At 32.8% G+C, this 55,096-nt stretch overlaps 4 protein-coding genes across 32 annotated transcripts; 2 read left to right on the top strand and 2 right to left on the bottom strand.

Annotated features, from left to right (window-relative positions):
• Nucleotides 1-23,938: 23,938 nt before the first annotated feature.
• LOC107920900 (exopolygalacturonase) lies at nucleotides 23,939-30,823 on the top strand. The gene is made up of 7 exons (XM_041107870.1): nucleotides 23,939-24,136; nucleotides 24,258-24,398; nucleotides 24,470-24,646; nucleotides 24,769-24,838; nucleotides 29,900-30,119; nucleotides 30,191-30,419; nucleotides 30,516-30,823. The coding sequence occupies exons 1-7, from the start codon at nucleotides 23,939-23,941 to the stop codon at nucleotides 30,741-30,743; spliced, it is 1,263 nt and encodes a 420-aa protein (XP_040963804.1). The 3' UTR covers nucleotides 30,744-30,823.
• A 147-nt stretch (nucleotides 30,824-30,970) lies between these two features.
• Nucleotides 30,971-32,572, bottom strand: LOC107929366 (cysteine protease XCP1). Its single transcript, XM_016860768.2, has 3 exons — nucleotides 31,670-32,572; nucleotides 31,418-31,558; nucleotides 30,971-31,337 (listed from the first exon to the last, which is right to left on the bottom strand). The coding sequence occupies exons 1-3, from the start codon at nucleotides 32,549-32,551 to the stop codon at nucleotides 31,122-31,124; spliced, it is 1,239 nt and encodes a 412-aa protein (XP_016716257.2). The 5' UTR covers nucleotides 32,552-32,572; the 3' UTR covers nucleotides 30,971-31,121.
• A 10,464-nt stretch (nucleotides 32,573-43,036) lies between these two features.
• LOC107904926 (DEAD-box ATP-dependent RNA helicase 32) lies at nucleotides 43,037-46,719 on the bottom strand. Of its 29 annotated transcripts, none has more exons than XM_041108157.1 (6): nucleotides 46,512-46,695; nucleotides 45,748-45,802; nucleotides 45,607-45,640; nucleotides 45,382-45,465; nucleotides 43,794-43,945; nucleotides 43,037-43,253 (listed from the first exon to the last, which is right to left on the bottom strand). In XM_041108157.1, the coding sequence occupies exons 4-6, from the start codon at nucleotides 45,402-45,404 to the stop codon at nucleotides 43,126-43,128; spliced, it is 303 nt and encodes a 100-aa protein (XP_040964091.1). In that variant the 5' UTR covers nucleotides 45,405-45,465; nucleotides 45,607-45,640; nucleotides 45,748-45,802; nucleotides 46,512-46,695; the 3' UTR covers nucleotides 43,037-43,125. The 29 variants fall into 29 exon arrangements, with proteins under 29 accessions (XP_040964091.1, XP_016686951.2, XP_040964090.1 ...); XM_016831462.2 differs by having other exon boundaries at nucleotides 45,347-45,465; XM_041108156.1 differs by having other exon boundaries at nucleotides 45,607-45,648.
• Nucleotides 46,720-51,229: 4,510 nt separating this feature from the next.
• On the top strand, nucleotides 51,230-53,063 carry LOC107929349 (uncharacterized). Its single transcript, XM_016860749.2, has 2 exons — nucleotides 51,230-51,843; nucleotides 52,825-53,063. The coding sequence occupies exons 1-2, from the start codon at nucleotides 51,428-51,430 to the stop codon at nucleotides 52,859-52,861; spliced, it is 453 nt and encodes a 150-aa protein (XP_016716238.2). The 5' UTR covers nucleotides 51,230-51,427; the 3' UTR covers nucleotides 52,862-53,063.
• The last annotated feature ends 2,033 nt before the right edge of the window (nucleotides 53,064-55,096 follow it).

The raw sequence follows: 55,096 nt of genomic DNA on the forward strand, positions 1-55,096 counted from the left end.
CCCTTTTCAATGTCCTAATCCTCGATTCAAGATTAGGTTTAGCCTTCAACATGGCATTGGGTAAAACTTTTTCTAATATTTTTTCCAACTCATTTAAATAACCAGCTTTGAATCCCGTATTAGCATTAAAGGTTCCAACATTGTGCAAGTCAACCATACAGGCAACCAACGCAACATTTTCTTCTGGAACCCATTTCCTTTTGGTTCCTCAAGAATTTTGGGAAGAAACACTTGATTGTGAAAAACCTGACATAAATATCTTAAGAAAAAAACAAATTAAAATTAAGTTCAATATTATGAATCAAAAGATCAACACTTTATAAAATTATAACACATGATGAATCAAAAGAAAATAAATTATAATTCCACAAGTCTAGTACAATACAAAAAACAATTCAAACACCACCAAAGTTTCATAAACTAGATACATGAAATAACATAAACTTAAATATTAGCGTTGACTATTTTTACGCTAAACCTAACTAATTTTTAGATACTTGCCATTCATCGAACATTTGGTTGTCTAGTTCCATCCTCCAAGTCGCCCATACATCCGATGGATGAATATTTACGATATTCGGTTCATCGTCATCTATCACATTACTTGGTAATTCTTCTCCCAACTCCACTTCAATAGGATCAAGACTCATATAGGTTCGAATAAAATTGTGGAGCAAACAACATGCAATAATGATTCTATTGTGCACCCTCACAGGATAAAATGATGGACTCCTAAGTATTCTCTATCTAAGTTTTAATAACCCAAAGCATCTTTCAATAACATTATGTGCTGAAGCATATTTCATATTGAAAAATTCTTCCAGAGTACTTGGCTGGTAACCCTGACACCACTCATTCAAATGATATCTTTGTCCTCTAAAAGGTGCAAGAAATCCCTCACAATTTGTGTATCCAGCATCAACTAGATAATAACAACCTATAAAAAAATTATTTGTCATGGTTAATTTCCCCAAAAAGTATGATCTTAAAGATTAATTCAAAGTCCTCTAATTTTGCACTTTACCATGATGAACTTTTAGTCCATGTCTCCTACTAATGGCATCTTGAAGAACTCGTTCTTCAGCAACAGAACCTTCCCAACCAGGAAGAACATAAACAAAATGCATATCAGGTGTACAAACACCTAACATATTTGTTGCTATATCACCTTTTCATTTTCGATATCTGGGTTTATCAACTGTTGGAACCCTAATCTTGATGTAGGTTCTATCTAAAGCACCTAAGCAATTCTACATCACATGTATAAAACCTTCAGTTAGGATACTATATTTAAATCTAAATCAACTATATGTACAAGCTATATATAGAACTCACTCCAATACCTTAAACCATTTCCACCTTGGGTCAGTAGAATTAGCTATAATTGGCTTTGCTTTTTTAAAAAACACATCTTGTAAACGTATGACACCATTTAAAACATTGTGAAATGATCTACTAACGGTTTCCCTGGACCTATTAAAGTGATACTTGATAACTCGATTTTTAAGTTGATGAGAAATGATATGTAAAAACATTGCCACTTGCTCATCAACAAGCATGTTCTTTGACGACTTCAATCCCCCTAAAGTTTGCAACATCTCACATAGTTTAAAAAATGTAATTCTATTCATCCTAACTTGTTCAATATAGGTCTATTCACTAGCATATACAAGTCTTTTCACATAATCTCGTTTTGCATAAAAATCTAAAATATAGGATCGAATCCTTGGTCTATAAGTATGTAGGCTATGGATGACACCCAATGTAAGTAAGAACCAACTTGCAGTTGTACACATTTGCAACCATATTGTCAATGCAAGACCAATTCTCTTACGCCTCACACTTTGTACTATTAAAGGCAGACGAGCCATTACTGCAAGATATTAAAGTGTTACATATCTTCAAATTATAGTAAAATGGTCACATTTCTCCAATACTAATTTCAATAACAGTAAGATAAAATCAAAGAATTTAATTACCAAAGAACTTACAGTGATTCAGTGAATACAAGTCGCTCAACTGTGGGTGGAGGAAGCAATCAAACAAGCCAAAGAAGAAGAGGAAGCAATAACACACTATCAAAGAAAAATGAACAATATATATTAAGAATCTTTACAAAGCACAAAATAGAAATTACAACTATCTTTGCAAGTAAAAAACTAGAAATTCATTTCTTTATCAACCATTAGTAAAAGAAAAAAAAAGAAAGAAAAGAAAAGAATGTGTTTTTGTGGGTTTGATTAATTGATGATTGACGTTTAATATGATTTTTTTGTAGCATGATTTGTTTGTAGCATTTTACTTTCTTTTTTTTTCTGTTTCGTTTGTTGAGATGATTTTTGTAGTGCTAATTATAATTTTTAATCGAACAATATAAGTAATATAAAAAATTGTTTGAAGACCAAAATTAAATATAACATAAATTAAAGATATCAAAAATAAAAATAGTTTTAAAATATATTAAAAGATTAAAATAGTTTTAAATGAAACATATCAAAAATAAAAAAAATATCGAAAATTAAATATAACCAAAATGTTCTTGTTTAAAGTGAAAAGATCAAATCCGAATTGTAAGTGTAGTTTAACATGTATATATTGTCTTGTGGCTACCTTAGCACACCCTTAAGTGATATTTTTCCCCTTCTTGTTGCTACCTTCAACCACTTCTTTAGCTAAAACACAAATCATTCCATTATTTCAAAAGGATACACATTTAACACATAATGGTTCCAACTAAAAAATCTAAATAAAAATAAAATTAATAAAAAACCAAAGGCCAAATGAATAGAAAACATGAAAATATCCTTAGCAACCATGTAAATGCCAAATAAACACTACACAAGAACAGGTTTTTAGTGACATTTTTTAGCACCACTAAAGGTGTTTGCGGCGCTTGTAGAAGCACCGCTAACAAGAACGTTGCTAACGTTTGCAACGTTTACAGAAAAAAACGCCGCTAAAGATCATGTTCTTTAGCTGCGCTTTAAAAAAAATGTCGCTAAAGGTCATGTTCTTTAGCGGCGCTTAAAAAAAGACACCGCTAAAGGTCATGTTCTTTCGCAGCGCTTAAAGAAAAAGGCCGCTAAAGATCATGTTCTTTAGAGGCTCTTAACGAAAAATGCCGCTAAAGATCATGCTCTTTAGCGGCGCTTTGCATAAAACGCCGCGAAAGATCATGTTTTTTAGCGGCGCTTTTATCACAAACGCCACAAAAAAGTAAAGTTCTTTAGCGGCGCTTTCTTCACAAACGCCGCTAGAGAGCATGACTTTTATCGGCGCTTTTATGAAAAACGCCACTAATTTTGGGATTTTTGTAAAATAAAATTTTTCATTTTTCCAGCCCTCTTGCAACAAAAAATCAAAAGCAATTAGATCTAAACCAGCCAAAAACAATAAATTTATATAATATTTCAAATTAAACGAATAAAATAATATTAATATTAATAAATAAAGGTGAATTCATACTTTTCTTTACAAAAATGTTAAAAGTTAAAATGATAAAAATATTTATTCAATACACTATGATGGCGGAAGTTGCGACTGCTGAAACATCTTCATCATAATCTGAAGCTGCTGTTGAAGTTCGTCGTACTTTTTGCTCTGCTTTACTTCTCTCGATGCCACATCTGCTTTAAGTTTTAGCTGGAGTTCTTCATATTTCTTTTGAACCTCTGCTTCTCTCGCTGCAGCCTCTGCTTCCCTTGCTGCCGCCTCTGCTTTAATTTGTAGCTGGAGTTCTTTATATTTCCTTTGAACCTCAAATGTGGTTGCTTGCATCTGAGCCATCTGGTCTTTTAACCTCTGAACTTCAGCTTGAGCCTGACTCCCCGAAGCCATGTATTGCTGCGAGCTGGATCCAAAATATTGGGTTGGGCTAACAAAAGATCCTTGAAATCGAACCCGACCATACCTTTCAGGACCCAAAACTTCAGTAATAATTCGGTTATTAATGTCTTCAGGATGAACAAAACTATCACTAGAAGCAATCGCTTCGTACTCCGCCTTTTTATCCTTTAGTTTTTCCTAATAAATAAATCACATAGTTAGAAACACAATATATATTTAAAAAACAAATGCAACATAACAATAGCCGCATTACAAGTAATGAATTAAACCATTAGAAAATAAACACTATAAATAACTAAAACAAGTCAAATCATATTAAGTAAACGTACCATAATTTCACCAGCTTCAGGAGTCATAGCAGATCCATCTTTCTTCCTATGTATAATTTCAAAAAGTTGAAGGCGTCCAACTTTTTGACCGGATGACCGTTCCTACAATATAGTAGTACAAATATTATTTAATGAAAAGTTATACATATTTGAGAATATTGAAAAATTAAAAATACCTCCGCCTCAGCTACATATGCAAAACTTCTTGACCCGGCTGTGTGAGTGAATTTTTGTTTCTGCCTGCTGCTTTTTCTAACTCGTTCACGATCCTACGTTATAAAATTTTTAGTATGTAAATAGTTAATACTATAAACCAATATAATTACAATAGTTTGGAAGTACGTCATACCTCACCTTTCTTCAAATGCCAAAATCTAACCGCATCTTCCCATTGGTACCTCAGCATACCCAGCGGGACATTTTGCAATTTCTCATCGAGGGTTGTTTTTGTCTTATAATAATATTTCTTCAAAGTAATTTTATTGTCTCTCCATCTTTTTCCCAATGCCTTCTTTACATAAGCATCCGAGACCTCTAAAGCAAACCTCGCCTACAAAAAACACAAGTTAATAAAGTAAATATAAATGAAACTATTTCCCAAGCATTACAGATGAAATTAACATTTTGTTACCTTAATATTATTGAGGGCTTGGTTTTTGTTGTTATCGGGCATTTGATGCCATGACTCGTAGTTGATAGGCAACATATTCGCATTTCGTGCTAAAATGCCCATATATCCTGCTAAAAGTCGAGCTTCTAATCCAATAGGCTAACCAAAACTGTTTCATCCAACTTTGACACGCTCGACTGGATCTAACTCGTATAACTCTCTAAGTAGCGTATGTCCTTGACCTCTGCTCGTCCCACCATTTTCAGCTACAAATGGTATATTATAATATAAGAATTTGAAAAATAAATCAATTATAAGTCAACACGCATGTAAATTAAATGTAAAATTACTTTGAACTTCTATAGGATCTTCAGGTGTAATCGGAACATTCGAAGATCCAATTGCTGTCTGTTGTTCAGTACTATTTGTTTCTGTCAAGTTTGGATCATTTTGAACAATGTTTCCCCTTAGAATTTTTCTTCTAGGCATTTTATCTGCAATACACATAAAGTAGTTGAAAACTTAATAACTAATTACAACAATAACAACACATATAAAATAGTTGAAATATATAATAAGGCCAAGATTTAAATTATGATATTACATATAATTAAACAATCGTAAAATCCTACTACGTCATTATTCGTAAAAATCTTCATCCGTATTCTGACGAACCCATTGAAATTGTGCACTAGTACTAAGGATATTATCGTTTAAGTTTTGTTCTGGAAAGGGCAAAGTTTCTGATCTGTCGTCGATGTTATCTCTACTTCCACTGCCCATGTCAAACAAGTCTCTAGGGATGTTACGGAGTACAACGTACCAACCCTCATCAGTTGGATCTTTGAGTAAAAAACTTGTTTGACTTGAGATGAGAATACATACGGCTCATCTATCAGTTGCTGTCCTGTGTGAATCAATCGGGCAAAGTTCACCATTGTAAAACCAAATTGATCTTGCTTAATTCCACGAGCAGTATTAACATCGGCCCAATCACCTCGGAATAAGACAACTTTCCATTTGCCATAGTAATCCAACTCAATTATGTTAGTAAGAAGTCCGAAATATTCCACATTTCCCTCGACAGGATTATTGTCCCTAGCACTATCATAGCTTGTAATTGAGGAATTAACAACTATTCCACAATTTTGCGTTCTCCTCAACCTCTCGCAATATTTTGTGTGAAATCTGAATCCATTGATAAGGAACGCACTATATCTTTTAACCACTCGATCTGGACCTTGGGAGAGCCATTTAACTTCGTCGTTTACGTTCTTCCCACTCCGAACCTATTGAATGGAAAGTAACCCGAGTAATTAAAAATGTTATGAGAAAACATTATTATTTGTAAGCGGAAGCTCCAACTGCATACCGTTTTGCTTAACCATTCATAAAAAGATTCTGTAAACAATTTATTGATATCTCGATGTTGTGTTCTTCGGGAGCGCGAACGAGATCTCAATATTTGTTTGTACTCACTATGTTAAAAAAAATGTTCACTTTGTTAGAAGATAAACAAATTTTAATTTGATAAATATTTATCAAATTTGTAGAACTTACTTCCGTAAAGGTTCAATTGATTCGTGGTGAAACAGAACATATCGATGTGCTTGTACCCACGATAAATAATCTAATTCTGCAATTTCAACTTTACCGATTGGTTCTCCAAAACTTTGGAACAAATAAGTATCGGCGAAGTTATGGTCCGTGAGTCCAGCATTCCTATTTGGTCTGTTAAACCTTGTTTCAACATCTTTTAAATGTCTTGAGCAGAAGGTCATACATTCCTCTGCCAAGTACCCTTCAGCAATCGATCCTTCTGGATATCGCTTGTTGCGATAGTAAGACTTTAATTTGGATAGGAACCTAAACACGATATACAACACTATCAAAAGTTGTAACTAAAGGCATGGAGGTGAATGAAGGAAAATTTTAAAAATTTTATTTAACACCTTTCTATGGGATACATCCATCGATAGAAAATAGGTCCGCCAATAATTGCTTCATGCAGGAGATGGATTATCAAGTGAACCATAATAGTAAAGAAAGAAGGTAGGAAGATTTTCTCCATGTTGTATAAAGTCAAAATGGCTCGATCCTGTACCTTCTGAAGTTCTTGAACATCCAAAATTTTGCCACAAATGGCTTTCATTATATTGGATAGTTCAATTATACAAGACGTCGCCTTCTTGGACATACAACATCGTAGAGCAACTGGCAGTAAATCTTGCATCAAGATGTGATAGTCATGTGATTTTAGCGAATATAATCTTCGATCTTTAACATTAACACATCGAGATATATTTGATGCATACGCATCTGGAACCCTTATATCCTTCAGCACCCTACAAAACAGTTCTTTCTCCGTCTTGGACATTGAGAAAATAGAAGGCGGCAACCGATATTTCCCCTTCGAAAGTGGATTCAGATGAAGATCAGGTCGAATTCCCATCTGAACTAAATCAAGTCGACTCTGAAGATTGTCTTTTGATTTTCTGTCTACATTCAAAATTGTACCGACAATGTTCTCGCAGACATTTTTCTCAATATGCATAACATCAAGATTGTGTCGTAATAGGTGGTGCTCCCAATAAGGCAACTCAAAAAAATACTTCTTTTTTTCCACAAGTCCGCCTCATTAGGATCATCATCTTTATCGGAGTTCATCAGCTTCATCATTTGATCTTTTATTTCTTTGCGTGTTTGTCGGTTGGCTCATCTTCCCATAACTGAAATTCATATCTTTCAACATGAACAAGATTTCAGAGCCACTAGTCTGCGAAGGAGCTTCTCTGAACTCTTCAGTACTGTCAAATATAGAACTCTGAAATCTAAATCTATGATTTTTCGGTAACCACCGACGATGCCCCATGTAAGAGAACTTCTTCCCATTGTACAACCATTGCGAACATGTTTGTGCAGCACAATAAGGACACGCATAACGACCCTTGGTACTCCAACCGGATAAATTGGCAAAAGCGGGAAAGTCATTAATGGTCCACACTAAGGCTGCACGTAAATTAAAGTTCTTCTTTCTCAGCACATCGTATGTCTCGACACCAGCCCATAATTATTTTAACTCTTCAATAAGTGGCTGTAAATAAATGTCGATATCATTCCCGAGCCCTTTCTCTCCAGGGATAATCATAGATAAGATAAGGGAAGATTGCTTCATGCAAATCCACGGAGGTAGATTGTAAGGAACAAGCACTACTGGCCAAGTACTGTACGCAGTGCTCATGATCTTGAAAGGATTAAATCCATCAGATGCTAGCCTAAGCCTCACACTCTTAGGATCGCTTGCAAAGCTTGAAAATTTATTGTCAAATGATTTCCAAGCTAAAGAATCTACCGGATGCCTTAATAATCCATCATCGGTTTGTCCATCATGGTGCCACGTCATAGAGTCCGCTGTCTTCGAATAATGAAAAGCCTTTGAAGCATTGGTATAAGTGGAAAATACCGCAAAATCTTGACTGGCTTCTTCCTCAACTGTGCATCATTTTCATTGTCGTTCCCATCTTCTGTGTTTCTATTTATCCAACAGGATTGGCTGCATACATGACAGCACTGTTGGTTTTTCCGATCGCCCCAATACAACATGCAGTCATTTGGGCAACTATGGATTTTGTTGTACCCAAGGCCTAAATCTTTTATCATTTTCTTCATATATTTGCATGACTGAGGGATTTTTGCAAACGGAAACATTTCTCTCAAAAAATCTAACAGCATTGTCAACGAGTTTCTGGTCCACCCTCCCAAACATTTTAACTGAAAAAGACGAACACAGAAGGACATTTTTAACATTTTTGATCCCTCATACAGTTCTTCATTCATGTCATTAAGTAGAGCGTAGAACTTCGCCGCTTCTCCATCGGCTCTTCATGAGGTACACTACTTCCCGGTTCGGTAAAAGCAGTTCCACCAATATTACAATCATCAGATGCCACAAAATCCGCTGGGAACGACTGCACACCATGATTGTGCATATTAAATGCATCCCGCAACATACCTTTCATCCCCTCTATCAGACTGATGGTAAGCAGTACCAGGATAAGATACATCCATCATTGAAGAGAAAGTACTAGGCGGGCATTCTCCATGAAATAACCATTGTTTATAACCCCGAACAAACCCATCAACAATTAAATGCTCGTATACAACCTCACGATAATGCCAGTTTATGTTGACACACTTCTTACACGGGCAAAGAATCATGTTCTCTTGGCTTGCATATTGAAATGCAAAATTTAGAAAATATTGTACTCCATTTCGATAACCGTTGCTAACCCTTGACAAGTTCATCCAATATCGATCCATTTCTTAATTCTTGAAGTCTGACGTTGACAATAATTTGCACGGGTAAGTTAAAACGCCAGTTATAACCATAAATGAATTACAAAAATTTTTGATATGATATATTTTTATGTATTATGTAAGTTATGTAAGTTATGTATTATGTATTATGTAAGTACTGTAAGTAATGTAAGTTATGTAAGTAATGTATTATGTAAGTTGTGTATAATATTAATTATGTGAGTTGTGTATAATGTAAGTTAAGAAGGTTATGTATAATATAAGTTATTTAAGTTATGTAAGTTATGTAAGTTGTGTATAATGTAAGTTATGTAAGTTATTTAATTTATGTAAGTTATGTAAGTTATTTAATTTATGTAAGTTATTTAATTTATGTAAGTTATGTAAGTTATGTAAGTTATTTAATTTATGTAAGTTATGTAAGTTATGTATGTTATGTATTATGTTAGTTATTATGTTATTATATAAGTTATGCAAGTTTCTATATATGTTTATATATTGTATGTTAGTTATTATGTTATTATATAAGTTATGCAAGATATATAAGTTATTTAAGTTATTATGTTATTATATAAAGTATTATGTAATTTATTATGTTATTATATGTAAGTTATGTAAGTTATGCAAGCTTATATTTAAGTTATGTATTATAACATAAAGTACTATGTAATTTATTATGTTATTATATATAAGTTATGTAAGTTATTATGTAAGTTATGCAAGCTTAAATATAAGTTATGTATTATATAAGTTTTGTAAGTTATGTACGTGGTGTATTATGTAACTTATGTAGAAAACTTATAAAATTAATACTAATAAATTTTATTACTAACAAATTTAGAACACTTATTTAGAAAACGAAGTAAATTTAATACTAATAAATTTTAATACAAATAAATTTAGAAAACTTATTTAGAAAACTTATAAAATTAATACTAATAAATTTTGTTACTAACAAATTTAGAACACTTATTTAGAAAACGAAGTAAATTTAATACTAATAAATTTTAATGCAAATAAATTTAGAAAACTTATTTAGAAAACTTATAAATTTAGAAAACTTATATAGATATTAAAACAGTATTTACAATTATTTAGAAAACTTACAAATTTTATAGTAATAAGTTTTAAATATAGGTTATATACCCATACCATATATGGGGTGATATATTAAAAATATTGGTTTTAATAGATGTTAAATTATCATTTACAAATCTTTTTTAAATTTAAAATGTTATTATTACAAAAATTGAAATATAGGTTATATATCCATATTAATATATGTAATATATAAAAAGAATATAAATTTAAATATTTACGATATAATATTTCTATCCAATATTTTAATATTTATGATATAGTATTGCAAACTGAAATATATTGCGTTTTTGGCACGAATGATTGCTAGGAAACCATCTTTTGTGTTCATTTTCTAAGCATTGCAAACTATTACCAATTAAGTAAAATATTTCATTTCAAATAAATAAAACCTAACACATGAGGTAGATCTTGTGATTTAAGCAAACTGTAAACGGACTGATTATGAATCAGATTACAAACCATAAATCGAAAGTTTAGAAACCGAATTCATAGTTTACAAACCACAAAATGAAAGTGGAACCCAACATTATATTTCAACAGACAGTATTAAATTAAGAAATAGTGATAACTTGTAACTGTGAAAAACATATGAAAATAGACAAACTCCAGTTAAGTAGTAAAATCATACAAAAAATCAAAGACAATAAGAAACAAACAAAGAGTATATATATCGAACTTAAAAATCATACTAAAAAACAACATGGCTTAGTAAAATTCAACTTAAACATCCAATTCATTGCCTGGAAATGTAATCGGCTGCACCACATTTAACAGAACAGTTTTATAAATTAATAAATTAAACCCTAACCTAGACATCAAAATTCCATACTTTAAAAACAGTACCAAATTATTTCAACAAATAAACAGTAACAAAGCATGTGTTCTGTACCTTCAGAATGATGAAGAAAACTGAAATGAAAGCAATGAAATGGATTGAAATGACTGGAGAAAAAAAATAAACAACTTAAATTCAGTTCCTAACAAATTAAATCATTCACAAAAACAGTAATGAACAATAGAAGCAGTAATGTACCTTCACGAGGATGAACAAATCAGTCGAACACCGAAAACCCTAAACACAGAGAATAATTTTTTTTAATTCCAGTATCACTAGCCAATAAGAAAGCAAAATCAAAATTAAAAATACGACAAAACCCAATGTATAAATACGAAGAATCGGACATTCGAACCAAACTTAAAAATCATACTAAAAAACATGGCTTAATAAAATTCAACTTAAAAATCCATTTCATTACCTGGAAATGTAATCGGCTGCACCACATTTAACAGAACAGTTTTATAAATTAATAAATTAAACCCTAAACTAGACATCAAAATTCCATACTTTAAAAACAGTACCAAATGATTTCAACAAATAAACAGTAACAAAGCATGTGTTCTGTACCTTTAGAACGATGAAGAAAACTGAAATGAAAGCAATGAAATGGATTGAAATGACTGGAGAAAAAAAAAACAAACAACTTAAAATCAGTTCCTAACAAATTAAACCATTTACAAAAACAGTAATGAACAATAGAAGCAGTAATTTACCTTCACGAGGATGAACAAAATAGTCGAACACCGAAAACCCTAAACACAGAGAATACATTTTTTTAAATTCCAGTATCACCAACCAATAAGAAAGCAAAATCAAAATTAAAAATACGACAAAACCCAATGTATAAATACGAAGAATCAGACATTCAAACCTTAAGACGTTCCTCGACGTTCTCCCTCTTCTTTGTCGCAAATAATGTTAAATGTTTTCAACAAATAGAATGTATGAAGCCTTTTTAATGGTTTTTTTTTTGCAAGAAAGCGAAACACCCAAACAGAAATACGAAAGAGATGAAGAAAACGGAAGAGGGGAAATCGGAGATGCTGCGCTGAAAGGGTTAGGGATTTGACTGAAAAATGGGATTTGGGGCTGGGTGAGGGGATATACCCCAAAATCGATATCCCATCAAAACGACGCCGTTTAATTTTAATATATTTGTGGCGTTTAAACGAAAACGCCACTAATCTTACAGCTTTTTGCGGTGCTTTGAGAAAAAACGCCACCGAACCTTAAGCTCGTCAATGAAACGGCGCCGTTTTTTTCAATTTTTAAATTACAATTTCCAGCGTTTTGGTTCCAAACGCTACTAAATATTCACCTTATTTATAAGTATTTTGATTTTTAATAGATTTTTAAATTGGATAAATGTTATGGCATTCTTTTAAATTTAATATATTATTTTGAATTATACATATTTAATAAATTTATAAATATTCAGTTTTTATAATATTTAATATGTCTTTATTTATAAGTATTTTTATTTTTAATAGATTTTTAAATTGTATAAATGTTATGACATTATTTTAAATTGATGCATTATTATGAAATTATTAATTTTATTTCAATTAAAATAGTTTTAAAATATGACACAGATTTAACATATTATTTTTTATTGTACAAATCTTAATAAACTTAATAACTAATTTTATGTAAGTATGTATTATTTAAATACTATCAACATTCAAATTTATTAATTATTGACACTATCAACATTGTGTAACGAACCCTAAAACCCCAAACCGTATACGATTATTCATAAATATTAATCCCTAAACCCTAATATATTATTTCTTTTTTGCGGCGTTTTTGCTGAAAACGCCGCTACTACCACTAGAAACAATCAAAAGCGGCGTCGTGTTATCGAACTTTCCACCAAATAAGAACCGCAGACGATGTCGTATTGTAGAAATCTTTGCGGCGTTTTATCAGAAAACGCCACTAAAGAAATATACTGAAAGGAAAACGAAGTCGTTTTGATATATTCTTTGCGGCGTTTTATGTCTAAGCGCCGCTAATTATTCAGTTTTTATAATATTTTATATGTATTTATTTATAAGTATTTTTATTTTTAATAGATTTTTAAATACTATCAACATTCAAATTTATTAATTATTCACACTATTCAAATAATGTCTTACAATTTCAAATTTATGCTCTCTTTTTAGCAAATATGGATAACGCTCGTATAAAATATTAAAGTGTTTCAACATATATAACGACATATATATATATGTGATATCGTGCCATGCATATATATATGTTTTTGTACCCCTGTCAGTTCTAAACCTAATAATGACATAATAAGAAGTAAAAAACATAAGTATTTGAAATTTTTTTTGACTTTTGTATCAAAATAGTAATTAAACACTGAAACCCTAAACCCTAAACCCTAAACCCTAAACATTATAAACCCTAAATCTAAAACACAAAAAAACCATACATTGTAACCCTTAAATCATTAACGCAAACCGTAAACCATAAACATCAAGCCCTAAAAGAGTAAATTTCATTATCTCATAAGCCATAAACCCTAACCTGATATTAACACTACAATGTAAACTATAAACCTTAAACCCCAATCCCCGAGCCCTAAACCTAAACTCTAAACCCATGTCGTCAAAATTGTAATCCTAAAATAATAAACATTGTGTAACGAACCCTAAAACCCCAAACCGTATACGATTATTTATAAATATTAATCCCTAAACCCTAATATATTATTTCTTTTTTGCAGCGTTTTTGCTGAAAACGCCGCTACTACCACTAGAAACAAAAGTGGCGTCGTTTTATCGAACTTTCCACCAAAGAAGAATAGTAGACGATGTCGTATTGTAGAAATCTTTGCGGCGTTTTATCAGAAAACGCCACTAAAGAAATATACTGAAAGGAAAACGAAGTCGTTTTGATATATTCTTTACGGTATTTTACGTCTAAGCGCCGCTAAAGCCTATCTATTGCGGCGTTTTAGTTTAAAGCGCCACTAATTATTCAGTTTTTATAATATTTTATATGTATTTATTTATAAGTATTTTTATTTTTAATAGATTTTTAAATACTATCAACATTCAAATTTATAAATTATTGACACTATTCCAATAATGTCTTACAATTATAAATTTATGCTCTATTTTTAGCAAATAAATGAATGCTCGTATACAATATTAAACTGTTTCATCATATATAACATATATATATTAAACTCGTATAAACCATAAATCTGAAACGCTAAAACCTTGCATCATAACCCTTAAATCATTAACGCTAAATCGTAAAACATAAACATCAATCCTTAACACAGTAAATTTCATTATCTTATAAGTCGTAAACTCTAACCTAATAATAACGCTGAAATGTAAACTCTAAACCTTAAAACTCAATCTCCAAGCCCTAAACCTAAACTCTAAGCCCAGAACACAAAACTGTAATCCTAAAATAATAAATATTGTGCAACAAACCCTAAAACCCCTAACAGTATACGATAAAACTTAAATATTAATCCCTAAAACCTAAAATTTTATTTCCTTTTTTGCGGCGTTTTGACTAAAAACGCCGCTACTACCAAGAGAGACAATAAAAAACGGTGTCGTTTTAACGAACATTCCACCAAAGAAGAAAAGCAGATGATGTCGTATTGTCGAAATATTTACAGAGTTTACTTAAAAGCGCCACTAAATCAATATACTGAAATAAAACGAAGCCGTTTTACTTAGTCTAGTTCCGGCGTTTCTTAATATGCGCCGCTAAATCCGAACCGTTTCTGGCATTTTTTAACATTGCGCCACTAAAACATAAAAAGGAAACAACAAAACGGTACCGTTTTGCTCAAAATTTTTCCTCAAATTAGATATCTTTACCGTCGTTTCTCCAATAACGCCACTATATCCCAATATTTGCGGCGTTTTTTACAATGCGCCACTAAAGAAATAAAATGAAGCAATAAAACAGTAGCGTTTTGTCCAAATTTTTTCCTTAAATTAGATATCTTTACCGCCCAATTCAATCTTTTGCGGCGTTTTTTACAATGCGCCACTAAAGCAATAAAATGAAACAATAAAACGATACTGTTTTGCTCACATTCTTTCCTCAAATTTGTTATCTTTACCGGCGTTTCTCACAAAACGCCGCTAGATTCTAATTTTTTGCGGCGTTTTTAAGTAAGTGCCACTAAAGTCATAAAGTAACCAAAAAATGGAGTCGTTTTGCAAACAAGTTTTGTGGCGTTGAGGTAAAAACGCCGCTAATGCAGGTCAATTGCGGCGTTTCTATTTCTTGAGCCACTAATAGCCATTTATTGCGGCGTTTGTCTCTAGACGCCGCTAAAACTCTATCTTTTGCGGCGTTTTCTGTTTAAACACCGCTAGAACCACCGCTAAAAACCTATTTTGGTGTAGTGAAAACAGATTATGAACTACTGTTTTCATTACAACATATAAGTTTACATGGACAACTATGCTTAAATAAGCTGAAAATGATAATAAATAATTACAACTTGGTAAATCTTGGAACTTGTATAGTACAACTTACCTCTCTATTGGTTGAATTTAGTCTAATTAGAAACCAAAACATCTCATAAAAATTATCATCGTTTCAGTGCAAGTTGACAACTTGCAGAGAAAGGCCTCGCATGTATAAGCTTGCTTAACAAAGTTAGCACATTTGGTGACTTCGCATTTTTAGTGAGCTCGCACATTTGATAAGCTCGCAGTTTTAGATGAGCTTGCAAGTGTCCGATCTGTGTTCGCCATTGCATGGATTGCCACTTTGCAACACTCCTCATTGGCCTCCATGCTGTGAACCTCAGTATCATATCGTAGCTTTTCGAACTTCATCTTCCCAAGAGGTTTTGTTAGAATGTCCACTAACTGATCTTGCGAACTGCAATGAAACAACGTTTCTTCTTTAGCTTGTTCCACATCTCTCACAAAATGATACTTGATTTTGAAGTGGTTTATTCTTCCATGGAACACTAGATTTGCAATTGTAATAGCAAATTGATTATCGCACTTTATCTTTATTGCTTCCCATTGGTTTAAATTCAAACCATTTAGTAGCTTCCTTAACCAAATGGCTTAGTTTACAGCGACTGCAATATATTTTGCTTCAGTAGTTGATTGTGGTACTGTTTCCTACTTCTTTGAGCTCTAATAAAAAAACTAGATCCTAGAATGAAGAAATAACCTGAAATGCTCTTCATATCTTCAATAAACCCAACCCAATCACTGTCAAAGTACCCAAGTAACTTGATCTTTTCAGTCTTTTCAAACTTCACTCCATGGCTTAGAGTTCCTCTTACATATCACAAAAATCTTTTGATTGATCTGTAGTGGTTCAAATCGCAGCAATGCATGTACCTTGACAACAAACTTACATCGAACATTATGTCAGGTCTGGATGCAGTCAAATAAAGCAAACATCCAACCAAGCTTCTATAGTTTGTTTCATCAACTCATTCAACATCTTTATTGCAGGCGAACTTCTCAACTTGTACGATAAGAGTGTTTGTTGGCTTACAATTCTCCATACAGTATCTTCGCAAAATCTTCATCGCAAACCCCTTTTGGTTTATAAAAATTGTATCGCAAGCTTGAATTACTTCTAGATAAAAAAAAGTACGTTATTTATCCCAAATCTGACATTTAAAACTTCACTTGCATCTGCTCTTTGAAATCTACCACTAGTTCACTGTTGCTGCTAATCACAAGTAAATCATCAACATAAAATGATATAATGTGACGAGTTTCATTACCAGCTTTCTTCACATATAGTTTGGGTGACATTGCTTTCAAATCCCAAGTCTGTTAGATGATTGTCAACCCTTTCATACCACGCCCTTGGTGCTTGCTTTAGGCCATACATAGCTTTCTTCAGCTTGTATACCTTTGCTTCACATCCAGGCATTACGAACCCTTGACGTTGATCGACATAAATTTCTTCCTCTAGGAAACCATTTAGAAAGGTTGACTTCAAATCCATTTGATATATTCTCTAACCCTTTTGAGTTGTAAGAGTTAGTAATAGCCTTATGGTATCTAACCTCGCAACAGGTGCGAAGGTTTCAGTGAAATCCACTCTATATTGCTGGCCAAACCCTTTCGCAACTAATATGGCTTTCTATCTATTGACTAAATCATCAGGATTCATCTTAGTCCTGAACACCCGTTTAACTCCAATTACTTTCTTATGAATGGGCCTATTTATCAGCTCCCATGTTTTATTTTTGTTGATCATGTTAATTTCATCTTTCATGGCACCTCGCCATTCAATTTCTTAGGTTGCTTCTTCGAATGTGACTAGTTCCAGCTTCGCTAAATTACACCTTTGATAGACTTCAGTGATCAACCTGGTCCCACGCACAGGATGGCCATCAACTGTTTCATTTTCAGTTTGATCTCCAGTGGGTTGTAGATCGAGTTTCAGTCCCCATTGTTTGCGCATATCCTCCTCTATAGCATTCCATTTCCAAATTTTCCCTTCATTGAACTTCACATTTCTGCTTACAATCATCTTCTTAGAGCAAGGATTATAAATTCTATAACATTTCTTAACACTGGAATATCTAACAAAATTCCTTGCTTGTGATCTACTGTCCAACTTGTTTCTTTTCTCTCCTGGAACACGAACAAAACATGTGCAACCAAACACTTTTAACTGAGAAACAGAAGGTTTAAGACCATACCAGACCTTGAATGGTGTCTTCTCTTCAGCAGCTTTAGTTGGCAGTCTATTTAACAAGAAAACAATAGTGTTTACTATTCTGCCTAAAAATCATTTGGCAGTTTGCTCTCAAACAACAAGCAGCGAGCCATATTCATTATTGTTATATATTTTTTTCTTTCACTTACTCCATTTTGTTGTGGAGTATACACATTGCTCAACTGATGATGGACACTAACCTCTTCGCAAATTTTTTTGAAACTTTTCTGAAGTGTACTTTGCCCCATTATCTGACCTTATCATCTTAAGTTTACAATCAATTTGATTTTCCACCATATTTTTAAACTTGAAGAAGATTTCAGCCATTTTAGACTTTTTCTTCATATAGTACACCCAATAGAACCTTGTACATGTTGGAAAATCGGGTTTGAAAAACGCAGCAAAAAATAAATTTAGGGAAAAACTAAAGTTTTAAAAACAAATTTCTAGAATAAGAACTTGGTTGTGATATCTAAAGTAATAAACACTTAATCAAAATTGTAACTTTTCGATTCATCTAGGATGAACATTTCGACCGAGTAGTCTTCTCTACTACCCTTAAGCTCACATTTGTCGATTGTGGGCTCACTTTGAATCATAAAATTTTTCACAAAAATTACCAGTGGGGTAATTTTATAATTTCTCTAAAATTTTGGGCCAAGTTGTAAATAAGAAAAATATCTCTAGAAATTTTTTGAAATATTTTTTTCAGAGAATTTTCCCTCTACAATTTTCTCTTGAATTTAAGTGTGTGAAATAATGACTCTTTATATAGGGAGAGTTTAGAGAATTCAATTATGATTAAACTTAATCACTTTAATATTAAATTAATATAATACTTATCAAGATAAATATTATATTAAATTTAATATTAAATTAATCACTTTAATATTAAATTAATAAAATACTATTTAGATAAGTATTAAATTAAATTTAATATTAAATCTATTAAAATAATATTATTTTTAGAATAGTTAATCTGAAATCAAATTATCCAGTAGAGTCCTAGCTAGAGGTGTTCATGGGCCAGGCGGCCCGGCCCGGCCCGACGGCCCTCCCAAAATATGGGAGGGTTTGGGTAAAAATATAGGCTTGAAATATGGGCTTGGGCAAAAAAATAAGGCTCGTTTAGAAAACGGGCCGGGCCTCGGGCACCACTTTTTTGGCCCGAGCCCAGCTCAGCCCGAATATAATAAATATATATTTTTTATTTTTAAAATATTTTAAAATACTTTTTTTATTTTTTAAATATTTTTAAAATACTTTTTTAATTTTCTAAATTTTTTTGGTGTTTATTTAAAAAATGGGCCGGGCCGGGCCGGGCCTGGGCTTAGGAATTTCCCTCGGGCCGGGCCTGGACAAAATTCCAGGCCCATATTTTGGGCCGAGCCGAGCCTGGGCCTAGGACTCGGGCCGAAATTTTTTTATGGGCCCGGCCCGACCCATGAACACCTCTAGTCCTAGTAGGACTGTGATTCCTCCACTACTCAACCGTCGAAGACCCACCGTCGTCGACCATTTTCTAGCCACCGGAATGCTGCCGTCGTAGTCACTAGCACCTCAAGCTGGTTCAGTTTCTACCGATTCGGTCTGGGCCAGTGACGGCTCGATTGATCTAGTCCAGCCACCGGTTGGACTGTTGACTCGATTTCACATACCAAGCCTGATTCGACCAGTTTTTGGGTCTTGATCTTAGTTTTGGGCTCCCGAGTCCAATTTACGATTTCAAGTCCAATTTTTAAATTCAATTACCCATTGGGCCAATTGTTTGACTTGAAAATTAATTTCCAAAAATATCATATTAGTTTTAATTAATTTGATTAATTTAATTTTAGTTTATCAAAATTAATTTTCCCAAAAATCACTTATATTTTTCAAATTAATTTTTCAAGAAAATTTTTTAACCAAATTATCTAATTGAACAATTCTTACAACCGCTCAATTTAATTCCACATTGAATAAATCAACTCAGTTAAATTATTTCCAAATTTGTAGAATTTTCTTTTGATTCAAATACAATTCGATCGAGTTTTTGTTGAGCTAGTGAAGGGACCAATCAGACATATACAAAGGCTCTATAAATTGCAATTATGTCTAGAAGTATTTTTCGATAATTTGCAATTACTTAATCATGAAGTCAATTCACAAAAAGTACCATGATTGAAAACTCTTTATCGTATACTCTTTATGAAAGCAATTTATCCAACTGTTTTTTCAAATGACCTCGTCATGCGTGTGTTACCCTCATATGATATCATTGATCCTTTGAGTTAAATCTATTCACTCAATACAATTATATTTTATCTCATTGTCACCATTGTGACTTTTTAATGATTAATATGATTAATGTCAACAAATGATTGTGATAAATTGCTCATTCAAAAACTAGCAACCCGTGGCAACGTTCCATATTTATAATCAATTCACTCAATGCCAATGAGAGGATATTTTTAACTCTTTAATTGAGCTATAAATTTCACTATTGCTAGTAAAGCCATGTCATACACAAGTCATATACCCAACATACCAGTTATCGACTAAATCATCTTTAGAGCATAAGCCTCCACTTATATCAAGGCACATGAGTTATATACGCATGGTCAATGACTAACTCAGGATTTAGGTAAATCATACCATGATCGTCACAAGTGAATTAATTCACAAATAAATTTAGAATTAATTCATCTTGGGTTCAGTTAAATGTATCATTCTGCCAATGAATACATCTTTGTCTCTCCCCATGGAGTCAACTGCTCTGATAGCCAAAACTAGCCATCTCCTCAATTGGAATTGTAGACGGTATAATAATCCTTCTCAATATTTGAATCAAATGCTTACTTTGATTCTTTTACAGGATTACAAACTCGTTTTGATTACCTACTAAAGTAAGTTGTCTTTCTCGCAATGTAAATGTTCTTACAATGCCATTTATCATCGTTTTGAACTTAGACAATCAATGAGTTAATATTTGCTTGTCACAATTTCACTATGCATGCAAAATATGAAAAACAGAAATACAAAAGACATAATAGTGAAATATGAAATTAACTTTATTTATTTATTTATTCATCGTTCAAATAAACAGAAAATAGTTACATGTTTATTACAATATGGACACATTTCCGAATAGTACAGTCATCAATAAAAACCACAAAGTACCTACTTCCATTTGACGACTTGTTTTAATGGGTCCGCAAATGTCAATATGTACTAAGTGTATCTTGTCACTAGCTCGCCAGGCTCTGTTTGCTCGAAATGGAAGCCTCGCATGTTTCACAAACTGGCACACTTTGCATACATCTTCATGATCAGCAATGCTTGATAAGTTTTCAACCAAATTATTTTTGGACATTTGAATCAAAGATCTTAGTCAATGTGTCCCATTCTCCTGTGCCATAACTTGGTTTCATCTAGCGAACTGGTATAAGTAACAGAAGTTGCCAAGTTCCAATTAACAGTAAAACTTTTATCAACCATCGTTGTTTATATGAGCTCACATCCACTAAGATCAATGAATAAACCTTTATTGTCCTTGAATACCACAGAATATCTCTTCTCGAGTAGCTAACCTACACTTAGTAGATTTTGATCTATGTCAAGAACTAAAAGAACGTCAGTTACAAGTTTAGTACCTGATGGTGTTTTAATCAAAACATCTCCCTTTCCTACTGCTTTGATGTACTGGTCATTTTCAACTTTCACCTTGGAGTAGAAACTTGTGTCAATGCTTCTGAAGATGGTTGCATTTGCTGTCATGTGACTTGCACAACCATTTTTAACAAGCCAGTTATTTCTTTCATTGTTGGAGGGTTCTCATGGTACAGTGAACTGGACTTTGTAAGAGGCAACAAACATCAATTCTTCTTGATTGGCTTATGCTGTTTGTGCCTAAACATTTTGTTGTTGTATGTGCCCCTTATTCTTGCACACCCTTTTTTCATGGCCAAACTGCTTGCAATTTCTACATTGAGCATTAAGCCTGAACCAACAGATTCTCTCAGGGTGACCCAACTTCTTGCAATGCAAGCACGATGGATATTTTTTCTTTTAACTATTTTTTTTTACTTTTCTTTCTTATCTGACCAACTCTTCTTTCCTTTCTGATTTGAGGAGCTCGGGCCTTCTCTTTTTCTAGCTTGAAAGGCTACCTCAATTTGCCCATCTTCTTTGCTTGCCCTTCTTTGTTCTTGAGCATATAGAGCATTGATTAGTTCAGAGAGTGAGATGGTTGAAAGATCCCTCGAAGCTTTTAGTGAGGATATATTTGATTCATATCTCTTAAGAAGTGTGATAATCACCTTCTCAACTACTCGGCTGTCCGTGAACTGGTCCCTTAACAATTTTACTTGGTTCACCACTGCCATGATTCTGTCTAAATATTGCTTTACAGTCTTAGCATCCTTCATCTTGAGGTTTTCAAAATCTTATCTGAGATTAATCAACTATTGCTGCCTTGTCTTTTGCAAACCTTGTAACTCATCCTTAAGCTTATCCAAGCTTGCTTAGGAGTTTCATAAGCCATAATTCTTGTAAAAATTACAGTTGAAACACCGTTTTGTAGGTAAGACATTGCCTTATATTTTTTTTCACATTCCTCATTGTGTTGTCTCATTTGAGCAAGTGTTGGATTTGCTCTCAAGGCTTGTAGTTCTATTTTAGCATTTACGACCTCCCAAAGATCAAAGGCTTGAAGATAAGTTTTTATTTTTACTACCCAAATATAGTAGTTTTCTCCTATAAAAACAAGGTGGAGGTGGTGAAAAGCTTGCTGAAGACATTTTTATAAAAACAAAGGTTAAGGCCCTCAAAGATGGTTATTTGATGAAAGAATGTATTGAAATAGAAGGGAATAAAATAGAACAAAGAAGTAAAACAGATTATGAACTACTATTTTTCATTACAACATATAAGTTTACATGAACAACTATGCTTAAATAAGCTAAAAATAATAATAATTAATTATAACTTGGAAAATCTTGGAACTTGTATAGTACAACTTGCCTCTCTATTGGCTGATTTTAGTCTAATCAGCAACCCAAACATCTCATAAAAAATAACCATTGTTTTAGTGCAAGTTGACAACTTGTAGAGAAAGGGCTCACATGTAGAAGCTCACCTAACAGGGCTCGCACCTTTGGTGACTTCGTAGTTTTAGTGAGCTTACACATTTGATGAGCTCGCAGATGTGTGATCTGTGTTCGCCATTGCATGGATAGCCACTTCGCAACAATTTAGTCCCTTAAGGTTCTCATTTGTTCTTGCAGCTTCAGAAATTGTTGGGAGAAAAAGTTAAGGTTCGAGTTAAGAATCTAGGCAATTTGTTCATTAGATGTTGATATTGGGTGTATGTTTGAGGGGGGATGTAGTGTTTTACATTAAGTTGTTGACAATAACAGTTCTCATTAATGTCACTATAGGGTTTATAAGGACGTGTTGGGTTGGGAATACAAGTCTGGCTGACATACCAAGTGGTAGGGTTTATAAGGAAACGTGGGCTACAGTTATCTTCTCACAATTAGCTACTTAAGGAGCATATTAACCTTCTAAATGGGTGGAAATAGGATTGACATAGACTAGATGAGGTTCGTGTGCTCCATTCAAAAACTGATTAAACATTTGTCCTTGACGAGGTAAATTTGAGGTATTCAACATTTTCATATGCATGTCTATAAGGTCCATAGTTAATGAAGTATTGCATTCGGGCGAGGTTGTAGCCAACAAAATTGCAAATAGGTGAAGAAGGGTGGCAAACCTATTCTAACGAGATACTGATAACAATTATACTAGAGGTTAAGTTTCATTATATTCCAGATCTAACATCAAATTATAAATGTCTCCAAGTGAAACGAGGGCACCGATTAGTTATGAATTTACACCCTAAGCAAAATATTGGCAAATTTTGTCTGAAAAATCTACATGATTACTTCAATTAACTCTATGATATGTTGTTAAAAAAACTCATGCGAGCAAGACAGATATTGTCCACTTGAAGTGGCGGAGGAATTTAAGTCCTAGAATGAATTTAAACTAGGAGTTAACGGAGCAAATTCTAGGGTTGGATATTGATCAAAAAGGTTAAGGGTAATAAGTTGAGAAGTAGTGGTAGGGAGTTAACGGCAGTTATGGTGACTTCAAACCAACCTAGTTGCCTCTTTACTCAACTGCAGTGTTCAACAGCAAGGACATAACACATTCTGCATTAACATGAGCCTTGAAATCCCCTTCAAATTACTCTTGCTCTTTTCTTCCTTTAGCTTCGCTGGTGTTCCTGCAGGAGCAGCAACAACAGGTTTAGGATCTCAATATGCCCAACTGCTACCATATAACAACCAAAGGACCTCTCATTTCTTTAATGTCAAGACATTTGGTGCTCAAGCCGATGGACTCACTGATGATACCAAAGTTTTGTTTCCTTCTCTTTCTTTCTCTATTCAAACACCTGCATATCATCTTCAATACTTGGTATGTTATTTTATTTTTCCCATTTATAATTTTGTTTAACTTGTTACATTCAAGTTTCCAGGCCTTCCTATCAGCATGGAACAAAGCATGTCAGGCTACTGGTGAGGTAGACATTATGATTCCTAAAGGCACATATTTGGTTGGTCCACTTAAATTTGCAGGCCCCTGCGAAAATGTATCTAAAATAATAGTCCATATGAAGGTATTCTTCTACCCTTTTCTGCATTTTCCACTCTTATTTTTTTTTACCATGAATGAGAAAGAAGCTTCCAGGGTTATCTCAAGGCAACAACAAACTTGTTTAAATACGGAGATGGTGCTGGTTGGGTTGAATTTCGATGGATAGAAGGGCTAACCTTGACTGGAGGAGGGACCTTTGATGGTCAGGGTGCCAAAGCTTGGCCTTACAATAGCTGCTCCACAGACTTCAATTGCAAACTTCTTCCAACTGTATGTTTCTTTCATTTAGCTCATCAACTATGTTTGCAATTGTCCACGTTATCAACAATCTTTTTCCCCAAAGCTTCGAATTAGCCTACAAAACCGATGAAGAAAAAGTTCTTTTTCAACAGAATGTGAAGTTTTTGGCGATGAATCGGACGATTGTAAGAGGCATAACATCAGTAAACAGCAAGTTCTTCCATATGGTGTTGGAACAATGGCAGCAGCAAAAATCAAAACAAAGTTGCAACTTAGTGTTTGCAAGACTGAAGCAAGAAGAATCGAGGCAAAGCAAAGCAAAAATTTGGTCAAAAATCAAAATACTCAGCAATGTTGTGACTGAACATACATCATTTTTCATTCAACTTGAAATATATAAAAGAGTTACATTGTACATTGACAGTTACCTAATGTATTTAACTGCCCCAACTAATACAAACCTAATCACTAGCCAAAAATAATCAAACATAGCTGACCAATCAGCCATTACATCAAAAGATCTTGTCACTAACTTAAGTTTAACTAGCATTACAAACAAACTAAAGTTGAACTGAACCAAATTACATCAAAACAAAGCAGCAAAGTTGGTTGCTTCATTCGGTTCAAAAACCATTCGTGCGCACCAAGCAAAATGAGCTGAGCTCAATAGCTGCTGGTCTCGACAGTAGCAAGCTTTTGGCTCCATGTTGCATTGCAGTCCAGCTTTCAACACTCCTCCTTGGACTGTATGCAACACATTCCAATTGCACTTCTCAAAGATTCAAATCGAGCAGCCCCTAAGGGCTTGGTCATTATGTCAGCCAATTGTGCTCCTGAGCTGCAATGCACAAGGCTGACTTCCTTTGCTTGTTCAGCCTCTCTAACAAAATGCAATTTGATCTTAAAATGCTTAGTCTTGCCATGGAACACAGGGTTCTTGGCTATTGCAACTGCAGATTGATTGTCCACCCAGATTTCAGTTGCTTCATCTTGAGTTTCATTAAGGTCATAAAGCAGCTTTCTTAGCCAAATGGCCTGATTAACTGCTCCTGCTGCAGCAATGTACTCTGCTTCAGCTGTGGACTGAGCAACAGTTTGTTGCTTCTTAGAACTCCAGCAAAACATGCCCGATCCAAGTGTGAAGAAGTATCCAGAGGTACTCTTCATGTCATCGAGAGATCCTGCCCAGTCGCTGTCAGAGTAGCCTTCTAGTTTCAGTTGGTTCTGACTTTCAAACATTACACCAAAACTAGCAGTGCCCTTGATGTATCTAAGGATCCTCTTTGCTGCTTTCAAATGTGCCTCATTGCAACAATGCATAAATCTCGATAACAGGCTGACACCAAACATGATATCTGGCCTGGTTGCTGTTAAATACAACAGACAACCAACTAGGCTTCGATAGTGCCTCTCATCAACCCTCTGCTGATCACCACTGCTAGTCAGCTTTTCTCCTTGAGCCACAGGTGTGCTGACTGCTTTACAGTTATGCATGCAAAATTTGTCTAGGATCTTCAAAGAAAATGAGTGTTGGCTGATGAAGATACCTCGATCAGATTGGTGCACTTCCATGCCAAGGAAGTAAGTCATGATCCCCAAATCTGTCATCTCAAACACTTGCTGCATTTGGACCTTGAACTGATCACTGAGCTCGATTTTGCTCCCTGTCACAAGCAAATCATCCACATACAAGGAGACTATCAGCAAGGTTTCATGTTCTGACCTTTTAACATATAGAGTAGGCTCACTAAGGCTCTTTACAAATCCAAGTTTGGTCAGGTAGGCATCAACTCTATCATACCAGGCCCTTGGTGCCTGTTTCAGGCCATAGAGGGCCTTTCTCAACTTATACACTTTGTCTTCATGTCCAACAACTTCAAAACCTTCAGGTTGCTCGATGAAGATCTCCTCCTTGAGAAAACCATTCAGGAATGCTGATTTGACATCCAATTGGTGAACTCTCCACTGCTTCTGAGCTGCTAAAGCAAACAGCAGTTTAATTGTATCCAGTCTTGCCACTGGAGCAAAAGTTTCTAGGTAGTCAACACCATACTGCTGACTATAGCCCTTCACCACAAGCCTGGCCTTGTGCTTGTTCAGTGAGCCATCAGCATTGTACTTGGCCCGATACACCCATTTAACTCCTATGACCCTCTTGTGTTCTGGTCTGCTCACCAACTCCCAAGTCTGATTTTTGTTGATCATTTCCAACTCAGCTTCCATAGCTTTCATCCAGCTTCTATTTTTAGCAGCCTCTTCAAAATCTGAGGGCTCAATCACAGCAACATTGCACCTCTGATAAACATCAACCAAAGTTCTGGTGCCCCTCACTGGTATATCATCGACAGCATCATTACTTGGTCCTTCTTCTGCAGGTTCAGCAACCAAGTCTAACTGGTCCAATTCAGACAAGTCAGCCACAACACCATTCCAATTCCACACCTTTTCCTCATCAAACTTAACATCCCTGCTGACTAAAACCTTCTTTGCTGTAGGATCATACACCCTATAGCCCTTCTTGTTGCTGCTGTAGCCAACAAAGATTCCTGGAGTTGCTCTGCTCTCAAGCTTGGTCCTTTTCTCTACTGGAATAAGTGCATAACATACACAGCCAAACACTTTTAAGTGTGTTACCACAGGTTTGACTCCATGCCAAGCCTCAAAAGGAGTCTTATCCTTGACTGCTCTAGTTGGCAGTCTGTTGAGCAGATACACTGAGGTGTTGACTGTCTCAGCCCAAAACTGACTTGGAAGCTTGCCTTGAAACAAGAGGCACCTGGCCATGTTCAGTACAGTCCTATTCTTTCTCTCACAGACTCCATTCTGTTGAGGAGTATAGACTGTTGTGAGCTGATGGTGAATCCCAGCACTGTCACAAAGCTTCTGAAATCTCTCAGACACATATTCAGATCCATTGTCAGTCCTCAAGGCTCTAATTTTGCAGCCTGACTGATTTTCAGCATAAGCCTTGAATTTGCAGAAGGCTTCAAACACTTCTGACTTTTGCTTCAAGAAGTAGACCCAGCACAACCTTGTTAAATCATCTATAAACAAGGCAAAGTACCTGTTCTCACTGATTGAAGGTGTTCTCATAGGGCCACAAACATCAGAGTGCACCAATTCGAGCTTGTCTTGAGCTCTCCAAGCACTGTCAGCAGGAAAAGGCAGTCTAGCCTGCTTACCAAGCTGACAAACCTCACAAACATTCCCACTAGCTTCAATTTTTGAAATGTCATCAACCAGATTCAGCCTATGTAACAGATCGATGGATCTAAAATTTGCATGGCCTAGTCTCCTATGCCACAAGTCAGTGCTTTCAACAAGGCTGGTGTATGCCTTTCTTTCTATTTGGCTAACATCCAGCATGAAGCACCTATCAGTCATAGAGACTGTGACTAACTCCAGACCATTCATGTCTTGAACAATACAGCAACCATCCTTAAAAACCAATGTATAGCCCTTTTCAACTATTTGGCCTACACTAAGCAAATTCTGGTCTAAGTCAGGTACAAAAAACACATCTGAGATCAGCTTGTTACCTGAACCAGTGCTAATCAACACACTGCCCTTGCCTTTAGCCTCAATCAGCCTACCATCTCCAATTCTAATCCTCGAGTGGAAGCTTCTGTCTAGGCTTTTGAACAGCTTCTCATCTGCTGCCATATGGTGTGAGCAGCCACTGTCTAGTAGCCAATCATTGTTGGCCTTGGTTGTGCCAACAAAACAAGTTGCTGTGAACACTTGCTCCTCCTGAGCTTGAATGTCCTCAGCAGGTCTAGCTTGTTGCAGAGTAGCCTCCCTTGGTTTGCCCTTGCACACCTTCTCCACATGGCCAAACTGTTTGCATTTTCTACACTGAATATCTGGCCTAAACCAGCAATACTTTTCTGAATGTGTTGTCTTCTTGCAATGAACACATGGTGGGAACACCCTTTTTGCTTCATCTCTTCCTGACTTAACCCTTCTATTGTGCCAAGGCTTCTTGCCTTTTACACTCACACTCGAGCCTTCACTGGCTTTAGCCTGGAAAGCAGCTTCAGGATTCTCCTCCTACCTATTTGCCCTCCTTTGCTCAAGTGCATATAGGGAATTTATCAGCTCAGACAATGAAATGGCTGATAAGTCCCTCGAGTCCTCAAGTGAAGAGATTTTAGACTCAAATTTCTCAGGGAGAGTTGTAATAACCTTTTCAACAACTCTGCTCTCTGTGAAGTCCACTCCCAGAAGCCTAATGCTGTTGACAATGGCCATTATCCTGTCTGAGTACTGCTTGATGGTCTCAGACTCCTTCATCCTCAAATTTTCAAAGTCTCTCCTGAGGTTGATTACTTGCTGTTGCCTTGTCTTATCAGTCCCCATGAACTCCTCCTTCAGCTTCTCCCAAGCCTGCTTAGGTGAGTCACAGGCCATGATGCGAGTAAATATCACATCAGAGACTCCATTTTGCAAGCAGGCCATAGCCTTATGCTTCTTGGCTCGCTCCTCAGTATGTTGCCTCATCTGTGCAATGGTGGGATTGGCTCTCAATGGAGGTGGTTCAGCATCATTCTCGATCACACTCCAAAGATCATGTGCCTGGAGATAAGTCTTCATTTTAACTATCCAAATGTGATAGTTTTCTCCAGTGAACACTGGTGGAGGTGGTGGAGTGAAACTCATTCTGCTAAACTGATTTTAAATGCTTCAATCTTACCAAATTTTGAACTTGCTGTTGGTTTTGATTCGAACACAACAGATTGCATACAAAGGCCCCTCAAAGACTCGGGCTCATGATACCATTTGTTGGAACAATGGCAGCAGCAAAAATCAAAACAAAGTTGCAACTTAGTGTTTGTAAGACTGAAGCAAGAAGAATCGAGGCAAAGCAAAGCAAAAATTTGGTCAAAAATCAAAATACTCAGCAATGTTGTGACTGAACATACATCATTTTTCATTCAACTTGAAATATATAAAAGAGTTACATTGTACATTGACAGTTACCTAATGTATTTAACTGCCCCAACTAATACAAACCTAATCACTAGCCAAAAATAATCAAACATAGCTGACCAATCAGCCATTACATCAAAAGATCTTGTCACTAACTTAAGTTTAACTAGCATTACAAACAAACTAAAGTTGAACTGAACCAAATTACATCAAAACAAAGCAGCAAAGTTGGTTGCTTCATTCGGTTCAAAAACCATTCGTGCGCACCAAGCAAAATGAGCTGAGCTCGATAGCTGCTGGTCTCGACAGTAGCAAGCTTTTGGCTCCATGTTGCATTGCAGTCCAGCTTTCAACATATGGCCCTTGTCGAATGCAAGAACTTCAAGGGCAGCAAAATCAAGATTTCAGCACCAGCAGATAGCCCTAACACTGATGGTATCCACATTCAGCGGAGCTCCAGTGTCTACTTTTCGCGATCACTTATAGGTACAGGTGATGATTGCATCTCAATAGGTCAAGGGAATTCTCAAGTCACCATAACAAGCATCAGCTGCGGACCGGGTCATGGCATCAGGTACTCCATTAGTTTCTGCTTCAATATACAAAACTAAAGAAATGTTAATTTTGTTGAGTGCTTGTTAACAGCGTCGGAAGTCTCGGAAGATACAAGGATGAAGGTGATGTAAGTGGTTTGGTGGTTAGAGATTGCACCATGATAGGGACCTCAAATGGCATTAGGATCAAAACATGGGCCAACTCGCCTGGCAGAAGCGCAGCAACCAACATGACATTCGAAAACATTAACATGGAAAACGTGACCAATCCAATTATTATCGATCAAGCATATTGTCCATTTGCATCTTGCACACCAATGGTAAACTCTCCAGATTATGAAACTACCTACACTTTCTAAAATATCTGCAAAGAAACTGACCTAAAAAAGAAATGGTACCTAATGAGTTGAGTGCAGGGACCATCTCAAGTGAAACTGAGTGACATTTATTTCAAGAAAATAAAGGGCATGTCGTTATCTGCAGTGGCAGTAGCACTAGAATGTAGCAAAGGGATTCCTTGCCAGGATATTTACCTTGAAGATGTTCACTTGGAGCTGGCAACTGGGGAGAAACAAGTCACTTCCACTTGTAAAAATGTTAGGGCTAAATACATTGGCTCCCAAATCCCACCACCATGTGCTTAGCTTTCATGTTAAGGCAATTTTGATATATATTTTGAAGTAACCCTGCAGTAAATTAGCAAATATATGTAGCGCGTATATATATGCAGTTTGTGAAGTTGATTAATGCTAGCTATCCCTGCCTGGATAGTTTGATACAAGTGAACTTGGATGCTGAATCTTGGTTACTGTTAATTATTGGAGAAAAATTATAATCCAGAGGCATTTTGCTTCAATTTGTTGAAGCGAAATTGAAAGAGTGAGCCATTTTTATAATTTTATTAACCAAGGAACATGGCCGAAGAAGGGCCAACAAATTTTATCAATACAAGCAAGTCTGGAAAAAAGATAAAATGAAAAAAACACATTTTGGTTGAACCCATATGTTGAGGTTAGAGCTCTTCACTTGTTTTTCATAGGGTAAGAAGCCATTTTATTGATACCACAGAGACCCTCGGGTTTTCCAGTGTTCCTCTTCATCCTTATGTACCCTTTTTCTCCCCATTTTGGTCCCCACGAATTCTTTACAATGATGTAATCTGAACCTTTCCATGTTCCATACCCAACTGCTGCTACTCCATGGTCTAGATCAGTTCCACATGGCCCGTTGAATACTCCCTGTAAACTCAGATTTAAATTACGAGCTACCAATGTGTTAACAAATTCTATGATAATAAATTATGGGAAAACAAGCTTACCCCACTATAGAATTGGAAATCTCTGCCAGAAGCCTCAATGGCTACACTTAGGGGTTGATGAGCCAATGCTTTCAATAGACTTTTCTCATCATTTTCTGGCACGTCTTTGTAACCACTAATCGTCACCACATCCATTTCCTCCTGAAGAGAAACCATAGAATGATTAATCAAATAAGCCTTTTTCTTACAAAATAATTCAGGGTGTAGCTTTCATGAAAATGATATATGATTATGCATGTATCTATTCTATACCTTCTTTTCTTCACAGGTACCTTGCTCCATAAGGTACGGGTAGTCTTCCTCTTTGTGAAGTCCACCATTGGCGACAATGAACTCGAATGCATAATCCATCAGACCTCCATTGCAACCATTGTTGAAACTTGTATCGCAATCAATCAGCTCTTGTTCGGACAAGGAAGTTAAGTTCCCCGTTACAATCTTGTTTATGCCCTCCACAGCCGCCACTGCTGAGAAAGCCCAACAGCTACCGCAAGAACGCTGATTCTTGACTGGCGTAACAGCTCCTTTCTGTCTCCAATCGACGGACTTGGGCAAATCAACGTCGTTTCTGAAAGTGAACTCTTCTGGTGGTGATCGGTTCTTTTTGAAAACCTCTGGTTTGAGTCCTAAATACTTGTTCTTGAACTCTTCGTGGGTCAAATCAGCAAACTCGTTCAACCCAAGCCAGTAACTGCTGATTTCCTTGTTCCTCTTGTCGATATGCTTCAAGTTATCCTTGAAAACCTCGAACCTCAGCAGCTTCTCTTCAAAGGATTCATAGAATTTGGCATGCTTGGATACCCATGATTCAAAGAGCTCAATAAGTTTATCCCTGGAACTCAAATCCTCAGGCGAATAACCCACAATGGAGAAATCATGAGCCAGAGCTGAAACTACTAAAACTGAAGCAGTAAATGTTAGAATGGAGAGTTTGGAAAGAAAGGATACAACCATTTCTTCTTTTTGTTGTATGGCGTAGTATGTAACAGTGAGTGAATGTGAGGGTGGGATTGTTGTGTGGAGATTTATAGTAGCAGATGGTATGTTGCTTTGAAGTGAAGAAAAAATGGGAGTGGAAAATTGAGGCTTTACGATTGAGTCATTTGACAGGCTTTCGATTGAAGCATAGCTCATCAAGTTTTATAAGTTTCGTCCAAGGGATTGGACGTTATAATGTTTTCATTAAATTAAATGTTGTCAACAAGCAGTATTGATTTGCGTGCACACTCTAACCATCACAAATTCAATACCTCACGACAGCGCCTTCATTATTTGTTTGTTTAAAACATGCCTCCCAACTGTTCATAGTTTTTGCACATTTTCGAAATAAATGTCCAAATCCATTCAGCAACCCCATCTTCCTTTGAAATTGAATTTTCTTTATAAATTATTTTACCCAATTTATATTTCTATTATAATATCTATAATCTTCAATATACATGAAAGCTCGAGTTTGGAAACAATTTATACTTACGTATCATATTACTAAATTCAAATTTAAAAATAATTATAATATTTAATCTAAAATTGTTAACAAAAAAACTATAAAATAGAATTTACATTTATTAAGAATTATAATTTAATAGAAATTGTGATAATTACACACTTAAAAATAATTATATTTTGTTTATATTTGTTACTTAAAAAAGTTTAGTTAAAATAATTGTAATTGAAGTAAAAATTACTTAATATATATTATTAATTTTTACTTGATATTATTTTTCCCACATATTAATTATATATTATTTACAAATTATTATAGTCAATTCATTCACTATTAAAAAATAAAATTTGGATACTCCCTGTAAACTCATTGGTTTTAATAGGTTTTTAGGGAGTTGTTCAGTGTTTGAAGTTGAATTGTAAGACATATTATTGATTGAAGTTTTGATAATGTGTCGGTCCAATTCAACTCTGATTAGAAGGATTCTTCAATTATTATCTCAGACTCACCATTGGAATATTTGTTACATGCCTAAAGAAGAGAATCAGTAAGCTGATAGTCTAGCTAAATTGGCTCATTTGGAAAGTCAAGGATTGCAAGTTTTTTAAATGTCACCGTTTGAGAATTTAGGTTTTTCGATGAAATTTATTTTCTTGTAATTTCTTCTTTATCACTATTATTTTTTGAATAATAAAGAGTTTATTTTACAATATATATTAAAATTTTTTATTATTTATACAAATCGAAATTTGATTTTTTTAGTCACGTTACATACTACTAAGGGAAACCTAGAGTGGATTTTTGGATTTTCCCCATAACGTTTAGAATTCCAAGTCAATATGTAAAATTGCTTCACAAGTCCTCGTAGCATTTTCGTTTCACAATCCCACTAGTCACTTACATAGTCCCTCATAATTAGAGGTGCTCATGGGCCGGGCCGGGTCGGGCCCATAAAAAATTTCGGCCTGGCCCGAAATATGGGCCTGAAATTTTGTCCAGGCTCGGCCCGAGAAAAAAATCATAAGCTCGGGCCCGGCCCAGCCCGCCCATTTTTTAATAAATACAAAAAATTTATTTTAAAAATTTTAAAAAATGTATTTTAAAATATTTTAAAATTAAAAAATAATAAAAAAGTATTTTAAAAATATTTTAAATTTAAAAAAAATTTAAAAATAAATATATTTATTATATCGGGCCGGGGCCAGCCCGGGTCAAAAAAGTGGTGCTCGAGGCCCGGCCCGTTTTCTAAACGGGCCTCATTTTTTGCCTAAGCCCATATTTCGGGCCTATATTTTTACCCAAACCCTCCCATATTTCGGGCGGGCCGTCGGGCCGCCCGGCCCATGAGCACCTCTACTCATAATACAAAAATCTGATGCACCTTGTAAATATCAATCTTTAATATGGTATTTGAAAATTTCTTTTTATTATATTTGAATTATTAAATAAGTTAATATATTTTAATTATTTTTAATAATTTAAACAAAAAATTAAAAAAATAATTATAATAATAAAATACATTATTTAAAATTAATTGACAATTAAATACATAAAATTAAATGCAACGTATATGTAACCCAGTTAAATAAACCAATATTTGTCCATGTCTCACCCAATATTCTTATCCTTGTCTTAAAACACCATAACAGAGTAATGATTTATTTGACCTCTAATTTTATAGAAAAAAATCATTTTAGTCCTCTATTTAAGTTTTTGCATTTTTAACTCTTAAATTTGTATTGTTTGTCAAATCACTTTAAAATGATTGAAAAAGTTAACATTTGTTAATTTTGCTAACATGGCGTCCATATGACAAATCACGCATATGCCACATCAACAATGAATTATTTTTTAAAAAATTCAACATATTTTTATAATTTTAATAATTTTTAATTTTTAAAATTTTAATAACTTAATTGTTTATTGACATGGTATCCACATGGCAATGCCACGTTGACAAAGTTAACAAAAGTTAAAATTTTCATCCATTTTTGAGTGATTTCACAAATAACGCAAGTTTAAAGGCTAAAAAGTACGAAAAATTACGAGCTAAAATGACCTTTATATATATATATATAGAGAGAGAGAGAGAGAGAAAGTTGAAGGGCCAAATTATGCCAAATTAAAATACCACTACTAACTGGGTAGTATGAGTTGCTTCCTCTTGTATTAACATCTGTTTGTTTTAGGAAAAATATTTTTAAAAATTTGAGAATATTTAAAAAGAAATACTTTAATTAATAAGAACCATGAACTATAAGAATATAAAGATATGACATATAATACAAATGATAAATAAGACACTACAAACTAATGCCATAATACTATGTCTACAAAATAATCCTCAAAAAGGAGAAATTGCATCCTTGACCAAATCGTAGATGCATTACCTTGATCAAACCATTGAAAATTGCATCCTAGCTTCGCCATCATCCCTACCAGACAATAAACTACAATCAACCAAAAAACCATTACTAAGAGCCCCAAGAGATCCTCCACATTAGTGATGCATAAAAAATCAAGTCTCAGATGACTTATTTTCCACCTTATCTCATATTTCAATTTTCCAAGCACCATCATTGTGCTCTATCATAATAAGGCTCTCCGAGAATAGTTCCTAATATATTTGGCAACACCATTTTATTGGCAAATCTCATACATACGCTAGAAATATGACTAAGAACTAAAAACTAAAATCACTACTACTTTCAGAGAAAGTAAAAAGGACAAAACAAAAATTACGAAAGTGTGGACAAAATAAAACTTTGAAAACATAGACAAAAACCACGATATTGTGAACTAAAATAAAAAACAAGAAAATAATCAAAAAATATTATTGAAGAAGTTGTAGCCAGCAACCAACTTGAAAGTTAGCAAGGTCACCAATAAAGCAAAGATTTGAATTTTTTAAAAAATGAGTTACTAAAGTATTTTAAAGAGAAGAAAAGTGATGACTTCTTAAAGGTAAAAGTATTACAAAATTCTTTTGTATTATACTCTGAAATTGCATTTTAGCCCCTCTACTAAAAAATGGATAAATTAGTCTTTTTAAGTTAGATGAGTGAGCAAAACAGCCCCTCGTTAAAATTGAATCATTAAATGTTTGTTTTGGTGTCTATATATAAGGTATAATAATAAATTTAGCCCGCAACCTTTACACATTTATTCAATTTGATCCCTACTCATTTATTAAAAGTAAACTAGAGGATTTTGAAACAAATAACTCTAAATGGTCAAAAAAAACTTAGTAACAAATTAAAAAAAAACCAATTAAACTGTTCTAAATTTTAAAAATTATTAAAAAATAATAAAATTTATAAACAAAATTTATAAAAAAAAAAAGTTATAAAAAGTTTACAATTATAAAATTTTTATTAAAAATAACAATACCAACCTGTTAAAATTGATTTTTTAAAGAATAAATTGAGATTAAATTTCTAAAAGTACCATAGATTTTTTTGGTCTAATGGTTATATGATTTTTGAAAAGCATGGTGATCTTCAATCTCCAACATATAATTAGGATTGACCTGTGTCATCTATTCTTGGTGGCATTGGCACTAGAGTTTTTCATGGGCCGGGTTGGGTCCTAATAAAATTTTAGACCTAATTGCTAGGTCCTAGCTTGACCCAACTCGAAAAATGGGCCTAAATTTTTGCCCAAGCCTGGCTCAGATAAAAATGCAACAACCTGGGTTTGGCCAGTATTAAATTTTTTAATTTTATTTTTATATAAAAAATTAAAAATATAATACACCAAATACACTAAAAATATTAAAATAAATGTTTCCCAATAAATTTTATAACTTTTTTTACCAATTTTTAATAAAAATCATTTTAATAAAAAATTATAATTTTAAAATTTCTATAAAATTTTTAATCAATTTTGTTTATAATTTTTATAATTTTAAAAAAATAATTTTAAAATTTTAAAAAGGATTAATTATTTTTTTAATTTGTTTCTAAGGCATTTTTTACCCTTTAGCTTTATTAGTTTAAAAAATTTATAATTCACTTCCAATAATATAGTCGGGAAAAATTGAATAAATATGATCGAGGGCTAAATTTGTTATTATACATTAAATATAAACACTAAAACGAACATTTAATGGTACAATTTTAATGTAGAAATTGTTTTACTCACTCATCTAGGGTATAGAGATTAATCTACTCGTTTTTTAAAAATACATTTAATTGTTTATGAAAACTCTAGTATTGACTTTAAAATACATTGATTCTTAAACTTAAAAGTGATCTTTTTTAAAGATCTTTATTTTCTCTCATGTTTATTGTTCTCAATATTTAAATATTGATTTTTTTAAAAATGGTTTTCCAAAAAAGAAGAAAAAAAGGATTTGAGTGTAATTATTTGTAATTACATAAGTGTGATATATTTGGGTAATCATTTAATTTGTGAGCCCTGTTGAATTAGACGTAATTTCAGCAACCCAATTACACTTTTCAATTCTTAAGAGAAGGTGAGAATTGGGATGGTTAAGGCAAAAAAATATTTATATTATAAATCCTAAAAAAATATATTATAAAAATAATTTGTATGTTTATAAAGTTATAAAAAAATTATGTTATTTAAATACCAAAAAACTATAAAATTATGATCAAAAAATTTATTATAAAAAATAATTTACATGTTATAAGAGTGTCATAATTTATAAAAAAGGGTTATGCCCAAGAAATATGGACATATAATATTATTTCTGTGTTCATGCTATATATTATAAAAATAATATATTTATTACAATTTTTATTATAACTTATTTATAAAAAAATGACTTATTATATTATTTATAAAAAGTGTTATGAAAGTTTTGGATAATTTGTAATTTTTTTTATAAATGTTATATATTATAATTTTTTATATATTTTTACTTAGTTGACATATTACAAAAGGGAATATAACCTAGTAAAAGTCTTTCCAAATTAAGTTTATATAAGTTTTATAATTAAAAATACAAACTATTTGAATTATGAATCCAAATATTATAAGGTAGATGTTAATTATGCAAATAGAAAAGATTTTCTTGTACCATATCGTTAAATATGATACCATTTCAAAAATTGGTGTCAGACACAAGCACAGTAGACAGCTTAATTTGAGATATTTGAGGTTTCGAAATATAGTTGAGAAGACATTTATTGTTCTAAAAAATACTTTCACCTCCATACTTCAAAGAGTAGATGAAAGGAGATATTGGTAATTTTAATGATGCATATTCAAATTCAGATAATGAACTCAGTCAATGACTAATAATGATGATAAGGAGCATATATTAAATATTAAAGAGGAAATAAGCCAACAAATATTATTTATTTTTATTTTTATTTTTATTAGTAGTTGTATTATCAACTACTTTTTAGATTAACATAATACATATGATGATCTGATTTTAGTTTTTATTTTTGTTACTTGTTTAGAAATTAATTTTATCATACGAATATGGCATAAGAAATTATGATGTAATTATGTTACGATTTTGTACTACCAAACATGTTGCGATTCTAAATTTTTAATATATTTGATATATGGTATATAATATATATGCTATCTTGATTTTATATTATTTAAAATAAAAATTAAATATATTTAATTTTAAAATATTTTATGATATTATTTCTTAATTCACTTGCAATGTCTTTAAATATAATTAATAGTTACATGTAGTAAATTATTATTGTGACAGTTGGAATTTATAAACTATGCCACGTAGATTTTTTTTTTAAACTTATAGTGCGTGTATATATATATATATATGATTAGGTGCATGTGAGGTTAATCGTCATCTATTGGATTGCCACTAAATTTGCAAGAATCAATATTGACCATTGGATTATGCAAGTGGAGCATTATGGAGCAAAATGAGAACCAGCGAAGAACATTGTCATTGTTCTTCCTTTTTTTTTTCAACCATCGGCTAAGAGAAAGAAATTAGAGAAGCTTGTCGTTCTCTTTCTTCCTTGCACCATTCTCTTAAGTTGTCATGAAGCCTTAGTAAACCTCACCATTTAGAGTATTAAGTGAGCATAACCCATTAGAGAAACAATGAATTGAAGAATATAGTTGATGCGAGGGTAACGTCTATACAGATCTTAAAAGTTTCAAAATGATTCAAAGTTATTTCAAAGGAGAAAGCTCGATTTGGCTCAATGATTCTAAACCAAATCCTAATGTTTTGGGCAACAAGCAAAAAGCCTAAAACGAATAATAAAAGAGAATAGAAGAAGAATAACAATGTTTTTGAAGAAAATAAGAAAGTATAAATAAAAAAATCAAAATAAGGTATGATATGGAATAAATAAACTAATGGAGATGGATAGATGGATAATCTTCCAATCGAACCTTCCAAGAAAGATTTTCCGACAAAATCAATGACTCTAATTGACCTTCCAAGAAGGAAACTTTGACAACTTGTAGTGAGAATAAATTCCCCTAAAATCTTGAACGAAATTAAGTAAAAAGAATCTTTTGAATAAAAATAGGAATTGAACCTTGTAAAATAAAATACTCCGAAGAGTGTTAGCAGTCGGGGTCTTCGTGGACTTGTTGCTTTCTTTCAAGACTTTGTTGATCTATTAAGAGGAGCCCAATTAACCATTCCACCTAATGAACTTGAACTTGTCTTAACCCAAGTCCTTTATTGGTTTAATTGGGGTCTTCATTGTTTCTAATCATAATAAGCATTCGAATCCTATTTACTCTAAAAAGTAGGGATAAAAAACTTCGGTTTTACCAAAGAAGTCTATATAATATGATTATTAGTAGTCGTATCATCAAAAATATTAATACAAGTATTGCAACAACTATGAGGAGAAAATTCAATAGTTCATCCAATTTTATTTGAATGAGATGAATTACACAATTGATTAGATAGAACACTAAATGGATCCTTCATAGTGCGCTGCATAGTACGGATCTCAAGTGTAAGATTGCCAAGCCAAGAATCAACATTATGAAACTTCTTTTCAAGCTCATCTCTTAGCTCATTTAGATCACGAGTATTTTTATTGCACTGACCCAAAACATTTTCCAAAGTGATTATGGGTTGATTCGCCTCATTCTCATTGTCAGCTCAATTTGATATGTTCGAAACCTATATGAATCATCCTGAAAACTAAAATACTCAAACAAAGTGAACCTCGTCATTAACTCCAAAAAGGGGTTAGCACTAATAATAATAATCCAAAACTTGTTAATCCTCGAAGTTCCAAATATTTCTAAAATTAAGGGAGGTCGTTTGCTAGCAACAATTAAGCCACACCAATTGAATTAAGTCGCACGGAGGTAGGAAAAGTACAACTTCTTCATTCTACTAACACATGGAAAATAGGATGCATTAGTTAGCATCAAAGAATTAATAAAAACAAAAGAAAAGAAATTCTAAGACTACGAATCAAAGAAAAATTCAGATTTGCCTAAACCTCGAAAAACTGTGAAACAACTCCAATTTTCAATTCTTGATGTTCCTGGCATGCTAAAATCACGAATCTTGTGGGATGCCTCCACAATTAATGAATTTAAGATCTCAAAACTTTGGGCACTAAATTCCAATGACAGAAATTTTCTTTTTTGATTTTTTTTTTTAAATTAATGACTTTTTTACTTTTTTTTGCTGGAAATTTCTTTTCATTGTAATCTAGTGTAAAAAGTATAGGATTAAAATTTAAGGTCAAAATAAGATCATTCACCCCTCTGTCTAATTAACCAATGTAAATTTTCTAGGAAAAAAATAGTTTTGAGACACTTGAAATATTTTTCAGTAAGAAAACTAATGAAGCATGAGTTTAGGGATACTGAGAGGTTACAAGGGCAGTAGGGGCACATCAAATAGGATCAACTTTATGTTGTTCAAGGCAAGGGAAAACCAAATCGAATAGAAAACCCTATCTCAACGACTAAGCAACTTGAATGGAAAAATTAGGATATTGAAACTTGAAATCGAACAAGAAGATAAAGCATTAGGGAAAAAAAGTTCTAATAAACATAGTCAAGATTAATAAAGATATGGAGAAGATGGAAAAGGACTGGTGATGAAAAGGCGATGCCCTATGAAACCCTTTGAAAAAGAATCTTCAAGAAGCATCACAAATGGTTTTAACCAACCCCTAAGGCTGAACCCTAGTAAATTGGAGGGTGAAGAGCTTCCCACATCTTCAAGAAGAACACCAAGAAGAAAACAACTTCTAAAACAAACAAGAGAGACATCCTGCAAAGAAAGAAACTGAAAGAGTTGTATTGAATCAAATAATGAAACTCCTAAGTATAATGAAACTCTAATTAATCTAAGCAAGAAATAGTTCTGGTTGAACTAACCTTTCTTGGTCCCTATATTTTTATAATGTTAATTAGTCCAACTAGTTAATATCCTTAACTTTTCAATTAAAACGTTACGTTGTTATATATAATTTGAATACCCTAAGAGTCTTAAAGACCGACATGAGGTTTCCTTTTTCTTTTAGGTTTGTGTCGATCATACCCTCTCTTTTTTTTTGTACTTTTAGAAAAAATGATTAAATTTCAATTTAGATTCTTCTATTATGCCTAAATTTAGATTTTAACTGCTACACTTTAATTTCTAATGTAATTTGATCCCTATACTTTTATAATGTTATTAATTAGTCAAAATAGTTAATACATTAATTTTTTTATTAAAATATTACTTGATTATATATAATATAAATGCTCTAAAGGTCTTAGAGATGAATACATAGCTTTCTATTTCTTTTAGATTTACCTTACTTTTTTTTTATATATATTATAAGACAATAATCAAACTTCAGTTTTAGCCTTATACTCTGCTAAAACTTGGGATACAATCTATATACTCTATTTTTTTTTGTACATAATTTAATTTTTCTACTTTTATAATGTCATTAGTTAATCTAAATATTTAATATTGTTAACTATTTTAAACAAAATACTCACATCAATTTTTCTTAGGAACAATATTCCAACAAAAAACATTATTTTATCATGACGAGTTAGACTGAATGTTTTTAAGAAAAAGGTCCATATAACATTTCAATGTTATTCTTATTGTTACATGATTACCAAGTGATTTTTTTTTAAATTTCAAAATATCACATTAATGAATTTAATAGAAGAATTTTAACCATGGTAGTAATTGGACCTAAATTTTTAAATCCAAAAAGTAGAGGGTCTAAATTTATAAAACTAAGAGTAGGATCAAAGTATATTTTAACCTTTCAATTTGTACTCTATAATTTGACACACACAAGTAATCAACCCAATGCGAAGTAAAGGAATCGTACTAGTAGTGTTAAAAAGATAATCAACCCAATGAAATGGTAAATACATTAGTGAAGTGGATAGCATATTGTAAATAGCACTTGTTATGTATAGTGATAAATGTGTTATAAGGGAATTGTTGGTAAGTATGGAATTGGTATAAACATGAGTAAAAGGTGTTATTGCCTATGATTTAGACTGAATCAATAAATTGTTAATGTGCATATATTGGCTTGGTTGTTTTGAAAAGGTACGTATTATATAATTTTTGGTTCAACCTCCTCTAAAGCATGTGAGGATTTTGTTAACCTCGTGAAAATTGAATTTGCACTACACCAAAACAAGTTTTTAGCGGCGCTTTTTTAGGCCTTTAGCGGCGCTTTCAAAAGCGCTGCAAAAAATGCCGCTAATGAAAGCGTCACTAACTTTAGCAGCGTTTTCAGAAATAAACGCCGCTAAAGATCATGGCCTTTAGCGGCGTTTGTGGGAAAAGCGCCGCTAAAGACCATGATCTTTAGCGGCGCATTCCTACAAACGCCGCTAAAGACCATGACCTTTAGCGGCGCTGTTACCACAAACGCCATTATAGGTCATAACTTTTTTAGTGGCGCTTATATTACAAACACCGCTATAAAAACGACTTTTAGCGACGCTTTTTCACAAACGCCACTAAAAACATAACTTCTAAAACAAATTTAATTAAATAATATTTATTTCTTTGATAAATATTATATATTGTTTTATTTTTATATTTAAACTTTAAACTATATACTTTTAAGGATAAAAAAATTAATTAAATTAAATTTTCTATTAAAATTTTAACTTTAAAGGTAAATATAAAAATTAATGAATTTAAATTTAGAATTAAAATATTATGTTCAAACTCATATAATCTATATTAACTCAGCCAAATATAAAAGAAGTTCAAAACAAGTAATAATTAACAATCATGGTTAAAGAAGCTAGTATACAAGGTAGCTACAAAACCCTATTTCAATAATACCTAATTCAAGTTCCGACTAAGATAAACGACCATGGAATGCAACATTAAATAACACTCTACTTGAAGAAGCGCTAAGCCTTGGCTTTTCCAGCTTGAAGAGATTGAATCCTCCACTACACCTTCAATATCTAAAGGATGCAAAACCAAATGATCAGATAAACCAACAAACTTGGCAAACAACAGAGATGTTAAAAATAAAAAATATATATAGCCATTAAGGCTCAAAAAATAAATATAACAAACAATTATGTGCAGCTTTAGTAGCAGGTTGAACCATACTAACAAACAATCTCAATCATAGCTCTTCCATGTGTCACAAATAGGCATTCTTTCTAATGATTGTCTAAACTATTCAATTTTTTAACAAGGAACAATAGTATTAATTTGCAAAAAACAGAACAGAAACATGCAGCACTACTGTTGTTTAACGCTATATAGAAATGTCTTATATAGCATAAAAGAGAACTAAGGCACAGAAAAAAGAACACCATAATAATTAAATTGATCATTGATATATTCAATTTTTCCAAGTTTTTCCATGAATCTGAAGGGTCATAACTCTATACCCATCATGTCCAAACATGATTCCAACATTGGTGCCAGACTCAGGTATTTCAAGAAACATAAAAAATCGTAGCAACATTGGCCAACAGAAGGAATAATTATACCTTGGTCAAGCAGTATATCGCCGCTCGTCTTGCCAGCCAACATAGCAAGTGGAGCCTGTGTGTTGCCTTCCTCATCAAAGACAACCCTTGTCCCCACAGGCCTATGAACATTGATCTTCAGCTTTTTTTTCTTCAAGATCCGTGTTGCTGACCTGAAAATAAGAAAACCAGCTCAAAAACTGATTTCAAGTAATGGAGTACAAATAAAACAAATCATTAAGGTAAAACTACCCAAGGGCATACATAATTGACTAATGTAAAACGATCTACCTATTCTCAGAAAAAGAAAAACTAGAATCTGTGCAAGTTACCACATAACCAGGTAAGCTTACGAGCCAAAGCAACTATATAAAAGAATTTACCATTTAACCTACTAGTACATAAATGAAATTATTTTTTCATTATTGCAACTAATATAATCATAAATAATTTAAGAAAACAATTAAAAAACAACTCTTATCTACCTAAAGCATAAGAATTCAAAATCTTTTAGATTATTTGATAAATAAAATATTTTATCTTTCTTGCCAATAAAATAAATTAAATTAAAAAACAAGAATCAAATTAGTTCAACCCCATGTCTTTAGTCAAATTTAATTAAACCTCAAGTTCTTTGTCAAAAGAAAAGAATATATATAAAAAACCAAGAAAACAGATACCTAGTTTGATTGGCAAAACTTCGTTTTCTTTGGTAGGCGGCCATTGGGAAGATTAACAATTAATTAAGAAGATGAAAAGAGATAAACCTTGAAGAGTTTTTGCAAGCAAATTGATTAAACTTCTTCTATGTTCGAATTTTTTGATATTCGATTCTTGTTTTTATTTTATTTTATTTTATTTTATTGGTAAAATATTTTATTTTCATATGGCATATTATTATTTGAAGTACAAAATGTTTTCAGGCAGTACAGAGAAACCCTTATCTACCTAAAGCATAAGAATTCAAACAAAGGAACTGAGCTTCACTGATTATGTATAATTAACATATAAAATAGTACAAATTAAAACTAAAAAAAATATTAACATATAAAATAAAAAAAGTTTTTTTAAATAAAAAAGTTTTTCTTTAATCATGTGAGCCAGTCACCCAATAAAACACAATTTACTTTTTCATACCTACTTACTGCTTACAGCTACTACTTTCTTTCTTTTTTTCCTTTCAAATCTTACAGACAGCTACTAATTGAAGGTTGAATAATGCAACTAACAAACATAAATAATAATTAAATCGATTAACCAATTCCATGCTGTGGTGCAAGTCCAGTGGCCACATACTTGCATGAATTGTTTACATTTTTCATTAAGTACTTAATTTCTAGATATTTTTCACTTGGATGAAAATTTCACTTCAATTTTTGTAAGAATCATTTACCAAGTTCACACATATATTGCTTGAATGAACCAATAATGCAAGACACACAGTTAACAAAGTTCACGATTACCATTAAGCATTAAATTACATGTAATTTATAATAAAATGTTAGAATTTGAGAGTATATCATGTTGGTTTTCTCTATTTTTGCTTCTCCCAAAGAGCAGAGATCAAATATTACCTTATTTCATTATGATAGTTCTGCTTCATACTCACCTTTCTAAAAGGAGCTGATGCATTTATGGAAGGACTTGGAAGTCTTTGTGTCTTGTTGTATAATTCGACCATGTGACATTTCACCTGAGTAAGATAAAATAAAGGAATTGTCTCATCTATAAATCAAACTTGAAATGATATTCACATTTGTCAGTAGATAACATAATTTCTTTCCCCTTCTTCAGACCACATGCCATAAGTCAGAAACATAACCATCGTAGTTACCTTTGGTAACAGGTTCCTCTGTCAATCCAGTAGACTGCATTTCTAATATACAGACTTCAGGCTCCGTTTATCAATAAGTTGGAAGGATTATCAAAGAAAGGCTAAAAGACAAATAAGACATGCAAAGATTTAATCACTTACAGCAAACTGGTTAGTTAAATCCTGATGCTGAAGAAGCTCACACTAAACTCCGATACTGCAAAAGGATAAACACTCATCATTTTAGAAGATGAGTAGTGAATAAAATGTTTGAGACTATTTTGCATAAAGCGCTCCATTTCCATGAAATAAAATAAGGAACTAGAATACAACACTAACCATGGTAAAAAATCAGAACAAGGCAGGCATATAGCTACAGAGTAGCCATCACACATGGCAGATATGCTTCAAGGAGCAAGCTTTAAATCAAACATATTAATTATAAACACTAAAAGATGTAATTTTTTTCTTTTCCTTGGAACCAAAAACAAAAATCAAACATCATTTTTACTTACAAGAAGCAAACTGTAAAAATCCAAAATTCAAATTTATGAACTGCAAAGTTGCCCTAGAGAGTAACAACATACATAGAGGAACTTCTTAAGATCTCTTCCTGAAGCAATATCCCGCAAGACGGTAAAATCCAGGTTAGTCTCAAACCTAAGTGCTTCGGCAAACTCTATAATTGGATCCTTAGGTATATGAAACTTTTAATAAATTGACAATCCCAAAATTTATTCGCTTTAATAAAGCAAAAAAGAAAGAAAGTAATATTTACTAGAGATAATCGCATCCATTTAGTCAAAGATTCAGAGCTAAAAGTGTCAAGAAAAAAAACAGATTATGCACTAAACAAGGAATATTTCAGAGTTGAATAAGAGTGGGAAAAATAATGCAAGTTTCAAGACGAAGAACAAAGAACAAACAGAGATAATCGTTTCCTTGATTTCCTGGTTCTGGGTTCTTTGATTTTGGACCTCTTTTATCCATTTGAGAGTTTTAAGACGAAGAACAAACAAGTTGGAATGAAACACAGAGTTGAATAAGCTTTTGGATTTTTTCTTGGAGGTGGGAAATTAGGGATTTTAGGGGGGAAGGTTGAGGATTTCGGTGGGAAGGAAATTTTATAAAATGGTGCTAATTTTTTAAAGGAAAATATTTTTTTATTTTTTTTCGGCGTTTTTTAAAAAAATACTGTTATTGCTTACTTTTAGCTGCGTTTTTCATAAAAAGGCCGTAAAAAATTTTTTATTTTGAACAAAATGACCCCATTTTGCTATTCTAAAAAAATTTTATTTTGTTTTTTATAAATTGATTTAAATTTTGCGGCGTTTTTAAAAAACGCCGCTATTTCATCTTGAACAAAATGACGTCGTTTTGCTATGCTAAAAATTTTTTATTTTATTTTTTATATATTGATTTGTTTTTTGTGGCGTTTTTATAAAAAAACGCCGCTATTTCATTTTCAGCAAAATGACACCGTTTTGCTATGCTAAAAAATTTTTATTTTATTTTTTATAAATTGATTTATTTTTTGCGGCATTTTTTTTTAAAAACGCCGCTATTGCTTACCTTTAGCGGCATTTTTATGAGAAATGCCGCAAAAAATTTTTCATTTTGAACAAAATGACGCCGTTTTGCTATGCTAAAAATTTTTTATTTTATTTTTTATATATATTGATTTGTTTTTTGCGGCGTTTTTTATAAAAACGCCGCAATTTCATTTTCAGCAAAATGACGCCGTTTTGCTATACTAAAAAATTTTTATTTTATTTTTTTATAAATTGATTTATTTTTTGCGGGCTATTGCTTACCTTTAGCGGCGTTTTTATGAGAAACGCCGCAAAAATTTTTCATTTTGAACAAAATGACGCCGTTTTGCTATGCTAAAAATTTTTTATTTTTATTTTTATAAATTGATTTCTTATAAAATAAAAAAAACAAGTACTCTCAAAATAAATATTATATATTTTAATAAGAAAACAAATGATAAAATGGTTGTAATTAATTATTAAGTTAGAATTATCTAAATTAAATAATTACCTATATATCCGTTTCATTTTTATTTTTGTATTTTTTTCTTATAATTTGGTCCTCTCTAAAATAAATAATTATACATAAATATCCATATCAATCTATTACTTTTTTTAACTTATTTATTAATTCTATTTAAACTAATATTTAAATATATCAAATGGTTTAGATTAAATTTTTTTTAAATATAAAAACATTAATTAATTGTATAAAATTTTATCATTTAACAAATCTCAAGTAAACCTTAACCTTAAACCCTCTAAATTAACCATTCAACACATATAAAGTCTATCTATTATATATCTCTTAAATAATTTAAACCATACTCATAATTTCAATATATTTGATTTATTATTATCTATTTTACAATTATATGAGAACATATTTAAAATATAAATTAAAAAATAATTAATCTAAATTCAAAACCTTAACTCGATCCCTGAATCCCTAAACTTTAAATCCCTAACTCTTAACCCCTAACATCTAACCCCTAAACTCCTAACCCTTAAACCTTAAATCTCAACCCTTAAACCATAATCCCTAATTCATAATCCCTAAATCCATACTCCCTAAACCTTAAAATATGAACTCCTAAACCGACTTTAAATCTTAAATTAATCATATACCCTAAACTAAAAACCCTAAACAAATTTATTATTATCTCTTTTACAATTATATAAGAACATATTTAAAATATAAATTAAAAAATAATTAATCTAAACCCAAAACCCTAACTCGGCCCCTGAATCCCTAGCATGTCTAACCCTTAAATCCCTAACCCTCTAACCCCTAAACCTTAAATCCCAACCCCTAATCCATAATCCCTAAACCCATACTTCCCTAAACCTTAAAATATGAACTCCTAAACCGGCCTTAAATCTTAAATAAATCATATACCCTAAACCAAAAACCCTAAACAAATTTATTTTATCTCTTTTACAATTATTTTAAATAATAGTATTTTAATTTTTCCATGTGTTTATTTCAAATTATTTCTACGTGTCATTATTTTTTTCTGAAGATTTTAAATATTCAATTAGAAATAAATTGAATTTTATTTAATATGAATAAACCAATTAAGATAAAATATTTTTAGCTGCGCTTTTCCAAAAATGCCGCCAAAGCCCCCAGCATTTTTGGCCGCTAAATCCCTAAAAGCTCAAAAAACGGCGTCGTTGGGCTTAGAATTTTTTGCGGCGCTTTCTCAAAAACGCCGCTAAAGCCCTGAGCATTAGCGGCGCTTTCTTAAAAATGCCGCTAAATCCCCAAAAGCTCAAAAAACAGCGTCGTTGGGCTCAGGTTTTTTGCGGCGCTTTCTTAAAAACGCCGCAAAAGCCCTGAGCATTAGCGGCGCTTTCTTAAAAAACGCCACTAAATCCCCGAAAGCTAACAAAACGGTGTCGTTGGGTTTAGGATTTCTTGCGGCGTTTTTGAGGAAGCGCCGCTAAATCCTTGAGCATTAGCGGCGCTTTACTAAAAACGCCGCTAAATCCCCGAAAGCTCACAAAACGGCGTCGTTGGGCTTAAGTTTTTTTGCGGCACTTTTATCAAAAACACCGCTAAAGCCCTGAGCATTAGTGGCGCTTTCTTAAAAACGCCACTAAACCCCCGAAAGCTTGGGAAACGGTGTCGTTGGGCTTAGGTTTTTTGCGGCGCTTTCTCAAAAACGCCGCTAATGCTTATTTTCAGTGGCGTTTTCCTTAAAGCGCTACTAATGATCGATCGTTAGCGGCGTTTTTTATCCAAACGCCACTAAAAACGCCGCTAAAAGCCTGTTTTGGTGTAGTGTTGGGATGAGCATATAGTAGGTGAGTTAACTTTTTAAACAACTTAATGAATACACTTTCATTTGTTAAGAAAAATATGCTTGTGGATGGTTAAAAAAGTTTGGGTTAAAAACTAGAAAATCTCTTAGAACACCAATTGGGTTAAATGACAAAATCACCAAGGATGAATATGGTGTGCCAACAAATTTGGCCATGTAAGTGTAATTACTATATCTTACAACCAACAAACCTGATCTTTGTCATAATGTTATAATATATGCAAGATATCAAGCTTTACCAAAGGAGTCTCATTAGAAAGCAGTTAAGAGACTTATAAGATATGTCATTAGTACATTAATTTTAGGCATTTGATTCACTAAAAGCACTAATCACAATCTTGTAGGGTACTTTGGTGCTAACTAGGAAGGGAATTTGGATGATCCAAGAAGCATTTGAGGAGCATATGTATCTAGTCTCGTGGAATAACAAAAAAGCATAATTTTATCTCTTAGCCCGCTGCAAAAGTTGAGTACATTACGATTGGAGGACGTTGTACTCAAGATTTATATTGAGTTGGTTGAAGGTATTCTTTATGCATATTATCTTACTAGTTTCATGGGAGGATTGATTGTTATTGATGTAATATGTTAGCAAGTCCCGATTTCTTATATATAGAGACTTGTATTTGTAAAGACGATGTGCTGAACTGAGAAACATTTATTCTTGTTCATTGAGAAACGTTTTAGTTGAGTGCATTTTGTGAAAAATCAAGTTTGCCAGAGGAGAGTTGTCTAGATCTTAAGTACAAAAGTGAAGAGTCTAATCTAATGAGTGTTAGAGGTTGTAATCACTTATTGTATGAGTTGCTAAAATAGTGGGTTATCTCTCTAGACAAAAGCCCCATAAATGTAGGGAAACTAAACTACGTAAACATATTGGGCGTTCATTGTTTTTCTACCTTGTTCATTCTTCAACATTGTTTCTAGCACTGCTCCTGTTCTGCTTGCAAATAACAATTTTGAAATTCCAGAATCAAAATCAAATGTCTAATAAGTATAATTGTACAAAATCAAACTTCAAGTATCAAATTACATATTAGATGAAAGTTCATGTATAATTTTGATATTTATCTCTTTATATAATTTAACTTATTTTTCTTAAAGGAAATATAAATAAGATATATAATATTTTTTTTTCAATATTAAAAATATATTTTATAATATTTTTATATATTATTATAATTAAATTTAAATACTATTAGTAAACATATAAGCAAACTGAGTTAGCTCTGGCTTCCAAATTGCTTGAAAAGAAGACCTTCCAACCCACGTCCCAGCCATGGTTTCAACTTCCAACTCACTACAAACATTTGGAAACTTTTTTTAAATAATCTATTTTATCACATTTTTTTAATTAGTCAAGCCTTCTTTTATTGACCAAAAGAGAAAAAAAGCTCAAGTTTTTAGCCTACTCAGAACCATTATTATTGCAAGGGTTGGCATTCTCCTCACTTTCTACATTATTAATCACGAGGTTAAGAGCAATCATCACACTACACTTTATAATTATTTGAAAACCAATTTAGAATGTTTAAAAAAAATTAAGACTACACGAGAAATTATAATCATGAATAATTATTATATCTACATATCATTAGATAACGATATGAATTATACAATTGAATTTTAATTTAGTTGAAAAATTATTAAATAATTAATTGAAAAAATAAAATTGAAAAAGTTATATTAAATGAATAGGACAGTGGATCTACCATGATTAATGATTAAACAACATCTAAATTTTGAGAGCTTAAGTCATCCCCCCATTAAACACAAAAAAGAATAAAGAGTAATTTCTCAAATTGAATATCATCATCATCATCCATTTTTAAAAAGAAAAAACAGAGAGAATAAATCGGCAAGTGACAGGTTGTGAACACTACATTTCAACTCTCTCTTGAATCACCCTCTTTTCTTCTTCTTTTCTTCTCATTTCACCTCAATCCCGTCGGGTGCTTTCTTGTTGTTGTTAGAGAGTCACCAATGAGCTCCATTATGCAGAGCTTTCAAAAGAGCCGATCACTCCCCCTCTCTCAAACTCAATCCAAAGAGCAAGCGGCATTGCCAGCCCTACGAAGAAGGCTTTCCTCTTTGTCTCTTAAATTACATCCTTCCATCTCTTCGCCATCAGCGCCGTCATGGGCCTTCCCCAGATCCAAGTCTTTGTCTTCCATGGGAGACTATGCTGGTAGCTCCATCAGGAAATGGTGGGACTGGGGATGGTCTTGGGTTCTTTCCAGAAAACCCATGTTTGCTCAAGACCTTGAAATGAATGAAGAAGAAACGAGGGTTCTAGGTTGCCACAACAAAGGCAGCTGGAGGCATGTTTTCTACAAGCTAAGATCCGAGATCAAGAAACGCATGGGATCTGACAAAGTTGGCCTCCCACAAACTTGCAGGTACGATTCTTTATCCTACTCCAAGAATTTTGGGGTTGGAAACAAAATCTACGGTTGATGGTTTGGATTTTTGGAATGCTTCAATGGAGGTGTTCGAAGAAAGTCCTAAACGGGAAATTAAATAAGCAATGCAGTGCTTCAAGGTTCAGATCATCACATCATCAGAGTCTAGATTTATATATTCTTCCCGCCCCCGCCCCCTTCTGCCTCTTGTTTTCTTCTTTCTTGAGTTGTCAGCTTTTCCTTTTTCTTATCATAATCCAAGTGATTGGTGAAAAAGATAAACAATAGCATGTAGTTAACTTGTTTTGTAATATAATATGGTTTTGCTTGGAAGAGCAGAGTTAAAAACTCCTCCTTGTTGGTTTACTCCAATAATTACAATCTATATGGCTATGGAGTGTACCTTCGAAGTTCAAAGAGGAAAGTTACAGAAACAGGGTGAATTCACTGTGTCACTCAGCATCTCTTGGCTACAACCCAAGACGTCATTAGAGTGTAATTTTTGTTTTTGTTTTTTATTTTCATTTTTTTTTCAGCTTCAATTGCGTAATCATTACAAGTATTGTGTTTCTTTTATTTATTTATGTATGTATCTAATGCAATATATATATGTATATATGGCAATTAAAAAGAATGAAATACCTTCCATATCACATAGATTTCGTGGTTCGTATAAGGATTTCCATTTTCTATAAATATTAAAAATTTTGGTGAGCAAAATTGAAATTCTTTAAATAATTTAAGTGATTAGATAGTTTATTTTAATGTTTTTATATCAATTTTATTAAAAATTTATCAATTTAATTACTATTTTAAATATTTAAAAAATTATGATCATACAATAGTAAAAAACTATAAAATCACGACATTAAAACAATTTAGCCTTTTTTATTAAATAAAATAAATTATAAAAACTATAAAATATAAACATAAAACTAAAAAAATATTTATCAATTTAATTACTATTTTTTTTGCCAGCACCGTTTGTAGAGACACAGGTGTAGCAGTCATGTAAAATCTAGGTGGGTGGCACTGCAGAGACAAAAGTAGAATTCCAATTATTTGGCAGCACCGCTTGACATGCCAATCAACCATGTGTCCTTTCATTATATCCACTGCTGTCATGAATGTAATGGACAATATTTCTCATGTAAATTTGCTTCTTCATTTCCTTGCAAGAAGAGGTCTTTATTTGTTAATGCTGATCTTACCTGTTCCTATGATTTGCCACTTATTGTTATTAATAATCTAAGAGAATAGAAGGAGTTTCGGTATTTTATAAAAATAAATAAAATAAAATAAACTAAGGGCTGAGTTATGCAAAAAAAAAAAAGGGTGTCGGTGGTTAAATGTGGTGTTTTCCTTATAATATACAAATATAAAGTCACATCACCGACCAATTTCCATAATAAGAGTAGCATTATTTTATTCAACGTTAACAAATTTTTATATTATTTTCATCAATATATTTTCAAATTATTCACGGAATTAAATAACTAATTTATTTTATACAAATGAGAATCAAATTACCTTAACCGCGTTTAATGATTGCATAAAATAATAATTTTACTTGTAAAAAAAAAAATTGTGTATTGCCTGTAAATAATTTGGGGGCGATGAAGATGGGCATGTGCTACACATGTGTATTCTAGTTTGATGTTAATTCATGCCAACTAACAACAAGCCTTTTAGTTGGATCCAGACCATGGGGAAACAAAATAATAATAATAATTAAAAAAATAAAACGGTCCGATAATATGCGATTTATTTATGTAATTAATTTTTTTACTCTACTCTACAATACACTTGTCAAACCCTTAATTCGTCTGTAAAATTTTAAAAATTTGATGTATTTAATTAAGAAATATATAAATTTATGATTGCGTAATTGTAATTAATTCTTTCTATTAAAAATATTGAACGCAAGCACTTAAATCATCTGTCTTCATCATTCTATCAATCTTCACAACAATATATGCGACAAAAGGAAATGATAGAAAAGAGAAATGTTAGATGAAAAAACAAATTATAGCTTCATATGTTCATAGGATAGCATTTTCATGCAGGAAAGAAAAAACCTAAAGCAAAAGTATTATTATTTTAAAAGAATTTCGAAACAAGTGTCTTCAAAATTTACTCAATAGGTTGAATTCATGGCATAATTCAATTAATTATATATTCAAGTCTGTTATTGTGGTTGTATTCCAGTGGTGATAATAGGTATGGACCAAGAATTAGTGGGGTTGAACATTGAGGAAGGGAGAGGAGGAAGCTTGACAGGTCATTTTGGGGGAAAATGATTCGAAGCCAACTTTTGAGTTTTGTTTGGTAGAAGCTTTTTAACCACTACTATTATTCATTTTCAATTGTTGTACAATATATTAGTTAATATTTATCATCCCATTGGAGTTGTGGCTATCATTGATATAAGGGAGAAAAGGTTTTTATTTTGGTTATATTATGAAGTGGGAGTTTGATAGGGTGGTGGGCTGGAGTTCCTTTTAACTTTTAATAATTATCTTCTTGTGTTCTACAAGTTGGTTAAAGGGAACAATCCATTACAGATCTTATGTTTTTTTTCTTGAGTTTTGGGTCCAAACACATGACTTCCACAAGATCTTATGTTTGAATCCATGGTGAAATAATTCGGGAATTTCATTGGTTCTTACGTTGATTATGATGTGAAAGCTATAAGTCGAGGGATTAAAAGTTATATAGGCGAGTGAGAATCAGGTTGGATGTTTGACAAACTTTGAAATGTAAGAAAAATTTGTGTTGCCCAATAATCGCCAAGCTTATGACATTTCCAATATGAAAGACTTTTTTTTTTGTTTTTGTTTTCTCTGTGGGCAGCTAAGCCATAGTGAGAGTTATTGTTGGATAAGAATTGTGCATGAAAAGAAAAAAATTAGCTATGGATTGGGATCTCTTGATTAAGGCAGGTCTACAATGCTATCATGACATCCCGCTTGGTGGATTGGACGAGGCCAAAGCCTTGGGACGATAGTTCCCCGATGGTGGACCCTGAGAGGCAAGCGTCTTGCGAGAAGCTGTTGAAAGCTGGACTGCAATGCAACATGGAGCCAAAAGCTTGCTACTGTCGAGACCAGCAACTATCGAGCTTAGCTCATTTTGCTTGGTGCGCACGAATGGTTTTTGAACCGAATGAAGCAACCAACTTTGCTGCTTTGTTTTGATGTAATTTGGTTCAGTTCAACTTTAGTTTGTTTGTAATGCTAGTTAAACTTAA

The sequence above is a fragment of the Gossypium hirsutum genome, chromosome D12 (genome assembly GCF_007990345.1).
Source record: "Gossypium hirsutum isolate 1008001.06 chromosome D12, Gossypium_hirsutum_v2.1, whole genome shotgun sequence".
NCBI lineage: Eukaryota > Viridiplantae > Streptophyta > Magnoliopsida > Malvales > Malvaceae > Gossypium > Gossypium hirsutum.

Excerpts from the sequence above, each read along its gene's own strand:
- LOC107920900 (XM_041107870.1), top strand. The coding sequence starts at position 23,939 with ATGAGCCTTGAAATCCCCTTCAAATTACTCTTGCTCTTTTCTTCCTTT. Across the intron at positions 24,137-24,257 it reads GACTCACTGATGATACCAAA|GCCTTCCTATCAGCATGGAA; the intron begins GTTTTGTTTCCT and ends TCAAGTTTCCAG. Across the intron at positions 24,647-24,768 it reads ATTGCAAACTTCTTCCAACT|AATGTGAAGTTTTTGGCGAT; the intron begins GTATGTTTCTTT and ends CTTTTTCAACAG.
- LOC107929366 (XM_016860768.2), bottom strand. The coding sequence starts at position 32,551 with ATGAGCTATGCTTCAATCGAAAGCCTGTCAAATGACTCAATCGTAAAG. Across the intron at positions 31,559-31,669 it reads GTACCTGTGAAGAAAAGAAG|GAGGAAATGGATGTGGTGAC; the intron begins GTATAGAATAGA and ends GTTTCTCTTCAG. Across the intron at positions 31,338-31,417 it reads ATTTCCAATTCTATAGTGGG|GGAGTATTCAACGGGCCATG; the intron begins GTAAGCTTGTTT and ends CTGAGTTTACAG.
- LOC107904926 (XM_016831457.2), bottom strand. The coding sequence starts at position 45,453 with ATGGTCGAATTATACAACAAGACACAAAGACTTCCAAGTCCTTCCATA. Across the intron at positions 43,946-45,346 it reads AACTATCATAATGAAATAAG|GTCAGCAACACGGATCTTGA; the intron begins GTAATATTTGAT and ends TCTTATTTTCAG. Across the intron at positions 43,254-43,793 it reads CGATATACTGCTTGACCAAG|ATATTGAAGGTGTAGTGGAG; the intron begins GTATAATTATTC and ends TGCATCCTTTAG.
- LOC107929349 (XM_016860749.2), top strand. The coding sequence starts at position 51,428 with ATGAGCTCCATTATGCAGAGCTTTCAAAAGAGCCGATCACTCCCCCTC. Across the intron at positions 51,844-52,824 it reads GGCCTCCCACAAACTTGCAG|CACCGTTTGTAGAGACACAG; the intron begins GTACGATTCTTT and ends TTTTTTTGCCAG.